The sequence below is a fragment of the Drosophila grimshawi genome, unplaced genomic scaffold (genome assembly GCF_018153295.1).
Source record: "Drosophila grimshawi isolate 15287-2541.00 unplaced genomic scaffold, ASM1815329v1 contig_1377, whole genome shotgun sequence".
Lineage (NCBI taxonomy): Eukaryota > Metazoa > Arthropoda > Insecta > Diptera > Drosophilidae > Drosophila > Drosophila grimshawi.
In genome coordinates, this window is record NW_025062900.1 from 19,591,238 (window position 1) to 19,662,259 (window position 71,022).

General features: G+C 38.8%; 8 protein-coding genes across 12 annotated transcripts in view; 5 read left to right on the forward strand and 3 right to left on the reverse strand.

Annotated features, from left to right (window-relative positions):
- Positions 1 to 2,286: 2,286 nt before the first annotated feature.
- On the forward strand, positions 2,287 to 9,809 carry LOC6566902. 3 transcript variants are annotated; one of them, XM_001992871.2, is made up of 5 exons: positions 2,287 to 2,985; positions 6,245 to 7,503; positions 8,701 to 8,853; positions 8,921 to 9,104; positions 9,173 to 9,809. In XM_001992871.2, the coding sequence occupies exons 2-5, from the start codon at positions 6,760 to 6,762 to the stop codon at positions 9,505 to 9,507; spliced, it is 1,416 nt and encodes a 471-aa protein (XP_001992907.1). In that variant the 5' UTR covers positions 2,287 to 2,985; positions 6,245 to 6,759; the 3' UTR covers positions 9,508 to 9,809. The 3 variants fall into 3 exon arrangements, with proteins under 3 accessions (XP_001992907.1, XP_032595292.1, XP_032595293.1); XM_032739401.1 differs by having other exon boundaries at positions 9,158 to 9,678; XM_032739402.1 differs by having other exon boundaries at positions 2,549 to 2,813; positions 9,158 to 9,678.
- Positions 9,810 to 10,580: 771 nt separating this feature from the next.
- Positions 10,581 to 11,516, forward strand: LOC6566903 (acylphosphatase-2). Its single transcript, XM_001992872.3, has 3 exons — positions 10,581 to 10,961; positions 11,112 to 11,238; positions 11,308 to 11,516. Exons 1-3 carry the CDS (start codon positions 10,898 to 10,900, stop codon positions 11,420 to 11,422), a joined length of 306 nt encoding a protein of 101 aa, XP_001992908.1. The 5' UTR covers positions 10,581 to 10,897; the 3' UTR covers positions 11,423 to 11,516.
- A 38-nt stretch (positions 11,517 to 11,554) lies between these two features.
- On the reverse strand, positions 11,555 to 12,233 carry LOC6566904 (cytochrome c oxidase subunit 6C-1). Its single transcript, XM_001992873.2, has 3 exons — positions 12,193 to 12,233; positions 11,794 to 11,993; positions 11,555 to 11,729 (listed from the first exon to the last, which is right to left on the reverse strand). The coding sequence occupies exons 2-3, from the start codon at positions 11,964 to 11,966 to the stop codon at positions 11,666 to 11,668; spliced, it is 237 nt and encodes a 78-aa protein (XP_001992909.1). The 5' UTR covers positions 11,967 to 11,993; positions 12,193 to 12,233; the 3' UTR covers positions 11,555 to 11,665.
- A 1,327-nt stretch (positions 12,234 to 13,560) lies between these two features.
- Positions 13,561 to 24,896, forward strand: LOC6566905 (putative mediator of RNA polymerase II transcription subunit 26). The gene is made up of 8 exons (XM_043214423.1): positions 13,561 to 13,888; positions 15,092 to 15,272; positions 15,348 to 16,826; positions 16,888 to 17,453; positions 17,556 to 19,995; positions 20,086 to 22,203; positions 22,270 to 22,827; positions 22,893 to 24,896. The coding sequence occupies exons 1-8, from the start codon at positions 13,874 to 13,876 to the stop codon at positions 22,952 to 22,954; spliced, it is 7,419 nt and encodes a 2,472-aa protein (XP_043070358.1). The 5' UTR covers positions 13,561 to 13,873; the 3' UTR covers positions 22,955 to 24,896.
- A 1,846-nt stretch (positions 24,897 to 26,742) lies between these two features.
- On the forward strand, positions 26,743 to 30,443 carry LOC6566906 (carbohydrate sulfotransferase 11). Its single transcript, XM_001992875.2, has 3 exons — positions 26,743 to 26,860; positions 28,107 to 28,760; positions 29,620 to 30,443. Exons 2-3 carry the CDS (start codon positions 28,190 to 28,192, stop codon positions 30,441 to 30,443), a joined length of 1,395 nt encoding a protein of 464 aa, XP_001992911.1. The 5' UTR covers positions 26,743 to 26,860; positions 28,107 to 28,189.
- Positions 30,444 to 35,505: 5,062 nt separating this feature from the next.
- On the reverse strand, positions 35,506 to 40,823 carry LOC6566907 (AF4/FMR2 family member lilli). The gene is made up of 3 exons (XM_032739230.2): positions 40,204 to 40,823; positions 38,096 to 38,362; positions 35,506 to 38,010 (listed from the first exon to the last, which is right to left on the reverse strand). The coding sequence occupies exons 1-3, from the start codon at positions 40,391 to 40,393 to the stop codon at positions 35,888 to 35,890; spliced, it is 2,580 nt and encodes an 859-aa protein (XP_032595121.1). The 5' UTR covers positions 40,394 to 40,823; the 3' UTR covers positions 35,506 to 35,887.
- A 24,702-nt stretch (positions 40,824 to 65,525) lies between these two features.
- Positions 65,526 to 69,887, reverse strand: LOC6566908. Its single transcript, XM_032739482.1, has 4 exons — positions 68,765 to 69,887; positions 68,553 to 68,675; positions 66,587 to 68,488; positions 65,526 to 66,517 (listed from the first exon to the last, which is right to left on the reverse strand). Exons 1-4 carry the CDS (start codon positions 69,578 to 69,580, stop codon positions 65,792 to 65,794), a joined length of 3,567 nt encoding a protein of 1,188 aa, XP_032595373.1. The 5' UTR covers positions 69,581 to 69,887; the 3' UTR covers positions 65,526 to 65,791.
- Positions 69,888 to 70,471: 584 nt separating this feature from the next.
- The window catches only part of LOC6566869 (blastoderm-specific protein 25D), a 6,740-nt gene continuing 6,189 nt past the window's right edge, over positions 70,472 to 71,022 (forward strand). For 2 of the 3 annotated variants that reach the window (XM_032739117.1, XM_001992878.2), the window contains exon 1: positions 70,473 to 70,629. The gene's annotated coding sequence lies outside the window, so the exon portion shown is untranslated. Of the gene's footprint in view, positions 70,630 to 71,022 lie in introns of all 3 variants that reach the window. The other variant, XM_032739118.1, reaches the window with a different exon arrangement.

The following is a 71,022-nucleotide window of genomic DNA, read 5'->3' on the forward strand; positions in this document are numbered from 1 at the left end:
TTGTATATATATTTGTGTGTACATACTTGTGTCCTAAATTAATCAATACTAACAAAATAATTTATATAGACGCGGAACACAATCGAGTCAACAATGTGTGGATAATATTGATTATTAGGCATACCAAAAATGAAGTCAATTTGCATAAGTAATTATGCTTAAAAATAGCTCTCATACAATGTGTGTCAAGCGACAAAAACAATAACAGCAATAAATGGAAATCAGTTTAATTAAATAAGCTTATGCTAGGTCAGTTATGTTTAATCTTTGCTATTTCGAATACTAAACCAATTAATCGTTGACATTTATGTGCCGTGTGTTAAATAAAGTATGAATCGCGGTAGTTTATTTTTTCGATTCACGGATATAAGCAAATTGCTTCCATTTTTAATATTAGTCGGAATTTAAGGAAATCTGGAGAATACAAACAATAAACAACCTGCTTAAATATGCACATCAAATATCTTGCGATTTATGTGTTTTTAGGTTTTTTTTTTTTTTAATTAACTTTAATATGCGTGAGCAAAAGATTAACAACTGACTTGATTATGAATATGATGTTTTCATTATAAAAAAAAAAACCAAGGTTGCGCTAGCATTATCTGTCTTATCTGTATCAGATAATTACAGTCAATACTCAAAGAAAGTGTGACTATATTGCATGCTGTATAAGTTTGTTGATTTGCGTGTTTACTGTTTACTTATAAATAACCATTTGGTACTTCAAGAGGAAATGCAAAATAATATGCACACCACCTTTCTTTCAAATGTATGCAAATCAAGTTGTGATTGACTTGGGTGGGAATAATCATGTTTATATTCCATATTTTACGACCTATAAACTCGTTCACCGGCTGTATATGTATATTATATGTTTACAATTGTAATAACGAAATCTGAACAAATAATTTGTGTTATCTAAAACTAATGAGATTCTAGATTAATTAGTGCCCAGCTCTATGGGGAAAAGACTTGGTCGGCAGGCGTCGATTGCATTTCTAGATTCCCATGCCAATTGCAAATTAAAATCAGTGTGAATAATTAGTCGATTTTATGAGCCCTCCAAGCTAAGTGCGCAATCAATCTGGTTACAAACGGCGAATTTCAACAGTTAGATATGCCATTAATTACGGTCAGTAATAAAATCAAATAAAATAAAATCACACTATCCAGTACAATAAATACAAAGTAGTTGCTTGAAAGACACGATCGTGCCTTTATTTACACACTTTTCAAAGTATAATGACAATATTTGCATACGTCTACAGTTAAATAGCAATATTATATTCTAAGAGTATTTTAATGTTTGGCCAGACACTTTAATTTATCTACACTACTTAAATGTATTCGCTAAAACTTAGAAGTTGACCTAGAGTTTTGTAAAATGTGCCGATTCAATTTTTAAATTCAATAATATTTTAAGTTTCAACTGAAACTGAATAAAATTCAATAATCTTAGGGCTGTAAGTTGATTGAAATTCATTTTGTATTCTTATTAATAATAATATTCAAACGTAGTTTTTTTCGTATATTTATTCGAAAAGTTTTAAGCATAATTTAAATTAATTTTTTATCTTATAACCTTGTCGCTGTAGAGGGTATTAGAACTTTGTCTTAAAGTTTATTAGGCATTGAAGAAAACAGTATCGACATAGGCATAGTCACACATTTTTCTTCCTCTTCCTTATGCAATATATCTACACAAATGTGAAATATTCAAATTACAGCAATAAAACCCCATACTTACATATAGATATAATTTGCATTAAAGCGTAGAAAAACTCAATATTATTTCGAACTCCGAACTTAAATTTATTTGTCAACAGACTCCATCCGAATAACAAAGCAAAATAGTCAAGTAGCAACTTAAAAGTAATTTTTTTAAATTTGTTCTTTCTCCATGCAGACATAAATGTTTATATCAAATTTAAGAACAATATTTTTCATAATTTTTATAAACTACTTTTTGCACTGTACACTGTGCGGAAAGCTTAAAGCTATGTAAGTGGGGGCAGCGAAATCAATTAAATAGTAGATCCCAGATCCGAGATCAGAGAACGGAGACTGTTATCAGCAATAAGCACTCGTGCTTTATACTGAGCAGCGAGCCGAGCTCTAGCCCTCCTATACATACATATATATATATATATATATATAAATTTATAATTTTTTATTTTTTTTTTTGATAAGCTCGCTCACCGTTGTGACAAGAGCATACCACAGAGAGTGTGTGAATATCTGAAAATCTGGGGACGACGGCCACTTCTGGCGACCCTAACTCAGTTCAAATCCGAAACTCGCAACAAGCACAGCTCAGTTGCTTGGTGCCATTGACGACTGACTAAACACAGTAGGGACCACCAGGCCGTCCAAGTGCCGTAAGCTTGCGCCGCGCAAAAAATATCTCGGAGTTCAAATAACCGTACAAATAAACTAGATTGTGTTTTTGCGTCGGTGTGTCTCTCTGTGTCTGTCCGCCCGTGTATATTTGACTGTGTCTGTGTGTGTGCCTGTGTGTGTGTGTCAGAGTGTGTGTGTGTGTGTTTTCGACTAAGCCATTTCTATAAGTATATATAGTAGCGCCTAAAGTCGCGTTCGTTCATTCGAACATCAAACTTCTACGACAAACGTCAAAAGTCTAACGGTCGATAATAAATCGAAAGTCAATCGAAATCTATAGTCGCCATCTTCACTTCCGGTCGGCGACATTCGCAAGATAAACGAACCAAAACCAATTGTGCCTTTTTCAAGTTCTTCAATTTACACGTGTCCTAAAATTTAACATATGTTCACACACACACATACAAACATATGTAAATATGCATAAATAATAAATATATATATAACAACAACAACAACAACAACAAAACTACTCGACTAGTCGCACCATCTCGCTCTCGCTCGCACTCGCACTTGCCGCTCACGCACCCACAATTGCAGTCGCCGGAGACGCCGCCACAGCGAAACTCATGCTAATTTGAAACGGTAAACAATTGCTACCGCTGCTGTTGTTGTTGTTGCTTTTTAGCATTTATTTATATTAGTTTGCGTTTTAGTTGTTGGTCATTTTTTAGTCTTTTTTTTTTTTCTTGCATATATGTTTGATTGTACGCAAGATCTTTTTCGGTTTGTTGCTAATCGATTGTTTGATAACAAATGCTAGAGTTTGATAAGATACCGGATTTGTGGCTGGGTTCACTGACAGCAGCAGCTGCTGCTTTAGGTCGTTCATTTAGCAGCAAGAAGTTAAGTGAATTGGCAACTTTGTTTAATTATTTCCTTAAAAAGTTAATGTAATTTGTATTATTTCAAAATGATTTGTTGGAGGTCCTCAAAACGGTTTCTTGCTGGTCTTCACGTAGTTACTTCACATATACAATATCTTCTGACTTAAACTAAACTAAATACTAGTATTAATATAATATATATTAATATTAATATCACATTAATATTAATAATATATAGACTTTGAGATACGAAGCATGTGCATCAATTAACTACATAACATATTTCTGGCAATAAACTCTGATTCGTACAATTTAAAATGTTAATTGATAAATCGTTCTCAATTTTAAGCAACGCACCGCAAAGTTTGCACAAATTTGAAGTTTCTCACTTTTCTAATGATTTATATAAATCGAGAATAATAAAAAGCAAACAACAAGCATACAAAGTCTAGTGAAAATCATCCACTGTTTGATTAGCAATCTCACAAGCGAACCATAAAAGTTAACAATAAAAATACATTAAAATCACAATAGGCCCAGTAAACTAAAGCAAACATTAGGTAATAGACGTGTGTGTACAGAACCAAACATATCCATCTATACATACAGAGACTAGCCTCATTTAAAAGTCATATATCGCCCAAGTGTGCAGTCGACAAATTTAATTAGCTTAGAGCTAAGTAGAGCTGCGGGATGCTTTGATAAGCATGTGCAAAAAAGATAGAAAAAATGCCAATTTGGAATTTGTATTGTCACCCGTTCCTAGTCAATTAGGTTGTCGTAATTAGAGTACAATATAACACTTAACAGTTCTGGGGAGCTTTGATCTACCTTTAAGTTTGAACTTGAAATGTGTTTGCTTTCTCTCTCTCTCTCTCTCTCTCTCGATAACACACTCTATCTCTATCTCTGTTTATATGGTGATCTTGAAATGCGTGTGCCTGGCTTAATTTTATATATATGTATATATATATATATGGATGATCATCAACTAGCGACCCCTTGCTTGACGAGGAAGTCTTGCTGTGTGGCGAGTACCTTAATGAGCCGCACAACGGGACTTCCATTTATCCAGCAAACAAATTCACCACTTTGATTTATATAAATGCGAATGCGCTTGACCCAAACTCACAAAACAGCATCGTTGAATTCTTTTTTTTTTTTTTTGTATTCCAATGCAGTCGCAGTTGCTAGACCTTCAACTAGCCAGAAAGGCAGACAGCATCACATCCAGAACCATGGACAGACCCAGGTTTAATTATTGCGCACACGCCACATTGTCGAAATGGCAAATCACAAACATCCTGCGCCGCTCTAAGCAATTTAAATTTAGTCATGTGTTTTAGGTTTGTCTAATTAGCGACACACACACGCGTCACACAAATTCTGCATACACTTGGAGAAAACGGCTGATCTTAATTGAATTACAACCGGAATTGAACAACTTAAATTACGTTGTCTGTTCAGATTTCAAGTGCAGCTCGAACCGAAATAGATATTGGTGTAGTTACAGGTATAATTATAGGTATAGATATTGATATGATATTGTTGTGGATTTTATTAATTATGATATATTAGTATATTTATATTTATGTCTATATAATATAGGTAAATATATACATATAGATGTAGACATCTATAAATATATTTATAAATATTAATATAAATATAGAAGTAGAATTGACAAATTACGTATTTACAACTTTGTTTTACTTGATTCAAATTTTCAACCTTCAATCTTTACAAAGTTATCTAATTTTAACCGAGTGTATGAGTACTTTCCTCTATTTATGTGTATTCTGCTAATCATGCTTAATATCTACGAATAAGTACAATCACACTCATGGGCATATTTAAAGATATAGTTTGCCCTTATACCTTTGCCTTGCCACGTTCTCAGCTCAGAATGAAATTCATTTGACTCGTGGCAACACACCAACAGTTGGGATAGTGTCATTACATTTTTGAGGCGCCTCAAGCCCTAATAGCAACCCATCTAGCAGTCACTATGACATGTTCAGGCGACAACAAGTTCAAATCTCAGTCAAGCTCTGGCAACTCTCGCTTTTATTGGTTTGGGGGGTTTGCTCTTGCTCTTGCTGGGTGGCGTCTTAAATTGAATCCATTAAGTACTTGAGTGAAGCGATATTTAAGTGAAGATTAGGGGCATTCACTCGACTGTTCTCTTGACCTCTCCAAAAATATATATAGCCATATATCAGTTTATATACTAGACACATTCGTACATTGGTAAAATCCAATCGGAATCAGCTGTTAGTCAAGTAGTAAACAATTTAATCAAAGGCACAGCGTCCACAAAGATAAGATAGGTTATTAATTATATTGCACCAATTAAAATATATAGGTCAATAAAAAATATATAATATACATTAATTTCTTTTTCTTTTCAAACAATTTATTACAAACTCAACAATTTTTATTTAGTGTATTTTCGTATCGTATCAGTTCCTATAAGAAAGAAAAGTTAATAGTTTATTTCAACGACACAATTATTCATTTAAATTTCCATTATTCAAAATCATATTTAAAATAAGAAAGAACAGCTATTTGTGCATTGAAAACTGTATTCAACCGGCTTATATATTTCTATATAAATTTATGTTTTTTTTTTAATGCAACTGGCTTTTTCTAAATGATTCAGTATTCAGAATATATACTACTTTGCCGTAAAGTCATTGACATTTAAGAAGGCCATTAACTAGATGTTGATATTTCTTATTATCCCCAAAGCGAATGCACAACATGTTGTCTAAAGATAAAGATTGGCTTTCATCAAACACACCTGATGACTTAATCGCAATTAGGGGATAAAGATAATTGCACTTACAAAGATAAAATGCGTAGTGTGACATTATTATAAAAAATTAACATTAAAGCACTCAATAAACCTTAAAGCTAAAACCAACTCTAATAAACCGCCCAAAAGCCATTTATTAATATTGTCTGGTTGCATCATTTGATGATGCGTTTTCGTTTCTTTTCTTTTCACTTTTTAGCAGACAAAATCAGCAGAAGCAGCAACAGCAGCAGCAGCAGCAGCAGCAGCAATAATTCCAAGTAGAAACCCAGTCCCCGGGCATATGTGGATTATACAACCGAGATAGTCAAAGGCAGACTGCTCGTTAATAACTATTGTAATTATCAGTGCTAGATTATTATCAGTGCAACGGTGCAGCGATAACTGGGAGGAGGTGGGTGGCCGGTGGAAGGAGGAAGGAAGAGCACATCTCATCTCAGAGCCGGATCGGGCTAATCAACACAATGTCAACAAATGTGATTCGCCAAAACCGAATCGAATCCATTGCACAAACCGTATTAAACAGCAGTTGAGAGTTGAGTTCGTTCAGGTTTGGGTTGTGGACGAGCGCTCATTGCTAGCTAGGAGAAACAGCGACAAAACAACGAACAAAACAAAAAAAAAAAGAAAAGAACAACAAGACAGGCAAATTAGTAATTAAACACAAATTTGCACATAACACGGAAGACACAGCCGGAGCAGGAACACATAAATATGCTGACCACGGACAAGTGCACCTCGTCGGCACCGACGCCAATTATCATTAGCAGCAGCGCGATCAACAAACCACCGAAATCTCAATGTCATGCGTCGGAACAGCATACACACCACCTCCACCAACCACCGCAACAGCATATCCATTCCCATTCCCACACCCACACCCATCCTCATGCCCATTCCCATTTGCATTGCACACACACAACGCAGCCGCATTGCCAGAAATATGCACCGGATGCACCGCGAAGGAATCTGCATGAGCTGCTCCTGGAACTGTTGGATGTTATGTTATCCTGCCTCATCGTAGCGCCCTGCGTGATCGCCTACTGGCGTGGCACTTGGGAACTGATGGGCTTCCTGCTCTTCCCCAACAGCAAACCCTTGTCGGCGCTCGCCTCCTTTGCGATCGGCGGTGCGGGACACTTTCTATTCACCATCACGCAGAACTTCTTTAAGGATAACATACATCCCGATAAGCGGCGACTCACCTACTATGCTATCTCTCGCCTCTACACCGCTGTCTTTGGCGTCGTCTGTGTGAATATGTGGCGCGGAGCGTGGCTGATCTGTGACTGGCTGACGAGCATCGATTCCCTGACCATCATTGCCGTGGTGACTCTGGTCTCCATAGTCTTCCTGATCGCAACTCGCACTCTCCGCAATCTGGGCGCAGCACCCTACACGGTCACCATGGATCACAAGACCGACTACTTTGAGGTGGACACCATGTTCAAAATACCGGTTAGTTTCCATTTTGTATTACACATAATTATATAAGCTAGGCAAATATTTAATATATACAGAATAGAATATTTGTATACTCTGATACCGAAGGTTCAAAAGAATATATTGATTTTGTGCAATGTCCGTCCTAGTGTCAGCATCACAAAAGTGTTAAAATTGGGTTGCAACGTCCACCAGGAGGCAAGGAAACCTAGGAAAACGATAAATATTTAAAGCTACAGTCACTAATTTGGTTGGCATGCCATTCCAACCTTTGCTGGAGACTATATCATCCGCAGTTCTTATGTAAATATTATCGGTATATCACTATTTAATTAATTAAGTGGTATTATAATAAGGCAAAAGGATAACTGAAAGGTGATCCCAAGAGCAAATTTAGAACACAACGACGTTGATTAAGTATCGTAAATAGACTGCTGTCGAATTACTTCGGCAGGTTTATTGAAAACTTCTAAATTATCTTACATAGGACATTATCTTGGTACATATTTACTGCTGCAAATCCGTCTTCACTCATTATCCTATCAGTTCGAAATAAATCTTATCGCGGGTGGTTTTATTACGGTTACGACGCCGCTTACGTATCTGTTTACGTATTTACATATCTTATCGATAAGAATCCTCTTTGGAACAATTACAATTGAACAATTACAGCTAATACTTTATGGCCACACCCTCACCTGATCCATAATGTGTAAATCCCTACAACATCATTTAATCATCATCCACACCTCCGTCGCCCAAAAACAGTAAAAAACCATATATTTACCGCAATTTAAGAGCTAAACGAACCAAATTTGGAAAGTAGATTACTGAGAATCTCCTCCAAAGACTTTTTCAACCACGCCCAATTCCGCTTCCATAATTCCCAAAAACCCATGTCTCCCGTAATTTAAAAGCTATAATTACCAAACTTGGAAGGAAGTTATTAGGAATCTTCTCTATTTCTTACTCTCTCACTTGTTTGACTAGTTCGACAGTCGATATGAAAAGCTTTTTACAATTTAATAGGATTTTTTTTTGTATCTTGAAGCAAATTAAAATTTGTTTTGTAAATATAAATAACAAAAAGAAGTGCTTTATAAGAGGATGTCTGACTAGTAGATATTCTGTAGCCCGTTCGAACAAACAATCGTTTTAATTGTAAATATTTTATTATATTAGAATCGAACTTCTATTTTTATTTTAATCCAGGGCTTCAAGCAACCAGGTCTGTATGTGCTGGACACACTGTTTTCGGTATTCGTAATTGGCACCCTGGTGGTGATTGCGTGGCGTGGTATTTGGGGCATCTTTGATTTAACCCTGTTTCCGGAGGACAAGGCAAAGTCCGCATTTGGATCGCTGGTAAGGATTAAGAATTTCGCTTAGATTAGATCTATAGTTTTTACTAGATTCCCTTTTTGGCATACAGCTCATTGGTTACCTAACGGTATTTGTGACATTTATCATACAACCCCTAATGCGATACGTGTCCCGCCGCCTCAGCGGCATCCTAAAGATAATCATTTGCGATATATACTATCTGATGTGTTTCTTTGGCGCTGTGAACGCTTGGCGCGGCATCTGGAATCTGCTGGATGTTTACGTCTATCCGGGTAAATAATAAAATTAAATATTATTACATACACATATATACATTTTGTTTGAGATCACATCACCACAGACGATCTTCTGATGAGCTCCTGGATAACGCACATCATTCCGTTCCTGGCGCTGGCCGCGCTCAAGTGCTCCAACTCGATTCTGGTGCGTGGCGTGTTCATCGATGCAGAGGGATCCGGTTCGGAGAGTGTCCACTTACCCATCAATTATGTGCGACTGCATTTCCTGCGCGAACGCAGCAAGAAACTGGATGTGGCACACAATCGTCATTCAGAGCCGCCGCATTATTACCTGAAAGCGGATCATGGGACACTGGGCCGGGGACATCTGGAGAAGAATATGGAGGCGCAGCATAGTCTCATCGAGAAACCCCATGCCACGGCACAGATCATATAGAGGATCCCGTCACGATTCCTGATAAAATTACGCTAGTTTAGGTGTTATACTAATTTTAAATGCATAAACTTAATTGTAACTCGTTGCATAATTGATGCTTGATGTGCAAGCATACTTAAAAGCCTGGAGTGTTATATTTAGTACTGTACAAAATAATTACACTGACTATATGCATATATATATATATATTTATCGTATATATATATTCGTATATATCATTGTTAGGAATTCACTTTTGTTTTCGATTCCCTTCTGTACATTAATGCAATTTCACTTTCAATATAATGATTTCTTTGTAAATACAAAATACTATATAGTGTATATAATATTCTCGTGTCTACAGATGTCATCCTTTGCAGCACTTTTATATATATGTAGATGTTTATGTAGGTTTGTTTATTTGCATTGTCTAGAAAATTCTTTATATATTTCATTTTACGATGTTGGCAATCAAAAGATAGCATAAGAATATTTCAATGGCAAACCAGAAAGCGTATTAAATCAACAAATTTAAAGGCGTAAGTAATTATGATCGACAATATAAGTTTATACACAAGCTGATAAATTTCCCACACCTTAATAATATAAAAAGAAAAAATATATATATGTATATATATTTGTGGGTACTTTTCGGTTTTGTATCATTAACATTTTGCCCAAGTCATCTTGTCTCCTGACATTCCAATGGATGTTTACGAAGATATTTAAAAATATTTTTTAAACTTATCGAAGAAAAAATCAAAAGTAAATCAAAAGTTGCACAATTTTCCGAATTTGGTATTGGATTTTTAAAAGTTTTAAAAACGCGTTCCTTTTGTTGAGTTTGAAAACAGAGCTTGAAGAGCTTGATTTATGATAAGTTACACGCAAATTTAAAAGATTATCTTCTTTTATACATATTTTTTCAATAAAACTACATTTTCAGACTGTTAGTAGGGTATTTAGCTATGAGTACATTTCAATTGGTATACAAATTTTTGCTTAAAATAAAAAGGTAGAAGGAAACTAGGCGAAAAAAAATGCGCATCAGAAATAAATACGCAAATGCAAATCGAATAGCACAAAATAGAAAATAGAAAGCAATTGATATTGTTAGCAAGGCGTGAAATGCAGACACTTGGCAGTTCAGTTTGAGATTGTCGACGGGTTGCTGAAAATCATACTCGCCATTTGCTGAGACAGTTGCCATTGGCAAACTTATATTTAAATATATAATTTCGTTACATTACAATTCGATTATATTTGTGGAAATCATTAAAATGTATTGAAGACAACGCGTTAATCTCCACTTCTATATTTATGTGTACAAGCTGAAATCTTTTATAACAAAGTTCGTCACTTTATATAACCTGTGAAGAAGCTGTTCGACAGAAATTAGAGCAACAACAAAATGGGCATTCCGGATATACGTCAGTTGATCACCCTGGAATTTGAGGTGTATGGACATGTACAAGGTGCGAGCTGATTGTTTTCGCATAAAGGACACAAAAAGCGCCAGGGTCATATGCTAAAAATATATCATGCAACATGGCTCGGCCTTAGATGTCCTTGGTTTCATACAATTGTTGTCATCAAAATGTGTTTTCTGCATATAATTTAAACAGGCTTAAACCTTACAAAGGATACGCGGGATCGCTGCGTCAAGGCAGGAATCACCGGTTGGGTGAAAAACACAAAGCAAGGCACAATTGTGGGCAAAATGCAGGGTCCCAAAATCGAGGTGGACAAAATGTATGTATAATAAATGCTGCATTGAACAACACTCTATGTACAAATATATATATATGTATATATACTTAGGATCACCTGGCTGTCCAGCGAGGGATCGCCTGGCTGCGAAATCGAGCGCTGTGAATTGCGAAATCAAAGCAATTTGAATCGACTGGATTACAAGGACTTTGCAATTAGATTCTAAATGTTGTACGAGTTTTTCTATGTGTGTTTTTTTGTTATGTGAAACTATATTTTGATAAGTTTGTAAATACCAATAAATGAACATAAGCCCGTAATGCAGATTTGGGATAAATGAAATAAGATACAAAGAGTCTACACGCACATGTGAATTGAAATCTATTTGGTTTTCAATACAAGCAGAATAGTAACACACTGTATGCCTTAAAAACTATACTATAGCCAGTTGATCCAGGGCATTATGCGTTTAGCACGACTGGAAACGGCCAGCGGCCTTCATGCGCTCAAAGGATTTGTTGGCGTCATATTTCCTGCAAGTCAAAATGAAATTATAATACAAATTTTGATCATATTATTCGCAAATTGAATACACACTTATAGAATTCAACATAGGCCGTCTTCTTTGGATCGTTGACCATAATTTGGAAGGCGACCGTCACGATGGCGGTCAGGCCGAGGGCAACAGCCAAATTGCGCTTAATGGTCGCGTTGTGCAGGCCACGGAGAACGGGACCGGCGGCGCTGGATGTTGCTGGAGTGTTGGCCATATTTCAATATTACGATTGATTGACTGACTGTAAATACACAAAAATTTTCGCTGGTCAGCTGTTATGTAACTCATTTTACCATTAACTGGCGTTAGGCACAACTCAACATTTCGAAATCAAGTGTAGCGTGTGTGCGCTTAATCAATTTTTTGGTGTACTATTTATTGATCAAATTATTGGATAATAATTGTGCATTTAATTTTGCAATTTATTTTATATTACTCACATTTGCAAAGAATATTCACTGCCTAATGTTGCCACACTCTTGGAATGACTAGTTGAGGTTGCCACACTTTGAACAGTTTGTGATTCGCTTGTGGAGGGCACATGCTGCCCAAATAGGCGACACTAATCGGTATTTTCCAACTAGTATCGGTAAGCACGATGTTATAATAATTAATTAATATTCTTATTTAATATAGGCTTCCATTAAAATTTCTTTACACAAAATATGCTTGAATTGAAGGCAACATTTTAGTAAAATATTTCAGCTTCTAAGGAAAACAATTGAATGTTCAAATTAATTTCAACTTTTATGTGTTTCAATATGTATATTTTTCAAGACAAAATATCGAATAATAAAAAATGTTCAGCTTGATTATAAAGACTTATAATGGCTTAAATTACATTCGTAAATAATTTAACCAGTTTCAATTTCTACGGCAATTTTGGCTAACTAGTCAACCCTAAGTGGTAATGCTTTGGCAATATTTAGGATGTTTTATACAAAAACAATATGTTAACACTGACTGGAAAATAAAAATGGCTACCACTGAAGGCGAATGCAAATGGCGGTTGTTATTGTTCGTGGAATTTCAATAATTACGAAGATTTTTTTACAAAATAAACAACAAAAACACTACGCCATAGCATTAGCAATAAGCTAAAAAACAAGTAAAAATATTCAGTTAACTGCTTGTGTAGTTATAAACATTCTGCCCGCTCGTACAACATCTTAAATCAACGCCACAAAAATTTTTGTTCAAAACGCAAATCGTGACATGAAAAAGATTCAACGCCAGTGAAAAGCAATATTATTAATTTGTATGCATGAAATGAACAACTTTGCCACAATAATCAATTACACCAGTGCTGTGAGAAGTGCATTATAATTTTGTAAATAGCAATGCTAACGTTTTCAACCAATTAGCCGCATTTCAAAACCGTTGAAAATCCAACGAAAATCGCAACCCAAAAATCGGAATCGGATTCGGCAGCAGCAGAAGCAGCCGCAGCAGAGGAGCGCCCAAGTGCTGCCCGCCCGCCCGACTGCTTGTGCCCCGCAACCCCGCATCAAACCGTGCCGCACGTTGTCGAAAAGTAAACGCGTCGGAAATAATAAAGATGCAGAGGTTAAACCTAATCAAACATAAATTAATATAAAATGTAACAAGCTAACAAATGCATCTAAATCCAACAAGCATGTATATAGACAACAACAGGATTTCACTTAAGTTCAGTGCGTAACGTGAGCAAAAAAAAAAAAAAGCATAAAAAACAATTGAAAGTGCGTGTGTATGTGGGAGCGAGAGAGAGAGAGAGAGGCAGGCGGTACAGTGTTTTTGTTTGTCTCTGTGTGTGTGAATGTGTGTGTGTCATATAATCTAACAAAAATTATTAATTATATACACATACATACACAACATAGTATGTTTAGATACGTGCAGTGCAAACATGCAATTTAAACACAAAGGACGAGTTAATCCAACAAATGCATGGCTTTTAATTTTGGAATACGACGATTTCGTTAATTTTGGGCACGACGATGATGATGATATCGCTACGCATTCGTGATTATTATAGCAAAAAGATTGATTGATTGATTGTTGTGTTGTGTTAAATGCAAATTTTGTGCATTAATTTGCCAATTAAATCTACTACGACGGTTACGATTGCCGTGTGATGATATGCCACTTAAACAGGTGAGTAAAATGTTTAACTCCCCCCACCCCTTCCCCTGCCCTTGCTGCTGGTTCTCGATAATTTTGTGTCCGTGTCAATTGTTTTTTTTCTTTTTTTTTTTTACTTTTTTGCCGCCATCATCGAAGTGTGTGCCAAAAACAGCTGATCTACGATTATTGCATTTGCTGTAGAGTCGCCGCCACTGTTGTTGTTTTTGTTGCCTATTAAGCACTTGCGTCACCCACGCAGGCAGTTTATATTAATTTTACAACGATGACAAGAAAAAGCAAAATAAAAATGAGACGATTTTTTTTAACGTGTCATGCGTTCAGCGTGCTGTGTGTCCGTGTGTGTGCGTATGTGCTGTGTGCGTAGCTCTATATTTTGGGATTTTTTTTGAGGGGCACAGCACACAGCACAATCCACCTTCGTCGCTGCTCCTAAACGGCAGCCACAGCAGTATTTTGGTTACCTTTTCCCTCTTGCACACACACAGCACGAGCACGCACACACACACCCTTTCAAGAGCCAGAAGAAAAATGGCGACGGGGTATCGATAACATGAGACACAAAAAAATGAGAACGTGAGCAACCTGTGGGCACCATTCAGTTCACCACTGGCAATTTACATTTTCATTTCTCTTCTTTTTCGTAGTATTGTAAGCGAGTTTCAATTCACTGTAAAGTTTTCCTCATATAATAAATATGCATCACTTGATTGCATTTTGGCTTTAAATCCATATAATATTTCTGTTGTTGAAATAATTTGTTGTTGTTGGAATTTCCAACGAGTCCATATAACCATCTCGCTCGCACTCCACACACGAAGCACCAGCACAAAACAGAAATGTCAAAATGTTTTAATTGGTTTGTGATGTTGCCTGCTCTGGGCGAACAATTGCAAGCGAAAACAAATCGATGTTTTATTCAGAACTTGTATATTAAACAGTAACAATAATTGCATTTCATAGCTAGTAATTTTCGTTTGTTTATGTGTGTGGCACACACACATACATATGTACATACATCTGCACGTACAAGTTTTTGTGTGGCTATTACAACAACAGGGCTGCAAATGCAAACGAATTGAACGATAGACCGATAAATGTTGACATATCGCTCAGAAGCACATCGCTAGCAATTTCACTGCCTACCTCCTGTGCTTCCTTAAATGTAAAGAATTCGCTGCCATGCATTTGTTAAACGAATTGTACAATTTACAGCAGCTTGAACCGTCTGTGCGGATATCGGTGTCTCTCCCGTGGGATGCAGCACAACGACTGCGTCAACTGGCCGTCGAGGGCAGTTCCACTCTGCGTGCCCTCGGTATTCTATCCGTGCAGCCTGATGGCGATTCTGTGATAACTTTAAAAGTTGGAGGACAAGATATTAAAATAATAAAAGGTATGTACTTAAACTATTCTATTCTAATTGATATGTGATCTCTCTAATGTGTGCTTAATGATTTCCCCCTCAAAGATAATTTAAACGATGTCGCAGGCGGAGCAATTGAGGCGGCTGGCACGTCCTCCAACAAGGCCGCACTCACCGTTAGCGTTGGCAATGTGGCGACGTCGCATCTGTCATCGGCACCCACTTTCGATGGTCCCAGTACAAGCAAAGCAGCCTATGTACAACAGCAGCAGCAGCACCAACAGCAGCAACAACAGCAGCTACATCAGCAGCAGCAGCAGCAACGACTCGCGCAACTGTCGCAAAACGATGCAATCTCAAGCCAGCAGCATTTGCAGCAGCTACAGCGACGAAATGTGCTGCCGCAGCAGCAACAGCAGCAGCAGAAACTAATGCAACAGCAACATCAGCAGCAGCAGCAGCAATCGTTGCCGCCGCCACAGACGCCGCCCTCGCCGTACAATAATGCAACAACGACGCCGCCTGTTTTCAAATCACCGAACACGGTGTGTCCAATGGAGGGCAAGGTGCCGCTGCTGCCCTCACCAGCTGGTACACTCAATGTGCCAAGAGATTTCCCATTCGAGAGTATGCGGCAGGCACGTGTCCTGCAGGGCAGGGAGACGGCACTCGGCCCACCGCCGCCGCCGCCTCCACCCAATGTAACACTCAAGCTGTCCAATAATCAGTCAGCGCAGAACGGAGAGGTTATTGCTGCGGCCACAATCGGTGCGGTTGCCTCGAATAAATCTCAGTTCATAAATCCGCCTCCGCCATATCCCGGTCTTGGACCGAGCACATGCTCGACTGCACCGAACAACAATTCGGCAGTAGCTGTGCCCAGTGCGAAGCCTGTGCAGAGTTATCATATGCCCACGTCAACACCACCATCATCATCATCATTAGCATCGTCATCATCATCATCATTGGGTGCAGGAGGAGCGCCTACAACCACATCGACGGGAAGCAATAATATCGCAATATCATCACCGCTGTTGGTCAATCTGCTTCAAAACGATGGCAATTCGATGTCCAGCCAAATGAAATCGCCACAGTTGACGGCGCCAACGACGCCGCAATCACCCCATGTAAGCATGAGTCCCAGTGCCCAAATGATGAACTCCAGCTCGCCGATGCGCTGCTCCTCAACGACGCCCAGCGATTTTGTGATGGCGCCAACAAGTAATGTGCCTCTCGACAACGGTAATGTGCCTAGTCCAGTGGTGGTGGTGCCCTCATCTCCGACTGGCGGCGGCGGGCCCGTGATAATGCGCAATATGCAAAGCCATCAGCCACAACAGCAACAACAACAACAACAGCAGCAGCAACAACAACAACAACAGTTGCTTCTCAGTCCAAGCGGCAATGCGAATCTGTACAATCAAGTGCCACAGTCACATCGCTTTCAGCATGCGGCTGCCTTGCGACATCCGCAGCAACAACAGATACATCAGCAGCGCCAGCATCAGCTTCAGGGCATACATCAGCGATTTATGCCACCACAGCAACAACAACAGCAGTTTCATGCGCAGCAGCAGCCAACTGGTAAGCAATGCAACATTCCTTTTAATGGTTCATTTGATCAGGTTATCTAATTTGTTTACAGATTGCTTCAGTAATTTAAGCCTGCAACAGGCGCAACAGCAGCAACAGCAACAGTTGAGACAGCAGCAACAAATCCGAGCTGGTCTGCCACCGCCACCGCATCCGCAACAGCAGCAACAACGTTTAATGAGCATGCCGTTGTCCTCACCACAGGCGCAACAATTTATGCCGCATGGCAATGCCTCACCCATAGCCCATTCACCTGCCTCCAGCCACCATTCGATGCATAGTCCGCTGATGGGCAATCATCAGGCGCCGTCAATGCTGTCGCCATCGACGACACCACATAGCCCGGCACATTCACAGCAACTGGCGCAGCTTCAGCAGAAGCAGAAGGAGATGACGCCAATTTCTAATATGCAAAATGCACACCTTGTACCTGCAGCTGGCGCGGCCAATGCGCAACTGCCTCCGCCACCCGACTACAATCAGGCGGCAGCTAATTCGCGCTGGCCCGCGCTCAACAAGCCAATGGATTCGGCTACCAAAAGCAGTTTCCAGGAGTTCACACGCTACCAGATGCAATACAATCTGCAGCAGCAGCAAATCAATTTGGGCAATGGTCCAGCCCAGCAGGCAGCAGCAGGGCCATCTAATGCGACGGTGGATATAGTGCCTCCCGGGCCAGTGCCAGCAGGAACAACAGCAGGAGCAGCACAACGGCATCAGCAACAACAACAGCAGCAACAACAACATCAGCAACAACAACAGCAGCAGCAGTTATCAATGCCAATGCAACAGCAGCTGGGGCAACAATCAGCGTCGAATTTGGCCAACGTTTCGAACGTTTCAACTGTTGGCGTTAATCATGGTCTTAATGATCCACTGATATCTTTGTCTGACCTGGATGCGTTGACCACCAACGATTTGGATGCTTTACTGCCAACTCTAAACTGTGATCTAGACTCAACGCTGAGCCTTGAGGATAAGAATGAGCTCGAATCGTTGCTGCAGGATGCCAAGGATCTGGACTTGGACCTGATTGAGGATAATTTGTCAGCGGTCGGCATGGATGTGGGTGATGCGCTTAGCACGCTGCAGGATAACACCGGATGCACAACAGAACAAGCCCAGCAGCAGCAACAACAAACACAAATGCTCGATATGCAGCCGTTCAACCAGCAGCAGCAGCAGGTATTGCAGCAGCAACAGCAACAACAACAGCAGCAGTTGCAGCAGCGACATCATCAGCAACAGCAATTGCATCAGCTGCAACAGCAGCAACAACAACGGCACCAGCTGCAGCGTCAGATTCAGCTGCAACAACAGCAATTAACGCATCGCACGCAACAACAGATGCAATTGCAGCAGCAACAGCAACACCTGCAACAGCAACAAGTTCCACATCCGAATGCGCAACTTGTGGCACCAAAGAAACTGACGCAATTGCAGCAACAGCAACAACAACGCCAAGGAAATGTACAGCAAAAACAATTTATCATTAATCCGCATACCGGCGACATGGAGCCAATGGCCAGCGACGATAGCGACACGGAAGCCGAGCAGGAAACAACTCAGCTACTATTCCACAGCATGCCGAGTGGAATGAGCAATTATGGCGGTTTTAATCCTGCCAATGACATGCTATTGCCGAACAACTTCTTCTCCGAGGAGGACTCGAACTCGGCCATGTCCGGGCAGCAGATGCCGCTGGCGGGTGGAAGCGATCAGGAGCGTTCGCGCGACTCCCTCGCCTCCAACAAATCGAGCTCGAATCGGGCGAGAAAAACGCCACAGAACAAGGCGAACCACAACAACCTAAGTCAGCTGCAACACCAGAAGCTGCAGCACATTGCCAACCATGCCCAGACCATGCAAATGCAAATACAACAAATCCAGCAGATGCCGCCAACATCAACAACAACGGCAGCATCTGGTGACTCTCCGCGGTCGGGCAACAGTTCGCCGTTGAATTCGCCGTTTGCGACCAGCGGCAATGCGAACACCAAGAAGGCCAAACCGAATCTCTTGCGTGAGAAACTGCAGCAGGGTGTCAAGGAGCGCAAAGTTAAGGATGCAACAGCAGCGGCGACGACGACGCCAAAGCCAAAGCGGGAACGTGCCAAGGGCAATGCCAAGGCCAAAAACGCAGCTGCAGCAGCAGCAGCGGCGGCTAATGTAAATGCAGCGGCAACGGCGACTGCGACTGCTGCAGCTGCAGCTATTGCTGAGGAGAAAATCAAGCTGCGACTTAAGCTGGACAAAGTGGAGATGACGCCAACGTCCTTTGATCAGCAGCATGTCCAGGTCAAAGTCATAATGGATAGCAATCACGTGCAGCTGCAGCATCAGCAGCAGCAACAACAACAACAGCATCAACAGCTGACGATGCAAACGCATCTGCTCTCTCAACAGCAACAGCAACAGCCCATGCTACAACAACAACAACATCACCAGCAGCAGCAACAACATCAGCATCATCCCGTGTACAGCAATTTCCAACACCAGCAACAGCAACAAAGTGGACAACAGCAGGCTGTTGGCACTGGACTAAATGAGCCACGCGTTCCACCTTTACAGATTCGCTTGCGCGGCAAAAACTCTGTGGTTGTGAAGAATACGCGGAAGGAGCGCAAGAAACCCCCGGCTGCCGACGAGGACCAAAAGGTGCGCCAAATAAAGCGCACCTTTAGCGAACAGGAGCAGCAGCAACAACAACATAATCCGCCAGCATTGCTCATGGGCGATGGGGCGACGGATAATAAACAGGCCAAGATAACGCCAACGCCACATGTGAATGGATTGCCCAGCTCCGGTGTACTCTTGCAAAAGACGACGCAGCAACCACCACCAGCACCGCAACAGCAACAGTTGCCAGTGGCTGGTGCAAAGACAACAACAATTGTGGCTGGCAAAAATGGGCTGACAATCAGTGCGATTGTCGAGGCGCACAAGACGCAAGCCGCCGGGCAAGATGGAGGACAACTGTTGACAGTCGGATCGACAAATACGGGCACGGCAGCAACACTACAGCAACAACAGCAGCAGCAATTGAGCAAGATTGCAACTTCGTTGCCCAGCAGCATCACCTTAAGCGCCATTACCAGCTCCAACACCAACAGCAACAACAACAATAACAATAATAATAATACTAGCAATAATAATAATAGCAACAATAATAATAATAACAACAATGCCAGCAATAGCAGCAGTAACAACAACAATAGCAATAACAACAACAACAGCCGCAACATGCTAGGCAATTTAACATTGAAGAATCCGATTAAGACTGCAGCGACGATCACGCCCATTGTGGGCGGTAAGCCGATGACAAAAAACCATAAGCCGCCGCCATATATAACCGCTGTGCAACAGCTGCAGCTCCAAAAGCAGCAACAGCAGCAGCAGCAACAACAACTGGCGGCGGCCGTAACCATGTTGCCAAGCGCGACGACACTGAAGCGCGTCGAGATTACAAAACTGGCGCCGAGCAGCGTCGCCGATTCAGCACCAGCAGCAGCAACAACAACAATAACGGTCACAACGACTACAACAACAACATCTTCATCAGCATCATCATCAGTGGTGGTAACACCGGCAACAGCGGCCACAACAACATTGCCAACATTGATTGGCGAAAGAAAGTTGCCAGTGGCACTCTCGCTAAACTCCTCCACGATGCTCAACAATGTTCATGAAGCAACCAACATTGCGACCGCAAATGCAGCAACGACAACGACTACACTGACAACATCCGCGCAACATCCCAAACTAAACCACGTGACTCAACAACAACAGCAGCAGCAACAAACAGTTGTGGGGAATGCGACAAGTGCAACATCGTCGCCAACACCAGCATCTGTTCTCGCCAACACATTGCGAAATTCACCGGCGAGCAACGGTAGTGGCACCCCCGGGCATGGCAACAATGGCGGTGGCGAGGATAGTGGTATTGAGTCCATGGATGCACTCTCTGAAAAAAGTCCGCATCAGCAATCCTCAAGCAGTCCCATACAACTGCAGCAGCAGCAACAGCAAATGGTCACCAAGCAGTCAACAACAACAACAACGACGGCAACTGGTTCAACATCATCAGCACCAACAACAACCACAACAGCACAGTCCAAATCTGTTGCTGCAGCAACAGCAGCAGTGATAACAACATCAACAACAGCAGCAACAGCAATAAGTTCTAGCAATAGTAAAGTGCAACCGATGCAGCATGATGATATTGAAAAGGAGCTTGCCAAAATGGAAGGTTTAATGGATGGTTTGGATACGATTGTGGCAAGTGTACTGAAGGAAACGGCGACGGCTGCAGATATGAACAGTGGCTTCAGCTTGACGCCGAGCACAACAAAACTGAATGGTGAACATGATATACTTGAACACGATGATCTCATCAAGAAGCTGACGGACAACATAGAGACAGAGGACAGTAAGAAGACGCTGCCAGCAGCAGCAGCTGCAGCAGAAGTCCCAGTAACAACACCAGCAATCGAAACGAAAGCGGAGGTAAAGGTTAAACTAGAGAAGCTTAAGCTGGAAGAACTACCAACACTACTGGCCACAAAAAGTGAGCCACCTTCGGAGGACAGTCGTCAAACGGCGGTCACAGAATCTATTAAAGAGGAACCCAAAACCTCAATTGTACACATAGTTGCAACTATTCCGGCCAAAGTGAAGGAACCAGCGGAGGAGGAGGCGGACAAAAAAGAAAAGCCGCCCCAAGCTGAGTCGTCTCTACAGCCCATCTCAATTGAAATACCCCAACAGTCTGATGCCGAAACGCCGCGAATTCGAACGCGGGCCAGCAGTCGCTTAGAGAGTCCACTGGATGCACCCAAGACCAGTCCCGAAGCAGCTGTGGCCACCACGACAACAACAGCAGCAGCCGCAACGGCAACTGCATCAGCAACGACGACAACAACGCCAACAACACTACCAGCGAGAAGTGTGGCACGTGTTGTCTCCACCTCAACGCCGAGCCCCCGTTTGGGGACACCAACGCCGCCAGTTCACAACAACAACAACACGAAACGTCGTCGCCAGGAGTCCGAGTGCGGCAGCAGCAATGATGGCGCCAACGATGCCGACACTGGCAGCAGCAAGCGTACGCGTCTCAGTAGCAGCAGCAGCAGCACTAACAACAACAATAACAACAACAGCACAGAGACCGCAGATCCAAGTGGTCTCAATTATATGATATCGAAGAAGATTGAGATCGAGTCGTCCGACTCAGATGAGCCGCTTATTGAAGTGGCAGGCAAGGTTCGCAACTCGAAGGCGCAGGTTGAGGAAAAACACGTGACGAGACGTAATGCACAACAGCAGCAGCAGCAACAACAACAACTGCAGCAGCAGCAACAGCAACACAGTGAGTTAACACAAAATGTGATTTGAAATGAAAACCTTTCTTTAACCAGACAAGCTTATTTTGCAGAATCAATCAACTTGAATGTGACACCGACTCAGGCGCCAAAGACGGGCAAATCGCAACCGAATGCAACAAACAGCAGCAGCAGTAGTAGCAACAATGTGACGTTGCAGCCCATCAGCAATGCGACAACGCCGGCAGCAGCTGCAACACCCACCAACAGCAACACAAGTATAGTGCATGCCACACGTGGAGCAACAGCAGCGGCTGCAACCAGCAGTAGCAACAGTAGCAGTAGCAACAATAGCTTAACAAACAACAACAACATTGTGAACGCCACTTCGCCAACGGATGAGAAGATTGGCACGCGAAGGAGCGTGAGGGCGAGCGCTGCTGCCAACAAGATAATCTACAGTCGCAGTAATGCAGCCGCTGCTGCAGCGGCGGCGGCAGCTGCAGCCGCCGAGTTGAAGGGGACGCCGAGTAGCAAGACGACGGGCGGCGCCGCTGCCGGAGTTGTCGGTGGAGGTGGTGCAGCTGGTGCTGGTGGTGCCAACAATTCGAATGCCTCAAATGCGACCGTCGAGAGTGTGGCGGAGGCGAGACGCAAGACACGCAGTGCTGGTGAGTTGATGCACTTATTTCTTTAATGTTTTTCTGGGGCATCATTTAAAGTCTGAGATTTGCAGTGATTGGTGAGTCGATGCTGACCGAGGGACGACGAAGAAGGACATCGCGTGACTACAAGTGACCAGAGTTTTGCGCCTTGGCAAAGGGATTGAACCATGCGAGCGATGCTAACGAGGATGACTTGATTGAGCTGATCGAACTGGATACGGATCGGTTCGATATCAGCAGCAGTTTCCCCTTTGTCCAGGCGCAGAACGTTGATGTCGAGTTGGAGGAGAACAGCAACGTTGATGACGACAATGAAGATGATGATGACGATGATGATGATGATGAAGAGCACCTCGTTGATATCTCATCGGCGCTAGCGCTCATTGAGACGGCAGAAAAGAATACCCTTGACTATGATGTGGAAGCAGGCGATGATGACGCCAATCATCTGCATCTAATGACTTACCACAACATAAGCCGAAGCAGCGATGTGGATGTAGATGTGGATATGGATGCGGATGTAAGTGTGGATGCGGTCAGCCTGCTAATGCCGGAACTTGGCAATGCCAGTGCCTTGGACTGCGGCAACTTTGTCGACTACGATGAGTTCAACATGTGTCTGACAAACATACTCAACGAGAAGGACGATCAAGAGGAACTCGAGGCTCGGGACAGATTGGAAAATGGTACTCTCGATTCGGGCAAGCAGCAGCAGCAATGGCACGATGTTAGCGACGTTCTCAGCATTGGGCAGCTAAACAACAACCTGGAACTGAGTTTTCAAGACTTTGCCACCGAGTCAAGTGTGACAGCGGATGATCGTTCTGGCGGCAGTAGCAACAGCTCCTCACAAATGGCATAGTGGCGTCGCTTACATCCAAAATTGTTTGCATTGCCCTTTTCTACTGCGCTCTGTAAATAGCTAAACAAAAAAAAAACACAAAACACAAATAACATACAAAAGCCCATCCTTTCGTTTTCGTTAGTAATTTAAAGGTTATTTCTTTTTCTTTAAATATTTTGTATAGTTAGTTGTATCCAAAGGTTGCAATAATGTTGCATCTCAAGACGAGAAGCATCACCCACACACATACACACTCACACACACCCACAACATTCACCCATATATGAAAACTACTCGGTTAATTTATTGCTACTTTCCATCAATTATCCCTTGGTAAATGGATTTGCTAGTCAAGTGAAACAGACAATTTGTGTAAAGCTCAAAAAACAAATAAGAGAAGAAAAGAAAACCAGAAAAGAAAGAAAACCGATAATGAAATGTGAACAAATTAGTTGAAAATCAAATATATGCAGAAATATATTACCATACATAACAAACAAAGTAGTTAACCCGAGACACCCTGCGCCAACACGCATGCGAATTTTCATTTTTTTCATCTAAGCTCTTGTATATACTTTAGACATAATTCCGATAGATGCAACACATACACGTTTTTAGTAAACAAAAAAAAAATATATACAAAATATAAAAGTTTATCTTTTTAATACAAGTTGAACATAGAAAAAACAAAAAGGAAAACAGACCATACATTTACATAATGTTTTTATTTAATAATTTTTTTTAGATCTATCCACACGATATACAGATATATATATAGATATATATATATATATGTAGTTTTATATGCATAAGTTTGCGTTGTTTCGAAAAAAAAAAATTTGTTTTTTAGTTTTAAAAGTTGTATTGTAAGTCATATACATAATATTAACACAAAAATCCTCTAAATATGCACATAAAAACCTCTGCAATAAGTTAGTCAAGGCGAAGCACGGAAATTATAAAAAGTGTTTGTAGTTTTGAACGGCGAATGAAAATATGTATATACATATATACAAATAGAAGAAACAAACCGTATATAATGTTATATATTTTGCATACACACAAAACAAGAACAAAAAAAAAAAACAAAACAAAACAAAAAAAAAACCACAAAAGCAAAAGTTGTATTGTATATAAGGCAGGCTCTATTTTTGCTAAATGTTATTTGAACAAATAAGGGGAAAACAAAGATGCATAGCAAAAGCAAAGCGCTAAACAAAACACATTAAATATATATACATATATGTGTATATATGCAGTATATGTCTATATACTATATATATATATATATATATAAATATATTTCTTCACACGCATACATATATATATTGTTCAATATTATTATCTTATGTGTATTGTATGATTGCTATATTAAATAAGTCTTTTGATACTTTGTACATGTTTAATTTAAAGCAAGAAGGACGAAAAGAACGTATGTAAAACCAAGACCCATCCCCTCCCCCCTTAGAATAACATGCATATGTAGTACCAATATATGTATATATTATATCTGCGTATACATATATTTAAAGCGAATTCGTTTATGCATACAGAACCCCAATAACAAAAACAAATGTCAACAATTTGAAGCATATTTAGTGAAGTTTTCACATTTCCCCGTCTCACACACCCAAAATCAATAATAATTATAACGAAAAACTCAAATTTATCGCAATACAAATCTGCAAAAATGTTAATGGCAATATTTTATAAACCATAATTAATTTTTATATGACAACAATAAAACACAAATACATACATGCAACAAAGACATACAACACACACCACTCACATACACACACACACACACACGTATAACAAATAATATATTTAAAGAGCAAATGCATTAAACAACACAAGATGAAGAACAACAACAAAAACGAAAGTGTCTTAAAACGTAGTATTAGAAGTTTATTATTAATAATTTGTTTGTACTTTAACTTTAAAGTAAAAAATTATTTATAGAAAAAAGAAAATACAAAGATTTAATATACACAAAAATTAAAAAAAAAAAATCAAATGCATTTTTATTAAGATAAAAAACATGTACATTTTAACTACTTACAAAATGGCATGTGAATAAGTATTTTTAAAATCCACAGTTATCAGTTCTAAACTAAAAGGTTGAATTTTCTAAAACTTAGAATTGAAATGACAAAAATTGTACAAATCAATAACATATTAATGAGATTGCAGGCCGACCGTCCAATTTCGATTGATTTTCGAAAGCTATTAAAAATTGGCATTTAGGCAGAAGGAATCATGACCGATTCCATACATATATTTCGAGAATATCAATACATACATATATTTATTTAGATCGGATTACCAAAATGTATTTTCATATTGAGCAAACTAATCTATTAAATCAGCTTTCTCGAGTAGATCATTTTTGATTATTCTTTTGAGTGTATTGTGTATTTCTGTTGAAAATATAATGCGTCGCAATAATAGAATAGTCACAGTTGTTTGCCACGCATAATTATCGAATTAACCACAACTACTTACGTAGGTACACTGGTACACAGGTCTATATGTATGTGCATCATAAATTCATGGTACTTTACACCTTTCAAACTAAATGTCGCGAAGAGGATATTCTAAGCACTCTCGACTAGAGAATCCATGTAGATTCTTAATGCAACCGACTTGTTGATCCGCTCTCGCACAAGCACACATATCACATATATATATATATATATGTATATATGTATATTTTTTTAAACTATTTTACAGACTAAACACAATGGTGTAATACATTTTATTAATTTATAGTAAATAGAAGGCCAATGAATTTAGATTTCGATACTTGCGATGCACATATGTAACTGTTTTAAATATTTGCACAGTTTTCTGTTGATGGCTCAATTGGGAGCAGTGACGAAAGTGCGAGTATTCAAATTCGTGTTCCATTCGCTATCTGGCATCCAGTTCTCTCTCTCTCTGTCTCTCTAACGCTGACAGCGGCTGCGCAGGATGCGAGGGACAATCGACTTCGGATGGAAGTTTGTATCACAGGCGGCCAGCAAAGAGCAGCCGACAGTTGAGTGTGAGTTGCCGTTTGGAGCAGCACGGCTAGGCAGCCAGGCCAGGATATTAAAAAAAAGGCTTGAACAAATAGTACACCCAGGTGGAGGAGACATTAAGACATTAAGTGTTGAATATACTCATCGAGCCCGCCGCGTCTCACAATAGGTATAGGATACAATCTACATATTTCATATATATCTTTATAAATACACATTGAATCTGTAAAAGTTGTCTTCGTATTTGACAAATGAAACCAGCGCAATTGCTTCAGCAAATATGATGTGAAAAGATTTCAAGAGTAGCTCTTTAAAAGTTTACTTATAAATTCCTTAATAAATGTGTTGAAAATCCAGCTCTCTCTCTAAATGTATATATGTTTTTGTGAATTTGAGTATACCAGTTAAATATATATATTTGTATGTATAATTAACAGTTTGAGAAGTGAGAAGCCTCACCAAAACAAAAGTAAATGTTGACACTCAAGGATGACGTCCTATTTTTCGAGTGTGTGCGTGTGTATCTGTGTGAAGTGTGACGTAGTTTGCCATCAGCCCGAGTGCTGAGTATGAATGTAGGTGATTCCATATACATGTGTATGTGTATGTGTACATGTGTGCATGTATGTATTGGTACACACACCAACAAGTGTCGTTTGGCAAGAGCGCCAAACACGAGCACATCCATCCCACAATCTCTCTGGGGAGCAGGAGGAGGAGGAGGACAAGTGTTTGTTCTGCTCTAAGTATCTGTATCTACTTTTTATACATGTATAATATATATATATATCATGTTCATCGATCTTGAAATTAATCAACACGTTCACCATTAATCCTTATCACCGTAAAATCAGCACAAAAGAAAAGTTTATTCAAGTCTTGATGTAAAAGAAAAATATGAATAATAATCAAGTCGAGAGTGCTCGAACAAAACAAATTACCATAAAATATATAATTCGTTGTCCCAGGAGCAATCCGATTATGCTAAGCAAGTTTTTGCATAAATCACTTCTTAATATTTATACTCTACTTGCTAAAGTGGAAAGGGTATATTGCTCTGAAAAAAATATACTTATAATGCAGGGGAAAATTTGGTTTATCTTTCAGAAAAGGTATTTTGAAAATACTCTTTTTCCCTTATAAAAGTAGGGCGGTAATTTCTAAATCGGAATTAAATAACGAACGATTCTAAGAATTTTAAAAACTAGTTTCCTATTATGAATTATATTAAAAAGTATTTCTAAAATGTAGAAAAACTAAATCTTCTTGGGATAGTCTGAATGAGTTTGTATTTTTAAGAAATTTGTTGTCCTAAAAAGAACCAAAATTTCTGGTTTCCAGTGGAATTTGAAGGAATTTCTAGGAGTTGGAAGGGACTTACTTGCTTAAATAAAACCCCGATTTTTTTCTGTCAGTGTGCAGTGTGTCCCTCCAGAGTCCTGGAACATGTAGTGGCTGCTGTGCGGTGGCTAGGACACGAAGGATCCGAATCCACAAAATGCACATCCGCCTGCGGTCGGGACGACGCCTGCATACGTACCTCAAGATAGGCACCTTTGTGCTCGTTGGCGTCTGCTACTTTGCCTTCCTGTTCCGCGAATCGCTCAACGCATTCGAGCATCGGGAACGGACCACAGCCGCCGAGTTGGAAGCGGCCGAGAATGCAGCCGATCCATCCAAGCAGCAGCAACTCAAACTCAAGCGACAACAACTGCAACGGCAACGTGCCCTCTCCCAGCAACGTGCCAGCACCAGGATTGGTAGTAGCAATAACAGCAGCAGCAGCAGCAGCAGCTATGTAGTCGCTGGAGGCGAACCAAAGGCCGTCCTGGCGGCGAGCACCCTGAATCCCGTCTACGAGTACTCCGAGGAGCTGCACAGCCGCACCGAACGTGACCTGAAACTGCGTCGCGAACATTTGGCAACGATCTGCGAGCGATATAAGCTGCAGGAAAAGTACCCACCGAATCCATGGGAGTTCTTCATCTCGCCCGGCCACAACAATCTCGTCTGGTGCAATGTCTTCAAGGCAGCCAGCAGCACCTGGATGTATTACTTCAATATACTGGGTGAGTTAGAAAAAAAAGAGACGACGGCTAAAGGGGAAACATCCTAAAACATCATGAAACATCCATCGTCAAAGTTGGCTAGGGCGAAGCTCAGTGTATAGATGTTCCCTTTAGGCAAGTTCTACTGTATATGTAAGCTTCCTAGAGGGAAAGAACTACTTTGTTTTGTAGCTAACTATAGGGAAGTTCGACTGTATCTTCATCACTGAAACACAGGTAAACTTCATTTAAAGCTGGAGAGGAAGAACTTCATTGTTTGGATGATCACTATAAGCAAGTTGTACTGTACATTAACATAGTTCATCACCTAAGCTTCCTTTAGAGCGAGATAATGAGATCTTCACTGCACAGAAGTTTACAATAGGCAAGTTAGACTGTGTCTTAATTAAATTCATCAATTAAATATATCAGCTTCCCTCAAAGCTGAGAAGCAGAAATGCATTCTATACAAGTTCAGCATAGTTAAGTTCGACTGTATGATAACCAAATAGGACAACTTAGTTGTTTAGATGTTCATTATAGGCAGGATTGATTGTAGCATAATCAATTCCATCACTTAAGCGTATGTAAGATTCCCAGAAGTTTACTATAGGCAAGTTGAACTGTATCTTAACCGATTTCATCACTTAAGCATTTGCCAATTTCCTTCAAAGCTAGCGAGGAATAGCCTCATAGTAAAGCAGTTCACTATACTCCAGTTTGACTGTATCCTAATCACTTTTATCAATTAAATTTGAAAGCTTTCCTCAAAGCTGAGAAGCAGAACCAAGTTCATTACTTGAGAGAGGGCGATCTTCATCTTCATCTGATAGCTCTTCTTGCCAGCATTCATTTTGAATTCCCGATTCCCCTTCAACAGCTGGCTACGATCTGAAGTATCTGCAGCGGACGGAGGTGCAGCCATTGGAGTTGGCACGCCAGCGTTTCCCCCGTCCGGAGCTGGCCGAGTTGCTGGAACTGTTGCCGAGCGCGTTGTCCTTTCTGTTCGTGCGCGATCCCTTCGAGCGCATCCTGAGCGCCTATCGCAACAAGCTGGAGGGCAATCGGAATAGCTTCTACAAGGCGCTGGGCACCAAGATCGTGCATCGCTTTCGGCAGCGCAGCGTCGGCGGCACCTGGCCGCGTTGCGGTCCCACCTTTGAGGAGTTTGTGCGCTTCCTCATCCAGGAGCACGAGGCTGGCCGGCGATTCGACGAGCACTGGGCACCCATCTACAGTTTCTGTACGCCGTGCAGCGTCAACTTCAGCATCATTGGCAAAACGGAGACATTTCAGCGCGACTCGGAGTTCATCATACGGCAGGCGGGGCTGGAGTCGCTGCTGCTGGGTAAGCTGCCCAGGCGCAAGCTGCGCAAGATTGGCAACCAGGCGAGGAGTGGCGTCAAATCCGAGGAGCTTGTGGAGCGCTATTTTGCCGAACTGGATCGCTCAACATTGGACCAATTGCTCAAGATTTATCGCATCGATTTCGAGCTGTTTGACTACGACTATTTGAAATATTATAGCATGGTGCATCCCTGGCACTTGGAGCAGAGCACAGCGTCAGCTGGTACAGGAACTGGGATGTTGATTGGGATGGGAATGGGGATGGGGATGGGGATGGGGACGGGAGCTTCTGTCTCAACGTCTGCTTCCGCCTCTGCGTCCACATCCTTGGGCACAGTTGCTGCTGGAGCGGAGTAATTAGCGCATGGGCGTCTACACTCAACAAAAAAGATGACCTATATTATTCAATATTATCATTTTTAAACATATGATTTGCTTAGCTACATTTTATATTTTACATATTTCTGAATTTTACACATACAACTTATGAAAATATTTATTATTATTTACCTAATTGAAAAGCATTTCTGAAAATTGATTAAATATAAAATATTTTTAGAATTTTAGAATTATTTTATTAAACATTTTTTATTTTCATTTCCTTCATTTAACATTAATATTATTATTAGGCAAAATACGATTTTCATAAAACTAGGTCATATTTTGTGCTGAGTGTAGTAGTTATTATGGTAACCAAACAGCTCATGATCGCGTTAAGTCGTGTAAACAATCTAATTCATGTACCTTTTACACACACACACACTTACACACACCCACACACCCACACACACACTCAAAAACGATCACAAAAACGAACAAAACACAACCGTAACCCAACCGAAACTACCAAATTTACCGAATCTACCAATATTCTAAGGCCAAAATCAACGTTTTCCAAAAACGCAAAACCAAAAAAAAAAAAAAAACAAAAGAAAACCAAAAAAAAAAAGGAAACTTTCGACCTCTCTTATAGGTAATGCCAAGAAGCAAAGTAAAACCAAATTGTATGTAGATAGAATGAAAGTATTTTGATGCATTTTTTCAGCAAAGTCACCAAAAAACAAAAACAAAAACCAAATGATAAATTTACAGTTCTTATGTCAGGCATCTTTTTAGGTGCGATGTGGTGGCATGTCTCGAAGTTAGTCTTAAGTACAATTTACAGTTACACCCTAACCGAACGCTTACAAATATACATACATATATACATACATACTTACATACTTACATACTTACATACATACATACATAAATACACACGTACACTTTGAGAAAATTGCAGCAATAATTTCAAGTACAAACTGATGATATTTGACAAAGTATTCTTTCTAAAATATCAAGCTCAAAACATTGTTAAATGTTCTTCAATTAATTCACTTAAGCAGCAATATTATCAAAGCAAGTGAAACTTAAGTTTTCAGTTCTTTCAGTTCACATCAGTTTACTCCTGGCGATCGTCAGATTCATAGACAGATCTATCATCTACAATGCAGTTCTCTGGTTGGTACTTGAATTGAGTGCAGTCTTCTCTAGTTTTTTTTTTTCAGAGTGTATGTGATATATAACACACACATATATACTAATATAAAACGACCTCTATACGAATATCGGGCCTGCAGTTTTTAAAAATGAACATTTTTAAGCACAAAAACATTTACATACATTCTAAAACTTGCATAGTTAAATCTAAAATATAAATATAAATATATATATGAATATAAATATTTACAACCAAAGTCGCATTCCCTCAATATTTCACTTTTAATATACATACATACATACATTCATAGAACTATATATATATATATATATATAATGATATTCATACATATGTATGTACATATGTTTGGTATTATACATACATACATATGCACTTATATGAAATTTATAAACAGGTCTTCATCTATGTCTTTAACTTTTGTGGACTAGATGCCTTTTTTTCTAGGCTAAACGAAAAACAAGTTAGAACACTGCAGTCGGACATAACCGACTGCGCAATACTCTGTTCCCTTGATGTAAGAACAGGTGAACAAATTATTTTCTTTATTCGAATTTTTTCTTGATTTTTAATAAATAAACAAATGATCCAAATCTAGATATAGATCGAAAAATGTCACCTTTGGGAATACAATATAATAGTTTGATGCATGTGGGTATTTCTTTTGGGAGCAGAGTATATGAAAAGAGTATATGAAAAACAAACACGATTTTTATTGTGAATGATAACAAATCTGCTAACAAATATTTCCCGTACAGAAACAAAACTAAAAAAAAAAACTTTTCATGTGATGTTTAGATTAACATATATATAAATACTTTATGTATATAAATAATATTTAAACAAATGGAACATTTACTTATTATACTCATTTTGGATTGTATTTCGTATAAATTTAACCGACAACCAAAAACAAAATCGAAAACCAAACCAAAGAAAAAAATAACAAATAAAACGTGCAACAAAACTTAAATTACGAATACACGATATTATTCAACTTTTTTTCGTTGTGAACAAATAAAAAAGTCTTACTAAATAAATAATATCTAATACCAATCTACAATCATTTGAGACATGCCTTTTATTTGTGTTCTTTTATGCACTTAATATGGTAATTTATGGGAGATCAGAGTGATTACTAAAATAAGTAAGAATGCTCTGGCCGGGAAAGCTCGACGAGGAGATACCCTAAGGTCCCAAGTCCTTGAGAAAATGATTTTCTTTCTTATTGGTCAATTGAAATTGATGAAATGTGCACAGCAAATCGATATTATGCACTATCTATAAGAAAAGGTTGTATCTTTAAAATTGCTAGCAGCAATCGACTTTTATCGATAATTGTAAAACGAACAAAGCCATCGATAAAATGAAATTAACTTGCGTCGCAAAGACTGTTAAAAGCTAACTTATATTACAAATTTGAAGTCTCCTCTTATATAATCTCTGAGATGGACTAGAACATAGAAACAGACAGACGGAAATCGCTGGATCAGGCATATATATCGTTTATGAAGTCAGAGATGATTTCGTTTGCTTGCTTCATTCATTTGCACAACTTCCTTTTAGTAATTCATAATATGTTCAGGATATAAAAGCGGTCTATAATATAGGGAATATAATCCACAATTTTTGCTAATATTTTCTTTTAATTATAGACACTATTTATATGAAAGTATTTTTTAAAAGAAATTGCGAATATTTATTTATTATTTATTTATGCTTCACAAATGCTGCACAAATGATGCAAAACACCAGCTGCAACTTGTTGACCGTGTTATTTAATTGAGCCGAAATTACGTAGGTTCCAGCCAACATTTTTTCCGAAAAAATCCGTAAGCTGTCCACGTCACGGGGCCCGTCGTACCTCTTCTTAAATTCACCTTTCTCGATCCAGATCAAAGTCGGAACGGTAGCGACTTTTTCATTCGTACATATTGACTTGCCCGATTTACAATCATATTCGGCGATGCATAATGTCTCATTATATGCCATCTCTTTGGCCAGATGTATCCAAGTTTGTGCCAATGCGATGCAATAGGGGCAAGTAGGCGAGTAGAATTTGATGAAGAATGTTCCCTTTTCAATTGACGATTTATATGAATCGGGTGTTAGGTGTAGGACAGAACCAGGTGAACAAATCAAATCACTTCTTCGCACTTGAGTCAGCTTAGCCATGCCCAGAAAAGTCCTCAGTGCAAATATATTCAATGGTCCTTCGAACGTCGTAGAGTGCAGGCCACCCTGCTTAAATAAGACTAAACTTGGATAGCTGGTAATATTCTTGTCAGTGCAAAATTTTTTATATTTTTCACAATTAAGAGTTCCAATTTGAGGACTGTTTTCCGCAACGAGATCATTTATTCCATCAAATACGATCTTACATGCCCCACAAGATGGTACTCGAAACACAACCAGAACATCTTCAATTTCGACCAAGCTCTGATAGAGTGTCGGATCAAGCAATATTAACGATTTTTGTAACCGACAATTTGCTTGTAAGATTGCCAGGAAAGAAATTAATGCCAAATAAATAAGAATTGCTTTGCCTGACATAGTTTTGAAAGTGTTTCCGATACTAAAAGAAACTAAAAACGAGCATTGATTAAGTTATTTATTTTTTTATTGAAGGTACAAATTTTAAAGATATATAAATTGAAAACTAAATTAAGTAATAACGAATAAAAAAATAAAAAAATAAAATAAAGGAAATCTGAAAGTATTCAATGGTAAAATGTTGTCCAGCCCCACACACCCAGCAGCTAACAGCTGGCATTACAGAGTATGCTGCAGTCGGTGACCAATTTTCCAAAAATACAAAAGAACTTTTCGATTAATCGTTATAAATAGGTTTTTATTTTCATTGATCAGAACAAACAATTTATATAGTTGGTATGCATACACACACACACACACACATATTTATATGTATGTGCATGTGTGTATGTGTGTGTGTGTGTTTATAGAGTGTGTCACAAAGTTATATTTATATATATGCATGTACAGTGACAATCATGTAATAATAAGATTATAACTTTCGTTATGGTGCGTGTAGGCTCAAGTAAATAATTATATATATTTATATATATAGATATAGGTATAGGTATATGTATATTTATGCGAATATATAAATTAACGGTAATACAACTTATAGATAGTAACTACGTGCTGCTGCCCTGGGCAACGCTTCTCAAGCTTTCACACACAAATCGGCTAACGCTTAATTAATTAATTCAAACTAAACTAAAACACAATACAAATAGTACGAGTAGGAAGCCCACCTTTTGGAGCCTTGGCAACCCTATTTATATATCCATACATAAATACGTTCAAATATCAGATATATATATATATAAATATTCTATATACCCACTCTATAAGCAGGGGTATTTTGCTTAAAACCATTTATCATTATTTGTCGCAACTGATATGAATTGCAAAATACTCTTTAAAAAAAATTTTAAAAAAATAATAATTATTTCTCAGTTTTATATTTATATATTTTGTTTTCAAAAATGGGAATAGTTAATAGTTTTAATCTCGTAATTGTTTAAAATAGTATTTGCTTTGCGAACTGTTCAGATGGTAAGCTAAGCTTACAATTTATCTTTATCTTATGCTTATCTATTGTACACTGTTAATCTACAATATATATATATAATTGTATATATAGATATATATGCTTACACTTATAGGCTGATAATAATATTTATGTACAATAGCAAAATACTTAGCAACGTTTCGATTAAATAATAATAATAATATTAATAATAATAATAATAATATAGTTTATGTATTTTTTGATGTAAGGAAACTTAGAGAACAACAATCGGGTAATATATTGAAAAATACATATAGGTAGGTTTATACATATATTTATATATATATATATATAATGTGCTCGCAAGAGAGTTGAAAAATTCTTTTTAATTTTTTTTATTTGTTTTTTTTGCTTTTTTTTTTGAGGGATTGGCCAAACAATTTTTGTGGCTCCGAATAAAACGAGATCTTTATAGCTTATCGCATATATATATATATATATACGATTATTGAAACTCTGCACAGAAAATGAAAGCACATTTTGGACATTTGGCTACTCTCTTTCTCCCTCTCTCTCTTTCTCAAGTTGAGAGTGATTTCTCCAATGGAAGGGAATATCTTTTAAGCCAAAATCTTGCTGCCTTTTACAATTCTGTTGTTGTTGTTGTTCTTGTCTGTCTCTTCGCTCTCTCTCCTCTCTCTCTCTGTCTCTCTCTCTCTCTTCGCTCCACTCTCTCTATTCTTCATTCTACATTCTCCTTGCTCCTTACTCTGCCAGAATCATCATGCTCTTGATGCTGGCCACCTCCGATTCGAGTCTCTCCAGCTGGCTTTTGAGCATTTGATCGCGATCCACATTGGATCCACCCACATTGGAGCCAGCAACGGCTGAGACGGCAACGGAGGAGGCAACCGCTGAGGAGGAGGAGGAGGCGGTGGCGGAGACAGAGGCGGGATCCTTGGGCGCGAGTAACTTGCGTTGAAATTGTGCCGTCCACTCGGCACTGGCAATGGAGATGCCCGAGTCGCGTTCATCGCTGGAGTTGTCGCCGCCATCGTTCCACGCTGGCGGAGATGCGCGCAGATTGCAGCTGGGCTCCTGTTTGATGTGCTGCAGCGAGAGCAGCGCTGTTGCCGCTGCATCCTTGTCGCCCAGATGCGACTTGTGGCGCAGCTTGAGGGGCAGACAATTGTTGGCATCGCTGGCGACATTGTTGTTGCTGTTGCAGTTGCTGCTGCTGCCTCCATGCTGTGGACTTGTGCGTTGCAGCGTTGCAGCCAGATGGACGCCATGTGGATGATGATGATGGTGTGGATGTGGATGTTGATGTTGATGCTGATGTGGATGCTGATGCTGATGTGGATGATGATGAGTATTGTGTGCGCTGTCATCGGTCATGTCGTGCTCCTGCTCATCATCACCAGAAACGGCGCCCGACGACGAAGCGGACGAGGCGGCGGACGATGTGGTCGATGAGAGCATATGCTCATAGCTGGGCGAAGAGCAGGCGCCTCTCCTGGACAGATTCAAGACACTGGCAGCAGCCGAACTGACAACCGAGGAGCAACTGCTGCTGACGGCATCGACGGCACCGCCACTGCTGCTGACGCTGCTGCTCTCGACGACCACATTGTGGCTCTGCAGATAGCTGGCCACCTCCAGTTGCTCCTTGCTAATCGCCACATAGGCAGCAGCTGCGGCAGCCGAGGCAGCCGGTCCCGGCGCATAGATGGCATTGCTGCCGGCAGAGGAGGGCGTGGCACCAACACCAACACCAGCCGCATTGTAGAGTGCACCGACGGCGACCACTTTGCGCAGACTGTCCAAGTCCTCGGGTCGCACATTGCGATGCAGCGCCTGCTGCAGCACGTGCAGATTGGCAATGGCGGGCGATGCATCCGGATGATGCATGGTAGTCTGTTGCTGTTGCTGCTGCTGCTGTTGCTGCTGCTGCTGTTGCACCTGCTGCTGATATGCGTGTGTGTGTGCGTGTGTGTGTGGGTGTGTGTGTGTGACTGCCTGTGCTGCTGCAGCTGCTGCTGCTGCGAGTGGTGCTACTGCTGCTGCTGCTGTGGGTGGTTGTGTTGCATGCTGCAACTGCTGCACATGATGAGCACTCTTTATGGACGAGGCTGCCACAGCTGGTCCAGCTGACTCATTCAAGCGGTTGTTGGCCGCATAGATGATCGGCGAGAGGGGTGGTGCCTGTGCGCCGCCATAGCTGCTGTGTGTGTGTGCCGTGGGTGAACTGTTGCCGCCGCCACCGCCGCCTCCGCCGTCAGCGCCCGCTGGTGAACAGCCCGACATGGACGATGACGACGACGTTGAGGATGCGGACGATGATGATGAGGAGGAGGCGGAGGAATTGCTGCTCATCTTGGCGCGCTTCGTATTGCTGAGCACCTGTTCGCTGGTGGGCAGCGAGGCGAGTATCTTCTCGACGCTGACCAGATTCTCACCGGAGATGTTGAACTTGTCGCGTATGGCATCCAATTGCGCCTTGAGCACATGATTCTCTTTGGTCAGCTCGATGACACGCTGCTCCAAGACCATATCGTTGTATCGTCGCTTCTCGCGACTCCTCTTCGCTGCCTCATTGTTGCGTCTCCTCCGATCCCAGTAGCTCTCGTCCTTCTTGTTGTCCGGTGTAAATTCGCGCTGTTTGCGCTGCGAGAAGAGCTCCTTTTGTGCGGCTGTCAGTGTCGATTGGGAGCCACCACCACCACCAGATCCACCGCCACCGTTGCTCTGTGGCGCATAACCGGCATTGCCCGGCCCAAATTTGCCCAGGCCGTGACTGTGACCGTGACCGTGACTGTGTCCATCGGACATGCCACTGTCATTCGACTGTGGACTTATCGAGCCGCCATACATGGACAGCGGATGCACTGCAGCAGAGAGAGAGAGAAAGGAAGAGGAGTAGAACAAAAGTTAGAAAGACTTTCTTTGCTTCAGATTCACTTTGCCACTTACAATTGGTTGCTTCGTTGGAGCTGCCGTTCATGGAGAGTGTCGGCGATATGGTCGCCATCCGTACGCTGTTCATCATGGAGCCGGACACCTTGCCGTGACCTTGGGCGGCGAGCACCTCGGGCATTTCCTGCCGCAAGTCAGCCACTTCCTGTTGCTCCTGCTTGAGCAACAGTTGATGCGTTAAATACTCGCTGCTGTCCCTCACCAGCGGGTGTTCACTGTACTGATGATGTTGGTGTTCCTGTTGCTCCACGTAACCGTGCGTAACTGTAAAAATCCAACAGTAAACTTAAATTAATAAATATTCGACTGAGTTTTGCTAAAATACAAAAATGCCACAGTTTAATTAAAACACAAATAATTAATTTATAACTTTCCTATATTAATAAAATGATTTATTATTTTGAAAGGCTCTTTTTAAATCATTTATAAAATTTGATGAGTTCTAGAAAAATTATTGTATTCTACAAAACTACATATTGATTTCTGAAGTAAAACAAAAATAATCAATTTATAATTTGTTTTTATACAAATAAAATGATTTATTATTTCGATGACCTTTTATTAAATCATTTTTAATAGTTTTATTCCTATAAACCACAGAATAATTCTTCCAAGAATATTGAAAAATTGAATAATAAATGTATAATTATTTTTTATATAAATAATATGTATTATTTTGATAAGCTCTTATTAAAAATTAATGTTTGACAAAATTAATTTCTTACTTCCGTAGATTGATTTCTTAAATACTAACAAATAATCTTCAAGGCTTAAATAAAAATTGTGTAATAAATTTATAGTTTTCTGAATAAATAAAATGATTTATTATTTTAATGAGCGCCTATTAAATAATTTTTAGCTCAATTTATGCTTTAACCTATAAAAAAAACAACTATTAAAACTTTTGCATTTAAAAAATATTCTACTCTGTTAAGCATTTATTAAATTGCATTTAAATATTTATCGTGATTGAACTATAATTGCATCAGCCCCTTTTTATGGATATGCGTCAATATAATTAATCATTTCGTACATTTGCAATTCGTGAGTTGACTTTTTTTCCCTTATCGGCTAATCGCTTTTGAAAAACAAAACAAAAGCAATTGCAATCAACGCCACACAGTCTAATGCGATCTTGTCTGGCCAAACACACATAGACACACACACACACACTTTTGTGCTTCTTTGTCTGGTCCTTGGCCTTGCCCTTGCTCAAACCCTCTCCTCTCTCACCTATCTCCCTCGCTCTATCACTCTCTCTATCTCCCCACACTCAAAAAATCTACCGACATACATACAAACAAACAAAGAACCCACTCGAAGTTCGTACGTATCTTTGTATGTATGTGTGTATATGTGTATGTGTATATGCACATTTGCTTTCATTTTTAATGCGGCGAAGCATTTACACAATGATTACGGCAAATGATGCAAGAATCAACGAATTAGACGACAGCAGCAGCAGCAGCGGCAGCACTAACAAAGACAAAACAAATACAAGCGCAAGTAGCCTTACTCACACACACACACATACACAGTTAGAATAGCAACGTAAACAAGAAATCACACGGCGAGATTTGTCTGTGTTTGTGTTTCTCTCTTGCTCCTGCTATTGCTCTTGCTGTTGTTGTTGTCTTTGTCTCGTTGTCGCCTCACCCTCACCGTGACCATCGAATTGGCATTTGCAGTTCAATGTGCTACAATACACACAAACACACACAGAAACGCACACACACACACATTTATACTCGTTTAGCCATAAACTGGCTTACTCACGTCAGCAGCCAGACGCTGCCAGCGTCGCTGCCGCCGGCAACCCCTACGACTCCTACGCCGACATTTTAGATTCTTTTTTTTTGTTTTTTTTTTACGTCGACGCTGCTGCGCTGTTGCAGTCGCTGCTTGGGTCGAAATTCACAAAAACAAAATGACTAAGCGCGCTGCTGCTGCGCTCTCACCCTAGCACTCTCTCCCTCTCTCTCTGTCGCTCCCTCTCTTTCTATCTGTGTATTTATTTATTTCGCATGAGTTTGTTGTTTTGCGTTGTTAACTAATAAACACATTTTTGGCACTGTTGTTTTGTTCAATTTTTTTATAGCACTTACATTGTGCCTTATGTTTTGTTGCTGTTGTTGTTGTCGCAAACTGCGTATAACGACTTCTGTTGTTGTTGTTGTAAAGTTTATCCGTGCAGCTGTTGTTGTTGCTGTTGTGATTGATTATAAACAAATTTGTGCCTGTTGCAGTCTCTTGGAAAATGTTCAACTTTTTCTCTAACGGACACACTATCGACATAATGTTTTCTCGTGTATTTTCAATTTTTTTATAATCACAATTTTAATTATCCATTTGAGATTTGCACATAAAAATTAGAAATTCTAACGGTAATGCGTCGATTTCGAATTTAGAACTTGACAGTTTTTTTTTCTCTTTGTTTTTATGCACTTGGCATTTGTATTCCAATCAGAATTTTCTTGTTATTCTTTATTGAAGTTGTAGTTGGCTGGTATTTTTTATTTTGCGTGGGCGTCTCACAAACACTTTTAACGGTTTTTCTTGTCTGGGAACTTTAAATCGCCAGTAGATTGCACTTCATTCACAATGGGGGCGCAATTCGCGAGCGCATTCACGACCGCTTCGAACGAATGCTGAATCGCAATTGAATTTGTAAAAGCATTTCACTCGACAGCCGCCGTCGAATAGTAGCCGCGGTCACGTTGCCACTGCACGCAGTAGCGACACGCGACTCGATTCGAACATCGAACATCGTCGGCTCAAACATGTTCGCAGCGTGAACATAGCTGCGCTGCAAGCCATGGGTAAAAGTGAAATTTTAGCTGGATGGAATCTTGTTGGAGTCGCAACTGGTGCCCTGTTTGCTGCTTGTTGCTGCCTATTGCGCGTTGCAGGCGATCGATCACATTGCCGTTTCTCGTTATTCGTTGCTCGTGCGCTTGAGTTGAGTAATCAGCGTCAATCTGAAAAACATTTTGAGCTGCACATTTCAAAACTAGAACGTGACTGTGCCCCGTGTGTTCGTTCCTAGTTGTGCGGGGTGGGGTGGGGGCTGGGTTGTTGTTTGGTTGGGTGCCTGTTGCCTGTTGGGGTAACAAACATGATGACGGCGATAAAGACGGAAGGTGCTTTTTTTTCTGTTGTACGTAAGGCAGCTGCTGCTTGCTGTCTTGTGATGACGCAAGCGACTTACACAAAAATATCGCAAGAACAAAAAGTTGCACGTAGCAGTATCGAAACTTCGTCAGAGGGTTGAAGGTTCTTATAACGGTTCTTTAACTATATGCAAGTTTGTAGCTTATTGAATTGGAATTTAATCACTTACTTTTTGTCTGGCAAAACAGACAGAAAACAGTTGAGGTCTATTTGCAGTCTGCGCCTATTTTTAGAATTTTTATGAGCTTCATAAATTAAATATTTAATAAATACCACTTAAAAAATAAAGAAAAACACTTCCAACTTTTTATCAATCAATTTGTTATCACAGCTATCAAAATTATTTTCAAATAACGCTCACTTTATTGAATTTAATAGGGTCTTAAGAATTGCCTATATCTTTTTCATCCAATCTAATCTAATCGAAATTTTCATATACAATGGGATTTCTTTTTCATTGGCCAATAACTGTAAAAAAAACTAGGCTAAATGTATAACAATATATATATATACGTATATATATATATATATATATATATTTGAGTGTGTGTCACACTGTTCTAGTTCTGAATAAGACATGATGTAATGCCCTGATCACATTCGGTAATTGTACACAGCTATACATACATACATATTATAAGTACATACATACACACACTTATATCATACGATATTAACATATATATATATATAAGTATATATAAATATATACATAGATTTGTATGTATTTGCTGAATGCACATATTATTTAGCAGCGCTTTTGTAAGCCCTACAAATCAGAAAAACATTATATAATAATCGCCACTAGCTGAGCAGGTGACAAAACGAACAACGAATGAAATATATATATACAGTGTCTCACAGTTTGTATATATTTTTTTTTTATATGCACATATGTTATTTATATAGAGAAGTGAATATTCAATAATAAATAATCAACAAGTGCAACAGCATTAAAAATGAATATTAATTGGCATATTTCATACTCAGTATTTAATATTCAAAAACAGGCATATTGGCGTTAAATGTTCGAAATTTTTTTAGAAATTAGATTATAAGTAGCAATTAATCGACTTTTAGTGATTTTTTTTTATAAATTTGTGGTGAATAAATTATATATTCTTGATCGACATCAGTTTCCCCCAAATGAATAATATTTTTTTCAGGAGCAATAAAAACCAACAGTTAATTACATTTAATCGATAACTTCCACAGTTGTCACAATATCGATAAAAATCGATTTTCAATAGCGTATGCCATATTAGACATATAAATTTCGAAGTAGATTTTTGCATACTGCAAAATAAATATTTTTTCTTAGAATTTCAATAAAGTCGAATTGTATATTTTTACAGAGTATCTCTCAGTCGAACTTCCTCAACTAGAGCATTCTTGTTGGTTTTAGGAACAAATATAACAAGCTAGCTAAAAGTATCTATTAGAATATGCCTGTTAGCCGATATTGTATAAAATACAGGATATGCGCTAGTCGACCACTTGGCAGCTAGAACATTTTATTTATAAGGCAGCGAGCACGTTGCAAAGCAACCACATCATCAACTAGAATATATACACATATACATATATACATATATATATATATGTGTGTATGTGTGTGTAACTGAAATCAATGTCTTGTCAGTTTCACAGCTAATCTGCCCTCTGCCGACGCCCCCTCTCTTTCGTACACACTCGCACCCACTCGCCTATGGTCTGACCAAATAGTTGTTGTTGTTGTTGCTGCACTTATTACTTAAGCCAATCTCAATGGCGAATGCGAGTGCAAATGCGATAGCAACAAGAACAGCAATAAGAACAAGAGCCTAAAGCAAGAGCAAAAAAAAAAGTTGATTTCCATAGCAAACTCAAGTCTCGAACATGTGAGTTCGATGTCGCGGGAGCGATGCACTGCCAACAGCACATTGGCGAACACGTGACCAGCAACGACACAACAAAACCACTACTTGCCCAGCAAGTATCAATTATAAATAGAACCCAAAAGGGACATGTCGAGAGAGGGGCCAGTGAAGGGGGTTGGGTGGGTTCTGAGCTGAGAATGGTTAGCCATTTACTGTCGATAGCTTATATTACGTTGCTGTGGCTGTTTCGTAACACTTTGACGTCTTTGCACACACACACACACACATACACAGACACACACACACAAACACAGATACATGCACATGCTTGCAGTGTAACATATTCCGCCACTCCCCTCCACACAACGTGAGCAAACCTTTTCGCAGCTGATTACCTGTGAGCCATGTGCTCTCTCTGTCTCTCTCTCTTTCTTTCTATCTCTTGATTGCGCTCTGTCTCTCTTACTGGGATACTGGATGCTGCTTTCGATGAGTTTGGGCATGTGCAAATATAATGCCACCCCACGTGATGGAATTTACTCACGTGTACTCGTCCAACTGGGTGCTTGATAATTTTCGTAATACAAATTAATTATCAAGATGGCAAGCACAGAAGCACTGGAAGCAACACCCCTCCCCCCTCTCCACTTCACACTCCCACCAACTGAGTGCATTTGAATATTGAGCAGCAAAAAATAAACACTTAGCAATGATTTACTTTGGTTGGGATTATGCAATTGTTTTTCTATTTATTATTAGGATTAGGTATTCTTGAATTTCATTAACTAACTTTGGTATAATTGGTTCACTGGAAGCCCTTTCGCCCTACACCAACCCCTTCCCCCGACTGAGTGCACTTGAAAAAAAAAATACAAAGAAAAAAACAATGATTTACTTTGGACGTAGACCAAATCGGATTATGCAATTGTTTTTCCATTTATTATTGGGATTAAGTATTCTTGAATTTCATTAACTGATATTTGTATAATTAGCGCACTCGCATAATGAATTAACTCGAATTATGAAAAGATATTGCTGCATTTAGTTTTTTATCGAAATGAAAATGAAATGACGATTTGGGTTACGGAATCTGCGTTGCTTATCCGATTAATGTATGACTTAATATTTATTTTTACAGCTTATCCATAAACTGCCTGGATATATTGTTTTTCAATTAAGATTATGTCGTTTGTTGTTATCTAATATCGATTTTTATCGATATTTGCGTAACGAGTATATTTATCGACAAAATGAAATAAACTCGATCTGCGCGTGCTAAATTTATATTTATATGTTATATATAATTTGAAGTCTGTAGCTCTGAGAAAGAGAGAAAGACGATTATCGCTAAATCGAATCGATTTCTGATGCAGATACAGAATATATATAGATATATTTTATAGTCTTCCGCCTGTTACGTAATTTTCTTTTTTCAATTATTATTCATTATAAAGAACATTAAAAGAATAAATACATTTTTAATTTATAAATACGTAATATATATATTATATATAAAAGTTGACTACTTACCGATACAAGTAAGTAAATTGAAATATAAATAAATAAGTACATAATTATATACTTACATGCATATATCAACAAAGCTTTGATTGCATTATTGTGGCGCATATCTGTTATAAGACTTTAAGATACGAATACATATTTGCTTACAAATGTAATTACAATTATTATTATTACAACTGATATTTCAAGTGGTTTGACATCAAGTGACGACTTTCTAATCTCTTTAGTATTTACTTTGAGTTTCGACTGCATTATAATTATATTTCCGCTTAGGCCTCTATATTTTTACTCGACGACGCTTTGTATAGCCACAGCAAGAATTCTCTGATAAGAATATATTTCCCATTTTACATAATCAGTCTCGGCCTTTGTTCTCCCTTCTGTTGTGTCGAATCAGCATCAGGAATGAACATTTTTATGTAACTTTTAACTCTTAAATAACCTTACATATATAGAAATAATATATGTAGATTCAGAACAAAAATTACCCTAAAATCTTTTTCCGAATATTATTGAATATTCAATAATAATTAATATCAATTTGCATATTTTACACCCAGTGTTAGATATTCTAAAACAGGCATATTGGCTGTACATTTTGGAAACTATATCATTTTCAAATATGCTGAATTTATGCTTTTCCAAGATTCGACGAATTTTTCAAATAAAACATTTCTATTTTGCTCAGACTAAGTAATTTTGTTAATAAGCTTGAGGATTTTATAATTTTGTCGTACAATTTAAAGATGATACATAGTTTTTTTCGTCTATTTGTCCATATTTCTCAGATCAAATTTGGAATATAAGTTCTTCTTCACCCTAGGTAGATCAAGTATATCTCTTTCGATCGATAACTGCTCGATAAGAATCGATTTACGCTAGCAATAAAAGACACAATTCTAAATATTTAGACTTCCAATTAATATATATTATATACCCCGATATATTGCTGATTAAGTGTAAACAGGGTATCTGCTCGAGTTGTCTCGACTGTCGCAAAGCTAATTCGCTAAATCAACAAGTCTATCAGTCAATCAGGCGTTTATTTAGTCATACATTGTAGACCTTACGTAATCTCTTCCGATCCAAGTTTTATTTTTGTTGCTCTTCACCCAGACCCTTGTCCCTGTCCCCGTGCCCGTCTCTGTCTCTGTTCCAATGTAATCGCAATTTTTTAGTGCATTTGTTAACGTAGTATTGTTAAATATACTTTGTCTATAAACATTGTAAAAAGGGTGCCATAAATATTTGCAAATACAATGTAGCAACTATAAATATAGAGTTGCAAAACAAATAAAACATGTCTAATTAAAAAAAATAATAAGAACTTTCCCTGACATAAATATATATATTTATATTTATTTTGATCAAGTTTATTCATAATTATCATCTTTTCTAAATGAATAAACAAATGATTAATAATAGCTTTAAGTAAATAAATATAAATAAATATATATATATATATATATATATACATATATATAATGTTAGTGGTTAGTAAGGGGTTATAAATGTGCTTCGTTTTGTAGATAAGAACATTTCTTATTGACACTTAAGTTGAGTAACAAATGAATGACATTCAATTATGGGAAATTATATTTTTGTAGCTGCCTGAGTAAAAAGTAAAAATGCTTGAGTCGAAAGAGCTCGTCTAGTAGATATCCTGGAACCAAAGTCCTTGCTATCTGTATGAAAATATAATTTTCTTTGCAGCTTCTTAAACGATTTTAATAAAATATTTAAAACTTATCCTCATACCCAATAATAAAGATATATGTTTAAGATTGTGACTTTTATTGCTATCGGTTATCGATTTGTATCGATATTCGCGCAATGGTGGCCTTTATCGATAAGAATCGCGGGATAAGCGAGATCTTATATTCAATATTCAAAATCTCTAGCTAAATGTATAGAGTCTGAAATATGAACAAACGGAAATCGACTCGAATATTGATGTGTATCAAGAATATATATACCTTGTGGGGTAAAGGCTCCATTTTGCCTGTTGCATACTTTTGCACTATTTCAATATACTCTCACCCATTTTCAATAGGTACAGGGTATACAATTACAAAAAATCCCAACTTATATTTATAATCTATATACTATAAGTTATAGCCAAATAAATTATGGTCTGCAATCAGACAGTCTGCATTCACAATACGGTTCGAGTTGAGCAACTGACTGACGGGTTTTTTGTATATAAATAAATATGTGTAGAACTTTAATAACTTTAAGATATAATTTTTGAGCGACTACTGTGCTTAATAGATGTATTTTAATTAAACCCATAACTTTCATAATTCGATTCTTTGAGTATGATCAAAACCAGTAGCTAGTATCTTTAATAAAAAGAACTCTTCGAGTTAATTCAAACTTTTGTTTTCAATATTCGTGTCGAGTCCAAATTACGAAGTGACCCCATTTTCAACTAGAAAGTCAACTGGATTTTTTCAAGCTGCTTCATTATCAGGCTGATCTGCTTCTAAATTTTAGTTTTTTCTTTTTCTTTCTTTTTCATACATACATAAATACTTTGTTCTACTGGCTGCACGAGAAGTTAGAAAGCTTTTCTTGGCCATGATCAGGGCAGAGAGTTGAGTTTGGAGTTGGAGCTTGGAGCCAAAATTGGTTCGCCCACCCAATATGACCTCGAAAGCGCTTTGAGCGCCAGCGATTTTTCTGGAGAGTTGTTGGCTGTGCAACGTGAGAAAGCATGAAAGCATGGCATTACCAAATCCACACACGTCATGTCAACAACATTCTCAAATCACCCCACCCACCCCCCACTCTCTCTCTCTCTCTCTCCCCCAGTCCCTCACATAACTTTTTCGAATGTAACCCAACTGTCATTCTCGGGCAGAAAAAGCACAGCGCTACGTTAATTGTTGTGCGGACACATGCAACATGTTCCAACCTGTTTGCAGTGCGACACGTTGCGAGGCCTGCGCTGCGCTGGAAAAAAAACGTGAGTGGCTGTCGCAGGCAAACGTGACAACGTCGGCCAAGTTCGATGTAATTTCCAGCTGGCCTACTATTGAACAGGTTGGTTAGCTGAAGCAAGCGTATTGGAAAATTTGTAAATCGTTCTCACGTTGCACACACGCCACGAGTGTGTTGTGTCAAAAGTGATTAGAGGGGTAGCCCGCACATTACTTTCTTACATGACCAGGGGCGCGCTTGTTATTATGAAACGATTAAAATCCTGGTCCACAACTGAAAGCTGCAACGTGATTTGCGATTAGTGCGCAAAAATAAAATACAAATAAAAAACTCATTTCTTGATTGATTCGACATCGAACAAAGGCTGGTTCGATATCGAACATAAGTGTGCGTGCGTGCATGTTATGTACATGTGTGCGTGTGCGTGTCTGTGTTGCGACCCTTGCAGTTTTTTTCGGTTGTCTGCAACAGTTTCAATTTCAAGAGCAGCGACGTCAACGTTGGCGTCTGCGTCAGCGTTGGCGTTGCTTTTTGGCTTTAGCTTTGGCCGCGTAATGAGTGCAAATGTGAATGAACTTGCCCGTAGACGACGCACACGCAGCCATCTCTGCTCACTCACTCACTTGCTCGCTCCCTCGCTCGCTCGCACTCATCCTCCTCGATGTTCCCCCCACCCCCGCCTCCGCTTTGTGCTCTTCATGCTGCCATTCTGGCAGAGCGAACCGAAAATCTCAACAAAAGTGTTGGCTTATAACTTTCACGCCAAAGCTCACTGACACACACACACACATATGTGAAAGGTGGATGTTCCGTTGTGTGCATGCACGTACATGCATGTATGTGTGTATATATTTATGTATGTATGCATAAATATTTATATACGCTTCTTATATAAATATTTACATTTATCCACTTAATCGTTTGATAACAATCTGTTATATTTCTTTCTGGGTTCTTTGTTTTGTTTATTTCTATTTTGTTTTTTGTTGTTGTTTTTTTTTGTACTAATTTTGTGTGACACACATTCATAGATTATATTATTTGAACGCTTATCAGACACACAATAATAAATAACAAAAAAATACAGAGTTGGTTTCTTTTTATCAAACGTCTAGAAGAGAGTCGCAATTGAGAAATCACTTGACAAAAGAAAGAAAGCAGCCATCGTTGTCCCAATCCGAGAGTGTGAGAGCAACAGAGACGGAAGCTGATAACACTAATACACATACATACATACACACACACACACACATGCTTACATACATTCATACATAATGCGCAATGCGATGTCAAAGACTCGAAGCTTTGTAGAAATTTGGGTCTTGCTCTAGTTTTCACAACCAAAGTTCAACGATCGATTGCAAAGCCAAAAAAAACAGAGAGCTTATGCGTGTGTGTATGTTTATATATGTGTGTGTCTAAGAGAGCGCACGAGAGAGAGAGGGAGAGAGTAGCAGTGTAATATTAATTGGGGGCTCTCTTGCGTCGCGCAGAACTCACGCGTCATTTGTAGAAAGATCTACGCGCAATACGAATTGCTGCTTTCTGCTTTCTTTTTAACGTGCAACTTTTGCGTTACGCTGCTGTCGTTGTTATTATTGCTGTTATTTTGCGTATGAAAGAAATTTGTCATTATGTATAGGCAGCAATTTTATAATATTTATGTGTTGTTTACTTTTCAATTTCTCATTTTTCCATTTCGTTAGAAAAACGATTAGAACACAGAAATTACTTTCATATGTAAAATGTACATATATTAAAATCATGCATGATCATGCATGTATTTATGACTTGCAAAGCTTTTGACCCACTCCAGCCCCCGCAGCACTCCCCCCCCCCCCCCCACTCCACAAGAATGGAAAGTCAATGCACGCAGCGACAGCGACGCAAAGCTCAGCAGCAGCAGCAGCAGAAATAACAAGAAAATGAATAGCTTGATTTTGTGGCTTTCTTTTTTGTAATGAAATTATTATTAGAATTTCACATAATATGCTTCGCATTGTGTTGTGGCAAAAATCGAGTCCAATCTGTTAATTGCACAAATATTTCTGCTTAATTATTAACGCTTTGCCATTAAATGTCAATAACAGTAAATATGTATGGATATGTTTGTATATGTGTATGAATATGTATGTAGATGTGTGAGTAAGAGTTACATCTGAGAAAAAAATAGAAATTCATTTCTATATTTCTATATTTATTTATTTATTACTGTTTCATAACAAATAAATATCTTATGACTTTCAATTTAATTATTAATTTTTGTGTTAATTAATCATTTTTATGTTAGTTTTATTTAAGTAAGAGAAAATAATCTATCAATTTCATTTCTGTTTCATAACAAATCATTCACAAATTACTTGTAATTTAATTATAAATTTTTATTTTAGTTTTCAATAATGTCAGAATAACAAAATCTCTAAAATCTCTCTCTCTCTGTTTCATAACAAATAAATATCTAATTACTTTCAATTTAATTATTACATTTTGTGTTAGTTTGTAAGAGTTAAAAAAATTATCGATTTAATTCCTGTTTCATAACAAATAACTCACAAATTACTTTTAATTTAATTATTAACTTTTATATTCGATTTTATTTGTGTCAGACTAACAAGATTTATAGACTCCATCTCTGTTTCATAACAAACAAATCGCTAATTGCATTTAATTTAACGATTTGTCACAAAAAATAAGCATAGCGAAAACTTAAATCCTTTTCTCTCAAAGAATAACCCCAAAATGTGGGCAATTATGTAATGTGAAAAGAAAAAGCACTTAAAAACACACACAACACCTACATTCTCACATAAATATTTGAATAGAAAAAGTTGAATTGGGTCAAGTGGTAAGCGGTGAATATGGCACACAAAGAATACAGAGCGATTAACGCAACGATATAGAAAGAGAGAGAGAGAAAGAGAGAGAGAGAAAGAAAGAGAGAGAATGCTCAACAAGTTTTTCGGAATTAGGTAAACAGCATTATTATGAACACTTTTCGAGTCCAAAAAACCGTTATGCGCCAACAACAGCAGTGTCACAGTCAGCAGAAGCAGCTGAAGCTGAGAATAAGAACCGTAAGAGAGAGACGATGATCAATGGGTCAGTCAGTCACTCAGTCAGTCAGTCTGTCAATTTGACGACGCAACGCAATACAACGCAACGCAACGCAAAGTTAACGAAGCATTCCCAAAAGAGAGCGCGCAAAGATTTTTCGTCTTATGTAATCAATTACAATAAGAATTATAATAAAGAAGAAGGCAAGGCAAGAAACAGCGCTGAAAGCTTAGCGAGCACGGCTCGTTCTTACTTTCACCGTTAAAGTAGGCCGACTGGCACTCGATTAACACACACAAACACACGTCATGTAATTACGAAACTTTCACGCAAGACACACACACGTGACAACCCATACATGTGTGTGCGCAGCTCTCTTAACGTTAACGTTCTGACGCTGCAACATTGTGTTTTTTTCTTTAGTTACTTTTTTTTTAAGTTTTTCGTCTTTCGTTTCCAGTTTAGAATTGGGTCAAATAACGGATTTGTGTATTTACCTTGCGTGGCAGCAGCGCACTCACTCAAACACACACACACACAAACAAAGAAACTTCTGTTGCGGCAAGATCAGCTCAAGAACGTAACAAAGCTCAAGCAGCGTCATCATTCACCGCAGTCGCTCTGAGCTGCGCTGCCTTCTTTTCGTCTTTACGTCTTCGCATCGCTCAAAACACACAAACCGAATTTCAAATTCAGAGCACACGAAACCGGTTGACGTTTGAGTTATTGTTGTTGTTGTTGTTATCGCTTACCTAGTGCCCGGCTTTGCTTTCGGGGCTCTGTCTCTCGGCGGCTCGTTCATGCAGGTTGCGGCTCAAACATGCTGCGTGTCTGACTTGCTCCGAGCTTTCGTTTGTGTGTGTTTGATGGCTGTTCTACATTTGAGCTGCTGGTGAAAACACAAAAGATAATACACGTTACGCGTTGCAAGAGAAGACGACGACGACAACAGCAACAACAAACACCGGTTTAGAACGTTCACTCACGCCCAATGCTCATTAAAAGCAACGTTATAAAGATCTACTGTTTTTTTCTTCTTCTTCTTTTATTGCTCAAGAAGAGAAAGTGTTACGCCAATTGATTGTTTAATTAATTTTTCTTCTGGCCGCGTAGAAGCAACGCATAGCCATATGTACACACACACAACACACAGGCACATGTGCATTTGTTTGTATGCGTCTGCGGTGTCAATAACCACAGCAAGACCGAGGCCAGGGTAAAAGTTTTGCACAATGCGCTTCATTTGTTGTTTTGACAACATCTTCTTACATACGTTGTGCGTCTCCCTCTCTCTCTCGCGCTCTCTTCTCCCTCGCTCTCTCTCTCTCTCTGTCGCTCTCTAGTTGATCGGCAATTTGCTTTCGCACTGGCACTTTTTGGGTTTGGCTTTGCCTTTGGCTTTTCACTTGGCTGCGACGACTTCATTCTTAAGTCGGCCATTTTGCAATTGTTGTCTGTGTCGCGTCTATCGCAGCTAATGTGTCAACTGCACAACTGTACAGCTGTACAACAAACTGTCGAACGTCGAACGTTGGCCAAATGAATTATGCATTTCAGCAAACTGACAAACTTTCCAAATTTCTTTCTTTCTTTACTAATTGTTGCTGTTGTTGTTGCTTCTACAATTGTCGCTTATTGCCATTATGTGTACTATTACTAACCACTTGACTTTTTAGAAAACTCGTACAATTTGCTACTCGTACGTTATTTTCTAAGCTACCAAAATATTTGCTACACCATTTTTTTACCTCTCTCTTTTACCCCCCTTTTACTCTTCCTTTTCATAAACATAATCATTTCGTATTTGGATTTACCTTTTTTATCACGTTTATTTTAATACTTTTAAGAAATGTTATCGAATTCGCATTTGATAAAATGTTTAATTTTATAACAATTTAATTTAATTTAATTAGTAATATTATTCTTATAATATTATTTTAAATTTTGGTTCCGCATTACATAAAAATGGGTTTCTTTATAGTTTTTCATAAGAATTTAAAATATTTGTATTTAAAGACAAAGTATTCAAAAGTACCTATTATTTGGAGCATTTAATTTATTAATTTAATGTCGACTAATCTTAGACGAGGCAGAAATACATTAAAATGAATTTAGGAACTATTATTATTCTTATTAGAATTATTGTTTGTATTATTATTTTAATTATTTTTATTAATATTACTATAATTATTATTGTTATTTTTATTACTATTTTTATCAATATTATTATTGTTTTAGTAGCATTATTATTAATTAATTAACTATATATAAAATGTATGGCTTATGCATATTCAAAATGAATATTCAAAAATATATATACAATAAATACTTATAAATGCAATTATATAATGCATGCAGCGATAAGAAGGCGCACTGAAAACAGAATATTGCCCGATCCGAGACGCAATCTGCTTGCCAACAAAGAACGTTGCCTTTTACAGCAGATACACAAAGAGGAAGAGAGAGCGAAAAAGAGATAGAGTGAGAGAGAGACAAAGAAGAGAAGACAGCTCACCACTGTTAGCGGATGTTGCGATTATTACGAAATAAACGAAGAATAAGAATGAAATGCGCAGCAAAAGAAGGCAACAAAAAACAAAAACAAAATGCATGCAAAAAAACACACACAAAAAAACAAGAACACAACCCACACATACATACCCAAATACATATGTATGTACATATATATTTGTATATGTTAATGTGCATGTAATTGCAAGTGTTTATGTATTTATTTGCCTAGAGCGGGGATAGGCAGGCATTAAGAACGTATTATCCCTATATAGGAGAAAATGCCAACGGCGCAGGCAGCGCACAGAATTCAACAGAAATGCTAAATTTAGAGCAACGACAACAGATGGCGCGCTGAGGCAGGCAAGCAGGCAGGCCCCAATCCCCACAATCCCCATTCCCTCTTTTCTCATTCCCCATTCCACGATCCCTGGCTGCAGTGCGCATCAAGCAGTAGGTTGATTGGTCATTCAATAAACCAGAAAACGTTCTCTCTCTCTCTCTCGCTCTCTCCCTCACACTCCGTGCGCTGTTAAACAATTTGCGCAGTTGCAGCCTGAGCAAATGTGCCAATAAAAACAACAACAACAACAGCAACGAATCGAACCCAGACGAAACGAACTCAAACTGTTGCGCCCAAAAACTTGAACTTTGCATGCATATTAAAAATATGTATGAACTTTTTGCAGTCGCGGTGCCATCGACCGATAGACACCACATGACCTAAACGCTTTATTATGGCTAGCTGTTAATTAGTATCCACACACACACACATATATATATATGTATATATGTATATATAAATATATATAAATACATATATATATGCATATGTACCTGTTTTTGCTGACGGGCTAATGCAAACAAAGGCAACAGCAAATGGTTGTTTTTGGTTAATCACAAATTATTACTTGCATATTGTATAAATAAATGTTACACATCTGACCTTTGAACTTCAGCCGTGAAAATAATTAGTCATCAGCACTGCAGCACTGAAATTTTCGCTGACTAACGGGCAAATGCATGAAGCGCCCTGTTGTCAAGTGTATTAATAGTGGAACCAAGAAAATGCTTAAGGAGCGATCGACAACTGCAACTGCGCATGTATACGTGTATGTGTATTTACATTCAGAAAAGTTTGCAGAGCTTTTTGCATATGTTAATTATTGTGTGCTTTCTATTTGAAGTTTTCATATTTTATTTTATGCTTTATTTTATGCTTAAATATATACTATATAAATTGAAAATAAAAAAAGGCCTATTTAAATTATATTTGTAATAAAGTTTTAAATAAAAATTAATATTATTTTGGTATTATATAAGTAGTCATGTTGGTGCTGGTCAGGAATATGAGAATGTATATGTGTGTTTAAATACATACGCATGTCTGTATGTATATACATATATTATGTACCTACTTAATTAAGTTTAACTGGGTGTGGCTTCGTCATGCAAGCGACGCTAAATGTTGTAATTGTTCTCGTAATAAATATTACTTATATAATTTATTATACTTTCAGTTTAATATATTTACATTTATCTTACATATATTTATTTACATACAAACATTTGCAGCCAGCTGTTCAAATTTGAAGTTACTTATTTAAATATGTATATACACACACATATATAAGCATATGTAAGCAATACGTTCTAGCCTGTTGTCCGTTCTTATTATATTGCGCTGCAGCTAAAAAAATTATCGTATTGGAAACAAATACGCAGGCATATTGCAAAAGTGCGCTCTCACTCTGCCCTGGATATATGCAAACGTCTGTATGTATGCGTGTGTGTGTGTATGCCTTGACGCCATGAACATGAACAAACTGAGCGAGCGGCGACTGATTTGTTCAGCCTTGAACTTCTCTTTGGAGTGCATTAACTCGGCGACCGCACAAACACACACACCAGCACACACACACACGCACGCAGCGACGACGGCTGCGCTGTTTGAGTGTTGTTGCTGCAAAAAAAAACACAGAACATTTTTGCGCTGGAGCATGCGTGTGTGATTGTGTGTATGTGTGTGTGAGTGAGATAGCGAGTGAGAATTTTGTGTTCGCACTGCATTTGTGTCTGGCGTCGCTGTCTGATCTTGTTGTAGACGCGACTGCCTCTGCGCTGCTTTATGTAATCTAGAATGTGGTCTTGTCACACGCACACATACGCAATTTATAAATAAATATGTATGGGTATGTGCAGGCAAGTGTGGTTATTTGCACTTACTGTGCATATATTTCTATGTGTGTGTGTGTGCAAGCTTTGCCCTTATCTGCAGCGCCCCCATGTAGTATTATATTACATAAACGTCCACTAATCGTTGCTCAACAACAACAGCGATAAGTTTCCTTTGTGTGTGTGTGTGTGTGGGCGTGGTGTAAGTATGTATGTATGCATCGTTCCTTGCGTTCCTCTCTCTACACACATACATGAGCATTTTGAACCTTTCAGGCGTTGGCCTTGAACCTACTGTCGATCGTGCAGCGGGGCAGAATTCTTGGCAAAACAGATACCCACACATAGACACACACACACATATACCCAACACATACACATGCACGCAGGCAGACGGACGAACGAACGCAATGGGGAGTTATAAAGAGAAGCAAACAAGAACAAAAACAACAGCTACGTCAATTAATTTGTCTTTCTTTGTGGACCAGGTGCTTGTATGTGTGTGTGCGTGTGTAGGTGTGTATGCATATATTACATGCACATGCATACATACATATGTATGTACCTGTGGGCATATGTATTCATTTTGCCTGACCCCACACAACATTGCACACTTGAGTCGCTGACGCAAGACCTTGAGATTGTTGCGTTTCAGTTAATAGGCGACAAAAAATAAATAAAACAACTTTGCCTCTCCTCTCTCCTATCAGCTACATACCAACACACACACATGCATGCATGCGTGAGTATGTATGTGTAGATAGGTGTGTACCTATGGCTGATGTAAGCTTATCGCTCAACTGCCCAGCAGCGAACTAGTAACTGACCCCTCATTGCCAAATGCATTCTTATCTATTTTACTCGGTTATGTAATTTGTGTAATGAAAAATAAAAATAGACTGAGACATCACATTGTAAGGGTTCTATATTTTTCTATTATTTTATTTTATTTATTTATTTATTTCATCTAACTGTCACCTAACTGACTGTCGACACAAAAAATTAAAACAAAAATAAAATAAAGTATAAAAATAAATGTTGTAAACTTTCTACACGTTTTTCCGTATTTGCAGTTGTATTTATCTCGGCTTACAACGTATAGATTACGAATCCAATTCGTAATGCAATCTTTTCGCTGCTGGGTCAAGATTACACACACACATACGTACATATTACAGCGAATTAACATATGCATGTTCTTATGTATGCATGTGTGTGTGTAATAAGTGAGAAACAAAGGAATAAGTTCTCCAATAAAGTGAACATAATAAAATGGCCACCAACATTGCATTGTTTTTGTTACTTTTATTGGCGTAGTTGTTGTTGTTGTTGTCAAGTCCAACGACTTCCGCGTAAGAGAATTGCGTGTAATCGCAAATCAAATAACGACTTCTCATCGTCATCTGTCGTCTGTCTGTGTTTTTGTGTTTGCTTTTTGTTGCGCTTTTATCTGCAGGCAGCATGAAAACTTTGAAAGTTTTATGAATGAATATGTGAATCAGCAGCAAGCAGCTCAGCTTTCGGAGTAAAGCGATCAAAATCAGAGGACGAAACAAAAGCAGCGACGCCAGCAGAGCAGTGACTCAGTGATGCGGAAGAGAGGAAGTGGCAGAGTTGAAAAAGCGAGAACTACCTAACTAACAGAAGTTGACTTTGAACAAATTTTATAAAATTAAATTAATATTTAAATTAAAATGACCAAATGTTAAGAAAAAATGTATGCAATTCTGTACATTTTAATATAACAATTAAATATAAATACATTTTACATTTTATATAAATTTGTAAAGCTAACGGTTCTCACCTGTTGTTTTGTTGTACAAAATATATTTTTTATATTTTGTTTTGATCGCGCCTTTTTGCCGCGTTCACTTTCGATGAGGTGGGCGTGGCTCTTGGCAGCCTATGCCAAAACTTTTGCTTTTAATTTGTTGCACGCGCGTAAATATGTACAAAAAAACACTTATATGTTAATTGCTTGTGTTTTCAATACTAGATTTAGTTAAATTGTGAAATTCACACAGACAGACAAAGATGCCTGCCGTAAAAACTAAAAAGACTGCTGCTTCCTGTGACCACCAAATGCGCTCATGTTCTGAGCTTTAAGAATGCGAGATCCAAAAACTCGCAGAGTCGCCCTGTGTTGGCTTGCACGATCGCACACACACACACACATACACACACTCACTCACAGTTGGTTGCGTACAACATGTATGCACAACCTGAGTAGGTTGGATAATATTGCAGGCCAGATCGAGCATGTTTGAAGCGAGCTCGGCTCGTTTGCAACAGGCGCAGCAGCGAGCCGACCCAGTTTTCATTGTTTCTTGCTCGTTGGTAATTTGATGTTGTTGTTGTTAGTTGTCCCCCATCTGAACGTTAGGTGCTTATGTTCTTTAACGGACGGCCAGCTTTCTCTTTTTTTTTGGCCAAGTCAATTGATATGCTGCGCTATGTTTCTTTTTCTTATTTTTTTTATTTGTCGATGCTTAGTTTCTGACTTAGATATTTGAATCGACCTCATATGAAGTTCTCGTTTCTTGCTCCACTTTGATCAATTTACCTTACATTATAACGAAAAATCACAAATGCGTCTGTACATATTTAAATAATAAATTGCATACATAAAATACATAAAATTAATCAAAACCACAACTATGAGTCAGCCATCGACTGTTTTCAGTGAACCTTTCAAACTTTCTCTGCTATTTCTCTCTCTCCGTCTCTGCCTATGACGCTCTCTCTCTCTCTCTCTCTCTCTCTGTCCCTTCTTCGTCCTTTTTGCGTATTGCCTTTGGTTGGAAGTTAAACTTTCAAGGTTAAGCCGGCTAGCGTCGAGCAATGACATTTGCCTGGCGGAGAGCCATCGACCGACACACAGTGGCACAAAACACCATTCAACATGCAGATAGTTAAGTAATTTTGTAGTCCAGTAAAACAAAAGTATTTGCAGCAGTTTAGCGCCTAAAAGCGTACTTTCAAAATTATGTTGTAAGCGATACATAATTTTGTTATAATTTAAAGCTCTAAGTAAATGTAATTTATATAACTAAATTTACTTAATTATGCATTGATTTAATAATTTATAGCTTTAAGTAAATGTAATTTATGTAAATAAATTTACTTAATTATGCATTACTTTTATAATTTAAAGCTCAAGTAAATGTCTAATAAAATGGAAATGGAAAAATAAATAAAAAATAACCGCATTTTCAGCTCAGTTCGTCTTTGATAGTTATCATCACATAACAATTGATTCAGTAAATTTTTGGTTGTGCACCACTGTGGGTGTCTCTTCTTCTCTTGCTCTCACACTTCGCTTGTGCGATGTCTGCCCGTTTGTTTGTTATTGCTCACGTTAGCATTCTCAGGATGCACGCTACACCCTGTTTGTGCGAGCTTATTGCCTGTGTGCGAGAGCAGGACGTACTCAATTGAGCGGGTGATTCGTGAAATAGTCACAGCCGAATACAAATTTATGCATGCATATGTATTGTAAATTACTGTATGTGTGTGTGCTATGTACTTAACAGGACAGACTGTGAGCACAAACTTACTTATATACGTATTCGTATATGTATATGTATATGTATATGTATATGTATGTGTGTGTGTATGTATATGTATATGTGTGTGCATGTATATTTGAAGCTGCACAGGAACGGCAGGAAGATGCGCCGCCGACAACGACCTCTCCATTCCCTCATTCCACTCTTTGTCTGCTGAGGGCGTCGTTGTCCTTGTCTGCTGGTTGTCGGTTTGTCGGTTTGGGGCGAAAGGGAAAGGTTATTAGACTTAGCCCAGACATTGGCTGCGGCTGCTCCTTATTGTTATAATAACCTTTCACTTTTGGGTCTTAGCAGTTAGTCGACGGAAGCGTCTGCCTCAGCAATGGTTTTAGTCAGGTTCATCAGACGGCGACGACGGCGCAAGGACCTTTTTTGTTGTCATCATTTCTTTTCGGGTGCCATCGAACTCGGCCACGTTACGAAAGTAATCTGACAATTCTCGCTTTGCCTGGCGTATTTTTGTATGGCCATTGCACTCCCGACAATTGCACGTGTCCTGCGCGAAAAAAAAGGGTCCATGTCCTTCGGTCAAGTTGCCGAGACATTATTAATAGGTAACCGCGCAGAGCTTGTGGCATCGTTGACCTGTGGCATCTGTATGAACTCCTTCCAGGAGCTTGAATTCCTTTTGTATTCTCTGATTTGGTCCCCAAATAAATATTCCTGGAAGAGTTCAAAGCCAAAAATTCTCTGATTAATTAGTCTGGAATTCGCAAAAGGGTTTCTAGAGAAGATTACCGTAAAGCTTATGAATGTCTAAAGGAATTTTCTAAGTTCAGCAACTTTTCTAATCACAACAACTAAGCCTTAGCTCGACTAAGAAATACCCTCTACACAAGTCATATACAGAAAATGCTTGCTAACGAAAATTCGATTTTCTTTCTAGTTTTTCAACTGATCTTAATTACATTTGTGCAGGTGAACAATATTATGTTACGGTATATATAAACTCGATTAGAAAGTTATACCTTTAAAATTGTGACTTATATTGCTATCGGAAATCGATTTGTATCGATAATAGAATAAGTTATTGATCAAATCAAAATGAAAACGAGAACTTACATTTTCAATTTGAAGCCTATTCTCTGAAATCGACGGGCCCATATAGACAGACCGGCAGATATGGATATATCGAATTCTCTGTTGATTTCGATCAGGGATATATATACTTTATAGTGCTGACATAATATAACTACACAAAAACATAATAAAATTTCGAACTGTTGACTAAAATTAGTAGGTCAACAGATTGGCTCTGATCTAGAAGGTTATATATAGATTTATAGATAGTTTCTTTGAAACTTCAGATACCGTTCAGATACGTTCTTTATTTCCAATTAAAATGTATTTATAGATAGAAATATATAATAAATATTTGTTGGACGACTCCAGATTTGAAGTTGGGGAAGATATCGCAGCTAGAAGAAAATCATTAGAAATCTATCCACACACATTCCTTTTGGAAAGCAAAAGACAATCAGGATGCACTGAATCACATGCTCATGAGTACACCCACATTCACTTGGATGCATTTGCGAGTAGCTTGGCATAAATGCGGCTCAATCTGGCGGGGGTGGAGAAAAGAAAAGCAGCAGCAGCAGCAGCAGCATTTTCAGCTTGAAAACTTTCTAATGCATCAGCCGCCAATAGGCCAGAGTTGCAGTTGCAGCTGCTGTGGCAGCTAACGGATGTGGATCGCAGCAGCAGCAGCAGCAGCAGCAGCATTATGTGTGCCAAATGCAACAGCAGCAGCAGCAACAACAACAACAACAGCAACTGCAACAAAAGGTAGAGCAACAAAAACAAATTTCTCTAATGCAAAAACTGCAGGCCGCTTTTCACTGCAAATTACTTAACTATTTTCCCAGTTTCGCTTTGCCGCTCAATTTATTGTTATTGTTGTTGCTGTTGCTTTTGTTGCATATTAGCCATGCAAGCAGGCGGCAAACGGGAAGGGGAAAAATGGAAAATGGCAAATGGCAACAGCGCTAAGTTGGTCATGACCATCAAAATGGCTAACAGAGGCGAATGGTTTTTCTTTCTTTCTGCGCTTTTTATTATACCCTGAACCAGTTGAAAATGTAAAAGGTAAATGGAGTATACTGAAGAAGAAAGCATTCCCGATCCAACAATTTATATATATTCCTGATCAGCACAATCGATACAGCCAATATTTTTGTCTTTCTATCTTAATTAATCCCTCATTTCTTTCAAGTCTGTCTTTATGTTTTAGGCGTAAATGAAATATATACTAGAATCAGAATTTAAATATAAAGTTTTGATTTTGGACATACCAATTTCGAAAGTTTTGTAAACATATAAATATAGATACATAAAAAAATAAATATAAATATAATAAGGTCACTTATAGCTCTTAAACTGTTTATAATAGAGACTTTTGCGATTATCGAGGGGCGGCAATGGGTGTGGCCTAGAAATTTGTTTACCAATCTTAGGAAGAGTGTAGTAGCAATCTACCTTCCAACTTTGGTAAATATAGTCCATCTTTGAAGGCAATTTAACCTTCACATTTTGGTGACTCTAGCCTGAAATTTAGGGAGTTGTTTGGTTTTATCGATTTGTATTTGGCGGTATTATCGATATCCTAATATAGGCGTAGCCTCCTCCCCCCAATTTTAAAACTTTGTCTGACATAGATGAATGTATATTCCAAGTTTCAAGTCTCTAAAGTTGTAAATGGGAGTTTCTCGCAGTGTATACAAATTCTTTCAATCTGAACTCTTTAAACTAACCAAAAAACATTGTTTGCTAACAAAAAACTTGTTTCCTTTTTATTAGATTTTAAAAAATAAATAAATAAATAATCAAATATTCCATTTTATATGTTCTTAATGAATTTCGCGGAGTGTATATATATTAAATCTTTCCATCTCAGCTCTTTAAGAGCTTAAAATCATTTTGTTCCAATTGCCTAAGAAATTTTCTTACAAATTTTATTGTTGTTTAGCTTTCTTAACTAATGTGGAAAAAAAATAGAATGTTTATATTCTACAATTGTCTAAAATGACTTTACTTGAATGTTGCTGAGTATATATATATTTCTATATCAATCTTTAGCTGCTTAAACTTATCTGCACGATTTTTTTATAAATGGATTAAAAACGTTTTATTCAATGTTAAAAGTTTGACTCGTATTTTTTGCAACTCATTTTTTATTTAATATTAAATTTATTTAATATAAAACAAAAAACTGATTTTTCTTAATGTTAATTTAAATATTTTATGATATTAATTACATTTTGTGTAGTGTATAAATAATTGTTCAATCTCAACTCTAATTTTGGCCAATCGATTGCGATCGTCTTTGATTGCGTAGGATTATTTAAAATTGCTATTATCAATAATATATATACGCATATATATAAATATATATGTATATATAAATGGCACCATGCAACATAATTTGTGACTGAAACGCGCAATGTGAATTCGTTAACGTGCCACAAAGTGGGACACATTCATTAGATCAATGCATGCAACAGCAATCTGCAGCAAAATGCCAAATGCACACACACATGTGTGTGTGTGTGTGTGTTGCAGTTGCAATCTCAAAGTTGACGTCGCAGCCGACACACAAAAAATAGAAAGTTTTCATGTTGCATTATTTTGCTGGATGCAGCTTTGCTGCCCCGTTGCAGCTGCAATTGCAGTTTGCTGCTGCAATTTTCTCTTTGCAATTTGATTCAATAAAATATTGTGTAAAAGCCGACGTTGACGTTGACGTCAGCATCAGCATCAGCGTCAGCGCTGTTGTTGTGGCAACTTTCCCAACGCGCAACTCGCAACTGAACTGCAATCGAGGCTTCTAACTCGGTTACGGTTACTAGAAGCAAATAATAATTACATTTGTCCCACTTTACTTTCACTTGGCGAGAGTCAAATGCGAAATGCGAAATCCGAAATGCAATTGCAATCGGCAACTGCAACAACAACCACAACTGCAACAACAACCACAACTGCAACGACGACGATGGCTACAACAATAGAGGCAGCAACGTCAGCTTTGACTTTGACTTTGTATTTGTGTTTGTGTGTTGCATGAAAAGTTGCAACTTTTTCCAGTCGCTCGTTCGTTCGCTGTGTGGAAATTGTTTACCGTTGTTTTGTGCCTGCCTGTTGGCAAAAAGGAAAAGTGGGTCAAGCGCAGCATTGTTGTTGCTGTTTTTGCTGTTACTTGTTGCATGCTGCACATGCGGCACACGGGCCCACTTTGTGGCACTTACCACTTGACAATTGCCAAGCGACGCGACTCCAAAGAAATTTCCAATTTTTCGTTTGTTTTGCCATTTTGCATTTCATTTGCACGAGAAAATGGGTTACGGCGATGATTTTCTCTTTTTCTTTATGCGCATCGTGAAGAAAATGGGTGAAGAGGGTATAATGAAGTTGTGCAACAGTATGTAACCGAACAACAGCAACAACAACAACATGCGGCAGGAAGCATCCATCGATATTTATATATATATTCTTGATCAACTGTCCAGTCTGCTTGTTTGTCTTACTCAGCGACTCAAATTTGGTATGTAAATTCTCACAAACCCTAAGCAGCTCAAATTTATCGATAACTTATCGATATAAATCGGTTTATGATTGCAATAAAAGCCAGAATCTCAAAGATATAAGTTCTTTCTTGGCAAAGATAAAACTTTGACGTAACTTTAGCTACTATCAAAATTTCATCATCCAATTTTTCGACCAAAACTTATTTTCATGTTGAACAAACTTCGATCAAGAGTAACTTTTTGTGAAGAGAGCAGCAAGATAAGCCAAGTGAGCACAAAAATATGAGTATGTTTGTATTCTGCAGAAAAAGTAGCACCTAAATGTATAAGTCAATCTTTGTAAGAGGATTTAATTCCAATAATCGAATTAATACCGCTGCTGAGCATGAAAATTCATAAAATAAAACCCTAAACAGTTTTTAACAAAAAGAATTTCAAAAAACTATGATTGAGACAATAAAAATTAGCACTCTATCTAGAAAAATTCATGAAAATTCGCAGTTTTTGATAAATGATACTGAAATGTGATTTTCTTAATGAAAGTTCAAAGTAGGTTAATGCTGACTTTGTCATTTTTGTTGTCAATAAAAGCAGCCAACGGCATACGCGGGTAAGATCAAGGAGGAACGGAGTGGGAGGGGCAGTTGTCCCCTCCATTTCAATTTTACATAGCCAAAAGTTGGTTTATGTATAAAAAATTAGAATTAGACCTTTAAGAAAAGCTCGAATCTAAAAAATCAAATCTTGCTTTTTTGGAATTACTTCATTATTTTTCTTGATTGGGTTTACATGCAGGACATTCTACGAAAATCATACTGAAACTAAGACCTCTCAAATAGTTTCCCGATTTTTATTAGGTTGAAATTATTATTATTATCTCCGTTGGGCAACATCACATTTTCCAATATTTCCACTTTAAGATCTTGATTCATAGCTGTTTTCACTCAAGCCCAACTAGAAAATGAAGCGATTTCCTTTAACTTCAAAACAACTCAGAGTGAAGTAATTCTTTAAACTTTCTCTGCCTTAGATTTTGTTTTCAGTCCGCCATCAAAATTGAGAACACTTGCATAATTACCTGTTCAAATTTTACTGTGCAAAACTGGAAGCCATCTTTTAATCGATTCAATATATATTCAAGAGCTGACTTCAGCGCACCTCACAGTCGAGCTCTCTCGACTGGAGAATTCTTAATTGTTTTTAGTATTTGTTATTTTGTTTTTTTTTTTTGTACTTTTCGTTTAACATTTCTTCACTTTATTTTCTAGCATTTTCAAGTTCTTTATATATTACTCAATAGTAGTACATGAAGCTTAAAATAGTTGTTTATTTTCTTTCTTTACTTTACATTGCGTTAGACACTTAATTTGTTGTTGATGTTGTATTTGCTGTTGTCTCTCTATGCTGTACATTAAAAAATTATAATTATTATTACTCATTATTCTCCATTTAATGTTATTTGCACAAATTCTGAGATTGTGCTTAGATTTTTATTTACATGTACTTAAGTATTTTATTTTTTGTTTTTTAATATGTAGTCGAATAGAAATAAAATGTTCATCATTTTTTTTTTGGTGGTGGTCCGTTGTGAGTGGTTTTATCAAATAGAAAATTCAGATTTGACTGTGTCAACAATACTCAAATAATTGTCGGTTTTCGCATTTGCTGATACAAATCAGATTTGAATTATATATGATGTAACGCAAGAAACCTGACTTCAAGTAGCAAATCAAAATTAATGTAGGCAATGTTTACAATGTCAAATAATTTAGGAACAATTTTATAAATAGTATAGATTAAATTATATACATATTAATGTGCTCTTGTATTTTGCAATATTTTGTGGAAAATTGTCAAAATCAAAAAATCGGTTCTATACATACAGTTTAATCAATAATTTTTTGGTGTTCGGAAAACTTGTTTTTCAATTTCGTTTGTGATTTGTTTTTATTTACAAAGAGCCATTGCTTAATGTGTGTGTGTGTTATAAATAATAAAAATAACGCTTATTTGGTTACATTTATATATGTTGTCCTCGCTTGTGCAAGAAAACTAAAAAGTTCTTCAATTTGAAAAAGAAATTAAAAACATGTTAATTGAATTATTGGTATTTTGGGTAACAAATTTGTTACTTTTTTTCCTCAAAAATTACTTGGATACTTTTTCGATTGAATGGAATACCAAAAGCATTTCAAATAAACACAAAAAATGCATCAAGTTTTTGGTACATTTGTACCAAATTGAATATGGACAGTTTTTTTTTTTTTTTTTTAAATACAACTGCAAATAATAGAAGCTTGGGTACAATGATTGAATGATTGATGATTGGTGATGAGTGAATGATGTTAAAGTGGCGCATTTGGGTTATCGCCGATGCAGAATGTTGGATAAGGTGCGTATTTGTTTCTGCAGTTCCGAGTCCATGCGATAGCATTCCTCATCGAACACTTTGCGCATCTGCTGCAGCTGGGGCAGCTTGTCCGCCTGCATGTTGAGCAGATCGCTGAAGAACTTCGACCACACATGCTTCTTCAAATAGCGCGGCAACTTCTGGCGTATATCCCAGCCGTTGGGTCGCTTCTGCGGCTGCATATACTCGCCAAAGAGCATCACATGCACCGTGCTGGCAATGCAGAAGAGATCCGTTTCATATGACCACGGTCGGCCCTCCTGCATTTCGATGCAGGTGAAACCATCCGTTTGCACAACCTTGCGAAATTTGGTCGATTCCGCATCGGGGAAGAGCGACATATCGATGGCGCAGCCAAAATCAATTAGACGCAACGATGGCTCATCACTGTCCACGCTGGGCACACGCATCAGCAGAAAGTTATCCGGCTTGATGTCCGCATGAATGATGCGCTGTCGATGCAAATGATCCACGATGTTGCAGATCTGTGCCGAGAAATGCATCACTAGAGACTCGTGCATCACTTTTGTTGTCGCCTGCCGTATCTTATTATTGATGTCCAGCAGCGAGCCAAATGGTGAGAATTCGGTGGCAATCAGACTGGCATTTGGCGCTATTATCGCCGTCGATATATCCATCAATCCCGGCAGCACCTCCGGATCTCGAATCCGTTTCAATACCTATACGCAAAAAGACATATAACATTTTAGTATGATTTAGTTAAGATTTTGTTCTTGATAATTACGCACCTGATCGCATATGTAGATCTCCCAGGAATTTGGTGGCTTCTGGTATTTAAGTGCGACAACGTTGCCGGTGCGTGTATCAGTTGCCTTATACACAGACCCATAGGATCCACGTCCCACCTCCTTGTCAATGTTGAACTGAACGCCCTCGAGCACGTTCAGCGTGCGGGTATTCGATATTTTTGGCAGTGGCGTTTGAACAACCTTATAGCTGGCATGGGCATCATCATCGCCGGGAAAATTCAGTTTGGCCAGAAATGCACGACACAGCTCACTGTTAAACGGATCGATCGCCTCTCTGTCCAGATGGCGAGCAATCGTTTCCAGTGCCTTCGACAGGCGACGCTCTTGCGCCTCCGCATCATGCTGCGTTGCAAAATAGGAGTTCTCTTGAAATGTTGAAAAGTCTGCCAATGTTGTGCTTTGTACGCTTACAGTTGACATGTTGTTATTATTATTGTTAATATTGTTATTATTGTTGTTGTTGTTGTGCGTTCGATTGTTGTTGACATGAAGTCGATCGACAGCCAGCGCCAGTGAACTATTGGAATTATCCAGGCCGCCGGCACTAGAGAACGAGAAGTTGGCGTTGTCATTAAAGGTAGCATTGTGTATGGGTCCAGCAGAAGAAGCAGCAGCAGCAGCAGCAGCAGCTGCAGCAGAAGCAACAGCATCAGAGATTATTGTTGCATCCGTTGCGGCTGTGGTCTCCACACCATTTGCCACCGAACACGATGAGTTGCTGTTGCTGCCCAACAATTCTGGCTGGAATTTGCCGTGTTTCGCTTTGGCACGCGCTCGCCGGCTCTCGTTCACGGTGCTCTTCGGCGTCGATGTCTGACCCAGCAGATACGGATGGAAATGATGATTGCCATTGCGCTGACGCTGCACACCACTCCAGTCCTGTACGTTGCTTCTTACGTTTTCTGGCGGCTTGACTGGCGTCGCTGGCGACTCTTGCTGCTGATGGTAAATGCTCTCAATGGTATAGGCACTGTAGGTGCTGCTCTCAAGCGTGCGCTCCTTCTTGAACTTCATCTTGATGGAGCGATTCTGTTGCTCAAAACTGGTCGTTGTCTGTGCCCGAAAGTGCATATCCACGCCATTGGTGTAGACGGTTGGTTTGGTTGCCTGATCCGTTTGATCGGATCCTTCGCCGTCTGACTCTTCATCGGATTGATCCGAATGCAGTTCGTCTTCCGCTTCCTCCTCCCCATTATCATCGGCGTTGTCGTCATCGTCGTCGCCGTCACCGACTTCGTCATCATCATCATCGTCGTCGTCGACTTCCGATTGGCCTTCTTCCGCCTCGTCATCGTTGGTCGTCGCATACAGTTCACCGTCCATGGCCGTCATATAAAATGATGATGATTGATAGGAATCCGACAACTGTTGCTGCTGCTGGAGCTGATGCTGCTGCAGTTGGTGTCCAGCTGCGTAAGTTGCATGTTCTTTTTTCAACTGTTCCACGTGTTGCTTCTGCTCATTGAGATGCGTCGTTTGCGCCTGCGCCTTTTGTTGCTGTTGTTGTTTCCGCTGCTCCAGCAGTTGGGCATATTTGCGACCCAGCAGCTCTTCCGGACTGTACTCGATGCCGGCACCGGCTGGATAGACCAGCTGCTTGGCATAGTGACAGACGCGTGAGGGATCATCGGGCTCCTCGAGTGTCAGTGCTGGCTTCCAGGTCTCGTGATTATTGCGTCCATATGCATGAAAATTGCGTGGCAACCGCACACCTTCCACTTGCGACAAGGACAACGATTCAACAGCTGCAACATGCTCCTCTTCCTCCTCCTGTTCCTGCTGATGTGCTGCTTGCGTCTCGCTGACTATTTCAGCTTCAGCTGGCAGCATCTGTTGCATTTGTGCCTGCATCTGTGGCTCATAGTGGTCACTTATGGCCGGCTAAAAGTTGTTTGAATTGGATTTAGTTAGTTCAGTTGAATTTGCAATTGCTGGTTATGCTTACCCGATTTGGAAGGAAGACGGGAGAATAGTGCGGGTGTGGCAGCGTTTGGCTCTGGTTCACAGCTACAGATGTCGATGGCGGGAACTGTGGCTCAAAGGGCGCCGGTGCCGGAGGTGGATGCGGCTACAATGGATTATTTAAGTGGTAAATTAAATGTGTCTAGCAATTCAAAAAGGTTTGCAATTTATGTAGGAGATCCTCTGAAGAAATACCTGTGTCTGATGCTGATAATGCGTCTGTTGGGCATGTGGATGATATGGTAGCTCCGGCGGATGATGCTGATGCGGCTGCGGATGCTGATATTGATGAAAGTTATCTGGAGACTGATGATGATGCGATCTCGAAGGTGTCGATGGGGCAGGATGATACGCTTGCTGTTGCTGTTGTTGTTGGTGATGCGCTTGGGTATACGTAGTCAGATGCTGCAGTGCGTCTTGAGGTGGATGAGGCTGGTGCTGATGTAGTTGTTGCTGCTGCTGCTGCTGATAAAACATGGAGCGAACGTATGCAAATTTGGCATGGGCATTCTGCAGCTCGGCATTGCTGTGCGCCTTTTCCTGGAAGGCGAGATTGAATACTGCTTCGGCATCCTTAAACTGATCCCGGGCCTCATAGTAGCTGGCCCAGCCAATATAGAAGGCGGCCACCTGACGCCCCGTGCCACGCTGGAAGAGTACCTGATAGAAGCGCAGCTGATCCGTTTGCATGGCAATGTATTTCAGCCAGAGACGAACTAAACGCACATCCTGACGATAATATTCATTGTGCTCGTAAACAGTGAGGCAGCGTTCGAGAGTTTCCCGAAATTTGCGCTCGGGATCGCTGTGTGCGTGATTCTCATACCAGCATATATAATTGTACCAGTGATCGAGCGGATCGGGTCCCTGGTAGTGCACTATGGCATGCTCCCACGCCTGTTTGTCCTTTTGAAAGCTGTGCATTTCATCCGGACTCAGATTGACACTGACACTGTTTGTTTGGTTTTGATTGGGGTTCGGGTTGGCTCGCATATATGGATGCATGGCCATCCCAAGTCAAACTACTCCACCTGGCTCCCGTCGGCGTCGTTTGTTAATGCATTTGCATTCGTATTCCCCCAAAGTTTCGTAATAAATATAAAATTATTTATACTGCTCTTTGATCAAGACCGTGGCGGAGTTTGGGGGGGAGAGGTGGTCAGAGTGTACTTCGGTAATCAGAATATGTTAAACGTTAGCACAACTGTGTCTGACGTTGACAGCTATTGCAATTCTTAGGACATTGCTATTGCTTTTTCACAGGTTAACTATTAAGAATTCAAAAAAATTGAGTCTTATTTTAATGTTTTTCTATGTCGCTGTGGTGCTGCAAATCTATCGCTACTACTTTTGTGGTGGCAAGCCGATAACACAGGAAGCAACACTGTTTTGTCAGAAGTAAAACAAATAGAGGTGTTCCGGAAGCATATTATTTTGAGACAAAAACATTTATGCATCGAGAATACATCTCTTTTCATGTATTAGTTCAGCATACCAGATTGTTATATATGTATATACATATATATAAATTTCGGCTCTCCATTTAAGCAGCTTATATGCACAAACACCGACGACATTATCGAAATTACTGCGGTATCGATAGACAAGCCACATAGTTATTTTTGTTCCTAAAATTATATGCCTAAATGAGTCAAAGCACTTTCAAATTATAAAAAGCGGAAAACCTACTACAATATAAATAATAACAAAATATATAAATCACGAAATCGTGAAACATTCACTGAGTATACTCGATAAATATTTTTAAAGCAGAAACTATCAAACTATCGATAAGACGCATTAACCCTCTTCTGCGCCACTGTTCTACTGTCTATTGTTGTATTATATTATGTTTTTAACAATTCACAAAATTTTACGCATCTAATACTGCTTAAAAATTCAATGATTCGTTGTGCAATTTACCGTTTATGTGTTTATGTTTTTGTGTGCTTATAACTGTGTTAAAAACCCCAACTATAACCAACGTTACGACGACCCCCTGGCGAGAATTTACAACTACTACATTTGTAGTGGCCTTTTATCGATTTCACCTAAACAGTGTATAAATCCAAACTTAATACATATTAAAAATATTTGTAATTTGCTTTTATCCCCATGCAGTGTTTAGCCAAAATGTATTACACAACAAAGGACTAACTTCCTACCTGATACGTTGTGCCCACCTGAGTTGTATATGTAACACACATACATAAATGTATATATTTATACATAAATGTATATATTTACGTATGTGTGTTTATTTATTCATTCATTTGTTTTTTACATATTTATTTTCTGATTTGTATAGACAACAGATCTGTCTGATTTGTTTTAAGATAAATATTTAGTTTTGAGACTTTTGTAAAACGATTTCTCCAATAAGCGGAAATTCCGGTGTTCATCTTAGAATTTTTCTAAACTCCACCGAAACTAATCCCTTTTTTGGGTACTTT

What these genes read in the sequence shown, in the direction of transcription:
- LOC6566902 (XM_032739401.1), top strand. Translation starts at nt 6,760, where the DNA reads ATGCTGACCACGGACAAGTGCACCTCGTCGGCACCGACGCCAATTATC. An exon ending in ACACCATGTTCAAAATACCG is followed by an intron (nt 7,504 to 8,700) that starts GTTAGTTTCCAT and finishes ATTTTAATCCAG; the next exon opens with GGCTTCAAGCAACCAGGTCT. An exon ending in GGATGTTTACGTCTATCCGG is followed by an intron (nt 9,105 to 9,157) that starts GTAAATAATAAA and finishes ATTTTGTTTGAG; the next exon opens with ATCACATCACCACAGACGAT.
- LOC6566903 (XM_001992872.3), top strand. Translation starts at nt 10,898, where the DNA reads ATGGGCATTCCGGATATACGTCAGTTGATCACCCTGGAATTTGAGGTG. An exon ending in GGTGTATGGACATGTACAAG is followed by an intron (nt 10,962 to 11,111) that starts GTGCGAGCTGAT and finishes TAATTTAAACAG; the next exon opens with GCTTAAACCTTACAAAGGAT. An exon ending in AAAATCGAGGTGGACAAAAT is followed by an intron (nt 11,239 to 11,307) that starts GTATGTATAATA and finishes ATATATACTTAG; the next exon opens with GATCACCTGGCTGTCCAGCG.
- LOC6566904 (XM_001992873.2), bottom strand. Translation starts at nt 11,966, where the DNA reads ATGGCCAACACTCCAGCAACATCCAGCGCCGCCGGTCCCGTTCTCCGT. An exon ending in GCCTATGTTGAATTCTATAA is followed by an intron (nt 11,730 to 11,793) that starts GTGTGTATTCAA and finishes TTTGACTTGCAG; the next exon opens with GAAATATGACGCCAACAAAT.
- LOC6566905 (XM_043214423.1), top strand. An exon ending in TGCGCAGCAGCAGCCAACTG is followed by an intron (nt 16,827 to 16,887) that starts GTAAGCAATGCA and finishes ATTTGTTTACAG; the next exon opens with ATTGCTTCAGTAATTTAAGC. An exon ending in GCAGCAGCAACAGCAACACA is followed by an intron (nt 22,204 to 22,269) that starts GTGAGTTAACAC and finishes CTTATTTTGCAG; the next exon opens with AATCAATCAACTTGAATGTG.
- LOC6566906 (XM_001992875.2), top strand. Translation starts at nt 28,190, where the DNA reads ATGCACATCCGCCTGCGGTCGGGACGACGCCTGCATACGTACCTCAAG. An exon ending in GTATTACTTCAATATACTGG is followed by an intron (nt 28,761 to 29,619) that starts GTGAGTTAGAAA and finishes CCCCTTCAACAG; the next exon opens with CTGGCTACGATCTGAAGTAT.
- LOC6566907 (XM_032739230.2), bottom strand. Translation starts at nt 40,393, where the DNA reads ATGTCGATAGTGTGTCCGTTAGAGAAAAAGTTGAACATTTTCCAAGAG. An exon ending in AACAAAACATAAGGCACAAT is followed by an intron (nt 38,363 to 40,203) that starts GTAAGTGCTATA and finishes GGATTTTTACAG; the next exon opens with TTACGCACGGTTACGTGGAG. An exon ending in CTCCAACGAAGCAACCAATT is followed by an intron (nt 38,011 to 38,095) that starts GTAAGTGGCAAA and finishes TCTCTGCTGCAG; the next exon opens with TGCATCCGCTGTCCATGTAT.
- LOC6566908 (XM_032739482.1), bottom strand. Translation starts at nt 69,580, where the DNA reads ATGGCCATGCATCCATATATGCGAGCCAACCCGAACCCCAATCAAAAC. An exon ending in CCGTCTTCCTTCCAAATCGG is followed by an intron (nt 68,489 to 68,552) that starts GTAAGCATAACC and finishes AACAACTTTTAG; the next exon opens with CCGGCCATAAGTGACCACTA. An exon ending in AGATCTACATATGCGATCAG is followed by an intron (nt 66,518 to 66,586) that starts GTGCGTAATTAT and finishes TTTTGCGTATAG; the next exon opens with GTATTGAAACGGATTCGAGA.